The following is a 72089-nucleotide window of genomic DNA, read 5'->3' as shown; positions in this document are numbered from 1 at the left end:
CAGGAAGTGCTTGTCTTTTATGGCAAGGAATTCTTGTCTGATATTGGTGCTGACATTATTGTTGAATTGGGGGTCGTATCAGAGTATGTTGTTCCATTGACTGTCTTTTCTTTTGTTAGTTATGGGTGGTTCATAATGTAGAGTGGACTGGTATCCGCATTTGTCAAGTGCTTTTTGATATGGAGCCGCTCCTCCATATCAAAAAGCACTTGATGAATGCTTTTTGATGTGGAGGGGCGGCTCCATATCAATAAGCACTCGAAGAATGCAGATACTGGTACACTCTACATTACGAACCACCCACAACTAACAACCAATCAAAGTGCTCTGTGAGCAAACTCGTGAATTGACACATGATTTTTGAGATTATGTTTAATGTTATCTGGTTTAGGGAATTTTGTGGTTGATTGTCATCTAGAGTACGAGCAGTAGTTCAGTGTTCGCTAATGTAGCAAAGAAACAAAGTAACGTTGGGACAAGAAGGCATTACAATTGAAATGATCATGCTATTACATTTAACAAGGTGGATGATGTAATGTGTTTTAAACGTCTATCATTTTTGTTTCTGGTTCAAAAGAAAAGGTTGGAAGTAAATGTGGGTGAAAAGTGAAATTTACTGTCTTTCGTTGTAAATATTAGAAAGTCAAGGCAATACTGTCTTAATGAAAACATTAACGATTCCCTCTTTATCAAATGAGACAAACGGGAACGAGTTTTGAGTGATATAACTAAGCCAAGCCTGCCACCGTCATTTTAGGAAAGCACACTCCGACATCCGTCAGAAGGAGGTCGTCTCGGGTAGATTTCCGATTACGAAATCCGAGCTCGCCCGATGTTGTCTTCGTGATGAAGGCCCTACACGTGCTTCGTTTTCGCTCATGACTTCGTATTAGGCGTAAGATAGTGCTTTTTTTTTTGTTGCTTACCTTCATTACAGACTCCACAAAATTTTTGCGATGCCTCCTTTTCACGGATGACCGATTACAACTACAACATAGTAACACCTCCACGAAATCTGTCAAAAGGAGGATTTTAAAACACCGGAAATGGAGAGGAAAGATAAATGATACGGTCGATTGACTCCCAGACAATTGAATGGTCCAAACTAGCAAAGGCGGGAAATTTGTCATCATGCGAGATATCAAAGTATCTGTTTGCTCACTCAATTCGTATTCAGCGTTCGGCCGTATTCCAATCGATAATTTCGCTTTCTGAACAAAATTTCCAATTCTATGATGGCACGTAAATTAACTTGTCAAGAAGTGAGTTCATTGTTTGAGAGAAAGTTGTCTGAAAGGTGAGGTCTCTCCTGAAGTCTACTATGAAAAAGAATTCGCGCAGGATGAAAAAAAAGAAAGTAGACTATAAAAGGCTGCCAGTATCTCAGAAGAAAAATCCTTTCACTGGACGTGTAGGGGAAAGAGGAAACAACATGAAAAGGGGGTATAACGTCAGCTTAAACGATATAGAACGCCAGCCTGCCAAACAGCCGAAACTCGCACACATCAAGAATGCCAACTCAAGCGCTGAGGCTCAAATAAACATAAACCCATAAAAAAATTCAAACGCCAATCAAACTGTAAAGGCAAGCACCCCTTACACACCAAACACGACCACATGCATCACCAACACCGCAAACGCAAACACCATCTCCTCCATTAACACAACCTCGAGCACGACCAGCACTGCAAACACATGCATCATCCTTACAGTAAACGCGACAACGAACACAAACCTGGCCCAGCAAAATAAAAAAGATGGTGAAGTAGAATTTGTAAAGACCTCTCACAGAAGCGCCTCAAAGGCCGGTAAATTCCATCTCTCGGAACAGGACATTAGCACCACTTCAACTGGAGACTGGCTCACCGACCACTCAGTCTGTTCTGAGGGAACAGTTCCCTCACGCAAGAGGATTGGAAAATACAACTATGGGGCCTATTTTTAATTTTTCTGTTCAAAAAGGCCAATTTTCATAAATCCTGAATACTGGCAGCCATCATTGGGTGTTGGTATCTACTGTAGGATGCTACACTCCTTCTGTAGTTTATCTGTACGACAGCCTGTTTTCGGGAAGAATTGCAGCCCTCGTGCAGAAACAGATTGCATCAATTATATACGACGAAGGAACCAGTTTTAAGGTCATTGTACCAAATGTGCAACACCAGAACAATTCCGATGACTGTGGAGTTTATGCTATTGCTTTTCTGGTTTCGCTACTACATGGCCTCAATCCTTCTAATCTGACATTTGACAGGAAGCTGATAAGACAACATCTTTTAAAGAGCCTGGAGAGTGGATCATTCGACCTCTTTCCCCTCTCTAAAGTACCCGAGTGTCGAGACAGGAGGCCACTTTTTGTTCAAGAGGTCTCGGTAATGTGCGAGTGTAGAATGCCGAGGGAAGAGTCAGACTCGAAGTCTCCTTCTCGTTGTGTGAAATTTTGTAGCTGCAAGAAGTTTTTTCACAGGAAATGCATTTCAACAATTATTTTGGAAGATTCAAGTGCAAACTGGCGTTGTCCAAACTGCGAAAGAGCCCTTAAGCAGGAAGAGAAAAATAACCATTAATTTAACATGTAGTATTAAAAACTGATTCTCAGAACTTCCCATTAATTGTTTATTAAGATAATCGTCGAAGTGAAATATATATGTGTAGTAATTTTTTATCTATGTAGAAGTCAGCTAAAAGAATTTTTCAAATGTATTCATGAGAAACTGTTTCTTACAGATCTTTCCCTAAGTACGCTCTTGCGTTTAGAATTAAAAATCCTCATCTAAATATTGTAAAAAATATTATCGTAGAATATTTTCAATGATGATCATGGCACAACGCAGATAGAGAAAATATAATAGGTGAGACAAATCACGGATTATCCTTGTCGACAAAAGTAATATCGCCTGCTTTATTATATTCAAACTTAATCTCCGTCCAATCGAGGTAATGTACAATTTTTTTTATCAATTACCATATTAGAAATAACAATATATCGTAACTGCGTTAAATTTATTTCATCAGAAATCCAGAAAATTTCCGGTGTTTTAAAATCTCCTTTTGACAGATTTCGTGAAGATGTCATTACGTTGTAGTTGTGATCGGCCATCCGTGAAAAGTAGGCGTCAAATGTATTTTGTGGAATCTGTCATATAGGTTAGCAACGGAAAAAAATGCAAATATCTTAACGCTAATACAAAGTCATGAGCGAAAACGAAGTAAGTGTTCCTTTCTACTCTAATTTGCGGCTCTAAAATGCGAAATAGGGCCTTCATGAAAACATCGGGCGAGCTCGGATTTCGTCATAAGATATCTACCCGAGATGACCTCTGGTGTTGTAACATCCTCCTTTTGATAGATTTCGTGGAGGTGTTACTATGTTGTAGTTGTAATCGGCCATCCGTGAAAAGGAGGCATCGCAAAAATTTATTGGTGTCTGTAATATAGGTAAGCAACGGAAAAAAAATGCAAATATCTTAAGGCTAATACGAAGTCATGAGCGAAAACGAAGCACGTGTTCGTTTCTACTCTGTTTTGCGGGTCTAATATGCTAAATAGGGCCTTCATCACGAAGACAACATCGGGCGAGCTCGGATTTCGTAATCGGAAATCTACCCGAGATGACCTCCTTCTGACGGATGTCGGAGTGTGCTTTCCGTCATTTTAGATCTCCGCCTGGGTAGATTTAAGTCACGTGCTAGGCAACGTATAATCAATAACAAGATAGAATTTCATTTCAGGCCTATTTATCAATTTTGTGGTGTGTAATTTTCGCATTTTAGTACGTTGTATATATGTTGAATCTTCAAATTGTCTTGAAACTTACAAGAAATTTGTTCTTTAAAAATTCACTGAAAATCGATAGCTAAAATTGTTTGTCTAAGTGTTATTTGATTTTCGTGTTAACTTGTTATTTAGTCAGTCGCCGGCATCTTTTGTTGCTTCACACAGGAAAAACACATGCGACGAAACGTAATGATCAATTTTGTCCTCAATCTCACGCTATAACAGAAAAAGCTTTTGAACATCTGTAAACTCCGAGCGCTTCGCAGTAAGTGATATTTTCAATGAATCTTCGGATTGTTTTCAAGTTCAAGGATTGTAAATTACAATTTTATGAAAACCGAAGGTTGTTGTTATTTCAGTGTGAATCCTTGAATGCTTGCCAGTCGCTGGCGCCGCTTGTTGAAACTAAAACGAAAAAAAAACTCTTTTAAGATTATCATTGGCTTCTTTTTCACCCCACCACTATTCTTAGCAACAAAGGTCGCCATTTCGTCTGTTTATTGCTCGCCAAAAACTATCAAATGTACTCAAAAGCCTAAAATCTAAAAAAAGTTTACAGGAATCGACCAATCGAGCGAATGCTATTCCCCACATCGTACCTATAACTCGCTCTTGCGCATGCGCGCAATTCACGAGTTAAAAAGCAGACAACGGAACAACATACTCTGGTACAACCCCCCATTCAGCAAAATTGTTAGCACCAATATTGGACACCAATTCTTTGCCCTAGTAGACAAGCATTTCCCGAAAGACCACAAACTCAGAAGAATCTTTATTCGTAACACAATCAAAATCAGTTACAGCTGCACGAATAATACTTAACAGATCATCGACAACCACAACAAATGCGTTGTAAACTCATCCAAACACATCAATGACACCATAGATAACATCAACACAAAAGACAGCAAAACTTGCAGCTGCCGACAGAAGATCACATGTCCACTTAACGGAAACTGCCTCCAGTCATCGCCAATCTACCAAGCCACTGTCGCACGTGAGGACAACACCACCATTGAGACATACATCAGACTTACAGAAAGCGACTTCAAGGCTAGATGCAGAAACCACACTGCATCGTTCTAACACACAAAACACAGAAACTCTACCGCACTCAGCAAAGATATCTGGACCCTTCAAGAAAATAACATTGACCACTTTATTTCATGACGCATCCTTTCATGAAGATCACCCTACAACAGCGCAAGCAAAAGATGCAACCTCTGCTTCAAAGAAATATTACTTATCTTCCACCAACCTCAATTATCATCACTCAAAAAACGTAATGAAGTTGTCTACTGTGTAACAATTGAACAGAGAATTGAAATTTACCATGACGCCTATTTGCAGATTTGAATAATAGGCGTGGATATGCATACTATATATAGATATATATATATACCTTGTGGTTTACTTTGGTATTTATGGGAATAAGAGGAATTCAGGGGATAAAAAAAAAACAAAAAAAAAGAGATTATACACCAACATCTGGGCCTCATAACACATTTTAGAGGTGACATAAATAGTTAGGGCGAAGTATGCCTCCTTAAAGAAAATGTTTGAATTTGTTTATGTTTATTATATGAGGGCTCAAGGCTGTTCATAGCATTGTGCAATTGTGAAGCATTGCATACTAGCAGCTGTTCCTTAAAATAGGAGAAACCTTGTCCCTGCAGGGCTGGGGAGATGCGTTGAACTTCTTAGTGTTTGTCAGCATGAGAGTGGCAAATTTTTGTGCATGGTGCTACTCATGTATGTCATCCATGTACAATTATATCATTACCCATTACAAATAGGAAAGTAAAAAATTAATAAAAGCTAAAATTACGGTAGAAAAAATCAAAATACGTTCTGGAATATCTATACAAAGACAAGTCTAACCCCTTGGTATGACTTTATCTTCATTGCAAACATGTAAATATCAAGATATTAAGACCAATAAAAAGAATTCGTTGGTCGAATGAAAATAGTTCAAAGTATCGATTTAAAATCTATTTACATAGCCCAGACAGTGTTTTTCTCTAGACATAGATGTCTAATTTTCATTAAATTTGTTTATCATTACTTCAACTGTGTCGTTCTACTAAATCTCCAAGGGGCGTATGCATTACTGACAATGTATGGCGCACAGCATCTAGTTCTCTTTGCTCACTTTTACAAAGTTTTTTTCACTTGTTTACTTTGATTTACTGACCTTCATAGATTGCTGTCTAAATTGCATATGAAGCAAATCTTTGTTTCCTTTTTCTGGCTGGTAGTTGTATTTATGGTTTGAAATTATCGGTATCTGTTCCTGGTGACTCAATGACCATTTTTTACGCATAAAATGTAATACTTATACACTGTTGTACATTACAAATTTAAAATACAAAATACTTAGAACAGGAATAGTTCAAATGAAGAGCCAGGAGGGTAAATAGCCGCTAAGTTTGGATTAGGATTTTGTGACTGGGCAATATGTATTGGTCAGCATATGGGGTAAAATGCTCAGAAAAGCAGGCTTTGTTTTTGATTAAAACTTTTCCATTTCTGTATGGGTGGGCGCTGGCACTTCTGGTTTCAGAGTGAGACTTTCAGTAATGACTTCGATGTTCCCTTATCGAGATTCTCTATTGTTTTTTCAAGGTCAGTTTTTATTTTCTTTGCAATTGTTTGTTCTCCAGAGTTATAGCACACTCAAGGTTTCCATAAATTTTTTGGGAGGATATCTGGTGTTGTATCCTTAAATACTGCTGCATATTGAAAATGATTTTGGAGTAGATGCATTTAAGCAGGCGTTTCTGCCATAGATGCAAAAGCTTTAAAGCATTGTGTTGATACAAATTATTTACTGTTAGAATATCTAGAATGTTGAGCAGATGGAGGGTGCTATCTGTTTGTTTGTGCAATGTACCAATAACAGTGTGGCAAAACTTCCTCATGTTTGTTCTAAAGTGATCGATCAATAATTGCCAAGAAGATGCACATGTAAAATGCATCTTCTGCTCTTCTTTGTCAACCAGTGTTTAGTTGGCAGTGTGGCTGTCACTTGGGATTGAGATTGACAGAGTATTCCATGATTAATTACAACTATTCTCTAGAGGGAAATGGTAAGTGAGTTGGCACAACTCTTGCATCTCCAGCGTCTAAAACAATGTAAAATACCATCTTTCTTTTGTTGTATTATGAACCACTAATTACCTGGGGAGTAACTGAGTTGATAAAGGATTATGTTCAGTGGGAAGACAGTACTGAAAGGAAAAAAGGCAATTTGCAAATCCTAAAAGGTTTCTCTCAATAAAGGTCTTTTATAAGCGAATAGTAATTGAAATAAAATATTCTGATGGATGTGGTCTTTTGGCTGGGTTGACTGAATATTTGAGGAAGCTGAATCCGTGATTTACCACATCGGTTTTACATCAGTAGCATTCTTATGAACCTTCGATAAAATTTCCCCTAAAAGAAGCTTGGAAAATTTGACTTCAGATGATTTGAGGTCATTGAAGCTATGTTTCTATGCATCATGACTGCCTAACTGCTGAAAAAATTGCCACTTCCCATGAGGGATTTATTCAGTGCCTAAGAAGCATCCTTTGGCACACGTAAATTTATTGAATTTTGGACCAAAAACCATAATTGCAATTTGAAGTTTTTCCGATTGGAGCTGTTAAAGAAGTACACATTGCTCGCACAAAATGCTTTCAAGTTGGAGTCCAATATTTTATAAATCGTTGCGAATGTAAAAACGATCATAAAATGTCTCTGTTCATTCATTAATCTTCTCTAAGTTTGGACCATGTGACAACCCAAATATTTTATTCACATTATAACATTGTTTATTTGACAAGAGAAAATCAAAGTCAATAAGAAGTTAGCTAGAAAAGTTTTGAAACAAAACAGAGTTTTATTAGATACTATTAGTGCATGCCTGTTCATCCATCAATCTGTTACAGAGAAAACCGTCAATAGCTTTAAAGCAGTCCACAGCAGTTCCTGTTGTGTCAACATCAATGGAAGAATTTGAATATAATCGGTTCGATCTTTTTTATTTAACTGGATCCAAGGTAAGTTTCTTCCCTGCCTTACTTACATTTGGTCCATCTAATTGCTGTGGTAAAAAGAAAAGCCGCACAATATGTATGGCAAAATTCTTATTGAAGTTCGACTTTAACTGCAGTGAGGGAGGGTCTCCTCTCTGAATTCGACGACAACAAATGCCAGTGTGAAGTTTCACAACTGACCCCTTTGAAAGAGAGTTGATCTTTAGAAGTTCCTATATCAAAGAAGCGAATGTTAACAAATTACTTTGATTCAAGCCTTGTGAATGCATATGAGAATGTAATACCTTTCTTTTGCTTCTTGGTGAACAACCGAACAAAGGCCTTGTGTAATCTCTCATACCTGACCTTGTCTTTCACGCACTTCAAAACTGCTAGCAGAGGGGAACTTTCTGGAAGATCAGAGACTGTTGTTTCTGTCTTGAGGTGACTCCAGTTTGTGTACTGCATCACAACAGAGAGTGCAGCTGAAAACCAGTTCTGCCAAGCATTGTTTGTGCTATGTAGAGGCTCCACCTTGAGTAAATTAATATACTTTCGCGCCAGAGGAACAAATTCTTGTCTCAACTCGTTTTGAGCAATAAATTTGTAGTATAGGACTTCTTTGTTTGCCCACGGGATCTTTAAGCCTTTCCTTTGACTTTTCCACTTTCTTTGCAATGACCAGTCTCTCGGTATACTGTCATGGTTACCATGTTGCTTTAGGGCCACCAATAAAACCATGGCTCCCTTGAGTGTTTGATTAACATTGACAAAAGGTGGAAAGTAGGTTGCACAATTGTTTAGTTCTCTTAAGTGGGATGACATCCATTTCATGTCAGATGGTATCAGTTCAAATTTGAACACAACCTGCTCTACTATCTCAGTGGTCAATGTCTTCTCTTCAATCTGTTCCGTTTTTTCCCTCAGGTGATTTGAGTAAGATTTCATGAGTGGATGATCTTCTTGACAGTTGGCACCAAGGAGTAAATTATTATCTTCACAACTTTGTACTCTGTTCAGCAGGTTGAGAAAGCTAACTAAGTATGCATGTATATCATTCTTGCCAAATGGCGCACCATCTGCCTCCACTACCACATACAGTACTCCTCACTCAACCTAACCAAAAGATCACATCCATCAGAATATTTTATTTGAATCACTATCTACTTACAAAAGACTTTTATAAGGAGTTCTGTTAGTTTTTGAGGGAAACTTTTCTGGATTTGCAAAATTGCCATTTGTTTCCTTTAATACCGTCTTCTCACTTAACATAATCCTTTATCAACCCATTAGCTAGCCAAGTACTGAGAGGTTCACAATACAACGAAAGAAAGATGGTATTTTACGTGACTTATCCAGGTGCTGGGGATGCAAGAGTTGTGCCCACTCTGTCAATCTTAATCCTAAGTGACAGCCACATTGCCACCTAAACGGTTGATAAAGAGGAGCAGAAGATGCATTTTACATGTGCATCTTCTTAGCAATTATTGATTGCTCACTTTAGAACAAACGTGAGGGAGTTTTACCTCACTGTTATTGATACATTTCATAACCAAACAGATACGCCCTTCATCTGCTTAACACTCTAGAAATTCGTAAATGTGTATCAACACAATGCTTTAAGGGCTTTTCATCTACAGCACAAAGGCCCGCTTAAGTGGATCCCTTCCAAAACCATTTTCAATATGCATGTTGAATGCAACACCAGATATGCTTCCCAACAAAATTTGTGTTAAAGATTCTCTGAACAACACTCTGAACATTTGCCATATAATATCAGCCTTATCATCATTATCATTATCATGATTACTATTTTCTTTTAGTATAGTTCTTTTCTCCCTCGTTCGTTTGATTCAAGCTACTCTTGGCTCTTCATTTGTACTATTTCTCAGTATTCTAAGCAATTGGTATTTTAATTTGTAATGTATGACAGTGTATTTAGTATTACACATCATGAATAAAAAGATGGTCACTGAGCCATTAGAAACTGAGACCAACAATTTCAAACCATAAATACAACTACCGGTCAAAAAAAGGAAACAAAAATTTTCCTCATACGTAATTTAGGTAGCTATCTACAAAAGTTAGTTAATTAAGAAAATTAAAAAAATTGAAATAATTTAGTGAAAAATAACTTTGCAAAAGTGAACAAAGAGAAGTAGATGTGTGTGCCATACACTGTTAGTCATGTATATGCCCTTTGCAGATTTAGGAAATGGATATAGTTGTACTATTGATAAACAAATTTGATGAAAGGTTTTTGCATCCATGACACAAAGGCCTGCCTAAGTGGATCCCCTCCGAAACCATTTTCAATATGTAAGTAGTATTCACGGATACAACAGATATGCTTCCCAGAAAAATTTATGTGAACCATAAGTGTGCAATATCTCTGGAAAACAAGTAGTTGTCTACATAGGAACTATATCTTTATGACAAAATCCGTCTAAACTCATTATAACTTAAAATCTTCAATTTCTCTGAGCAACACTCTGAACATTTGCCTTAATATCTACCTCATCATTATCATCGTTATCATTATCATGATTACTATTTTCTTTAAGTATAGTTCTTTTCTCCCTCATTTGATAAATTTACGCGACTTAAGTGAAATGGAAGCTGACTTGAAAACTTAGCAGCTAATTAACCTCCTGGCTCTTCATTTTCAGTGTTCTAAGTACTTTAGTATTTTGAATTTGTAATGTATGACAATGTATGAAGTATTACACATCATGAATTTAAAAAACTGGTCACTGAGTTACTAGCAACTGAGACCAACAATTTCAAACCTTGAAAACAACTACCAGGCAGAAAAAGGGAACAAAAATTCGCTACATATGCAATTTAGGCAGCTATCTCGGTTGGTCACGAGTACAGTACTTCACTCTTCACCCAAAGGGTCTGTGATCTCTTCCAAGACGTTTTGTTTCATAACTTCGTAATTCGGGTACCAACTTCCACGATAGTTCAGAATAAATCGACGTACTTTACAACAAGACTTGCCTTGTTTGGTGAGATATCCGTAATTTTTGGCACTGCCCGATACAAACTCAGTTATGTAGTCATCCTCGTTTAATTCATTGGTCATATCACCAAGATAATCGCCTAATGTGATCGTGATTTGGCCGGGTTTACATGGGAAGATGACGGAATCTGTGTCATAGTAGAGGACTTGATCTCGTAAGTGATTGAGATAATGGTATAATTTCAAGCGGGCTTGAGTGGTCATAAAGGCGGCCGCGATGAAAATATTGGTTTACTTACCTTTCAAAGCGTCTTCGTCCACGTAGCTAAAACCCACTTCTAAGACATCTTCAGAAAAAATGCGAATCGCATGAATGACCACCAATGAGTTATTTAAATGTTCAAAAAATTCGTGAGGCGCTGTGATTGACTCCACCACATGTTTATTGAGCCATTCTCCAAATTTACCCCAGAATGAGTTCAACATGAGTTTGGCTAATGAACGTTTGGCTGCATTCTTCACATTTATCCTGGTTCCATTTGGATACCTTCATGTAGTTCATAGTGGTTAATGTAATTCTGCAATTCTTCTAGGGTGCTTACATGAGATGGCCGCCTGCTTGATCCTTGTTTCATTTTCAGCCATGTATCCACATACCCAGTAAACAATTCTTTGACACGCTGGTCTTTGGCAAAATGCCAGATTTCATGAATTTTCACAATTTGGTACCCTTGTTACACGAAACTGATTTCAGGTGTACACGAACTGCGGATGAGGCGTTCTTGATAGGTGTGAGTACAGGTCCATCAGCGGTCGAGCATCGGTTTTGGTTGTTGTTATTCCACAAAGGTACAGAATAACGGAAAAGTAAATTTTCCTCCACTTCGATAGGGTAAGACAGGATTCAACAATTCGTCTGGTGGTACAATATCTACTTTGGCGATGCTATAATAATCTGATAGATCAGTGGTCTGAGGACTTGTTACAATCTGTGGATGTCCCACGAGATAACTTCTGTATTTGTTCACCTACGCATATTCAGAAGTGACATCGGTGTAATGTACTTTTCTCCTTGGGCTTCATTGGTCTTGTGGTACAAACAGGTAGCACCGGTCCTTCCACCGTAAAACGCATCACGCAGATCTAGAGGTTCTACAATTTCCAAGGTGTGAAGAAACTGTATCAATCGTGGGTTGTCTTTGGAGAGGTCAACCCAAAAACATTCCCACATTTTCACCTCCGTAAAGCCCATCGAGTGTAACAAAGTGGTTTTGGCACACGTCACGTCATACACTTCTTCCATGGAATGGTCTAGATGCACTTTAGGAACTAATCTGCAGTTTAGGTGGCAGCAAGGACAATCGTGCATACACAGCCAAGAAGTTCGTACGTGGTCTGGGTCACAGGGATGAAACCATCTACGTAACACACACGCGTGGGTGTCACGATCGTGTGTTGCCCTCGATTCCCTGCATGCGTCACGTGATCTTCCCTTCGGGTGGGTAAACCACTGTCGCATTCTTCTTCTCGAAGTGTGTGTTCCACCGATTTCAACCATTTCAGAGCGTTCGATAATTAATTATTACGAGCACCACGCCATCCACCTGCTAGTTCCACAGCAATACAATCAGCACTTAGATGATGTCTTTGCCAATACAAATTACAGGCACTTGTAATCATGATACATTGTTCCATGGGATCAAATTGCGCCTCTTGAGAAAATTCTTCTGGAAATTTTTGGCAACCCGCTTTCAATGATTTGACATCAGTAATGCAGTACTCTTCATCGCACCTGGTCTTGATACCAACTTAGAAATTCTTGGCGTTTGTCATGATTCATACTGTCAGGATCGTAAGTGTTGCTGGGTGGGATCGGTCTGACATAAGATTGGTTCTTGGGTGTGTTAAACAGATGTGGAAAAAAAATCCTTTTTTGAGGTCTACCAATTCAAAAGCTTTAGGAAATGAAGCTAATGAAAAAGGTAGAAAAGAAATAGGGGCCTTGAAGGTGATAGGGCCAGTCGTGACGGACTTTGATGCCAACACAGACTTGATTTTCCACCAGATGATGTTGATTGTACAGTTCTTGTAGAATAAACATACTGTCATAACCTTGCAGGTTGTGAAACATGACAATGCCAGTTCGTTCGAATTCGTCTTCATTGATAGCCAATTGATCTGGAAATGCTGGGAAGTCTTGAGAACAATGTTCGCCATAAAATACATGTGTATAGTCCTCCTGATCGCTTTCGCAACATACCATAATAGGTCGATGTTCACCATCAGCTGATTGCATCGCTTCGTAATCAGCATAGACAAAGATGGGTGGATCTTTGAAATCTAATTCATCAGGGTCCATCGCTGACATAGGGATGCCTTGACGCTGTAATCGTTTGATGCAAGCATTTCGTTCTTCTTTAGAGTGTCGAGGTCATTCCTCTTCTTTGGCAGGTTGAATGAAACATTTGTGGGTTCTGATATCTACGTCTTCTTGGCATACGGGACATTGAGTGACAACTTATTTGTGTTTTTTTCCTCCTTTGTTTTTCTTCTTCTGGGGTGTTCAATGATTTTGCAGCATTCGGTACATTTGGTGAAAATGTTACATATGGTTTTCTTGTTTTTGTCGGATGACTTTTGTAATGTCAATAACAATCTGTTCCAAAGAAGTCACAATGACATTTATCACAGCTGAGTTCCGGTGATTTGTGGCATGCATAATCAGGACAATCTTTTCGATAACAGGCAGAACATTTTCGGCCTTGACAGGGATGACGTCATGACCAAATCCTTTTTCATAATCAAAACAGAAATAGGATTTGTTTAAAAATCCTCCATACGAAGTACAGCCATCATAATGCTGATCGACTTGAATGAGCAGAATTTTCTTGTCCTTTGTAGGTGTTCGTGTCTGGTTCGTCTACAATTAAGACAACATTCTGGTACTCAGGACTCAAAGCTTTCTGAAACATTTCCAATTCTTTTAATCCACACGGTCCTTTGGGAACACCAGCCAAACGATGGAGTTCTTTGCCTTGAACAGCTTGCACAGGACGCAAATTTTCATACAGGTGTCTTCCATCCAAACTGTCACCTTTATGCAAACGTGCCTTCATTGTGACGATTCGCCTGTATTCTTGACTTGTATGACACTATATTTAGCTTTCAAAAACGCTTCCACATTTCTTCTTCCTACGAATCTTTCTTTTCCTCTTCCACTACCGGAGGGTGGGGTACAGATCAAAGTCAGTTCGGTTTCAAAATTGGTGTTGGTGTTATAGTAGATTGAAATACATGCGTGTAGCCTTCGGCCTGTATGTAAAAATGAAGTGTGTGATGTGGCTGAGTATCTGGTTGGTTTTGGATTTGCTGAATCATCGCACGTTCTAATACATGAGTGATTGAAACGCCAACATTATCATCTGGTGAAGGTGGGCGTTTTTCAGTCAAGCGTGCTGTAAACCGTTGTTTCGCCACCACATTTTTCTTCCAACATTTGCACGGCCCCATGGTCTGAACTTGAATTCAAAGAGTGGTGATTTGATGCGTTTCACAGCCTTCAACAATTCCTCGTCACTCATCTCATCAACCATTTTCAACTCAATGTCTCCTACAACCTTTAATAACTCTTTATCACTCAACTCTTCAACAAATTTTCTTTTTGGTGATGTTCTCTAACGTGTGTTCAAAATAAGTCGTGTGTTTAGAATGTAATGTTCTCTGTGGAGATCAAAGGTGAATACTCAGGGGGAATGGAGGGTTTCTTTTGTATTAGGTGGGCAAGTTTGAGCAAGGTAGGGCATGTCTGGACAGGATTGCGAAAGTGTTTTCACTTGAAAAATGGTTGCGAGGGATTTACATTCTCACGCGCAAATGCACTCACACACTCAGATATTTAATCAACAATCATATTATGCACAACAAAATATTTAGCAAAAAATCCAAACGTGACTGACGCTTTATACAGCTTTCTTTTTCGTTTCTTTATCAAAATAAAACTTACCTTTGAATAGCATGGACCTTTTCTTTAATCGTGTAAAAGAGGTAATATTGTTACCTTTGAATAGCTTGGACCTTTGACTAAGCAAAGAGTCCAAACGTGACCGACGCTTCCTATAGCTTTATCTTTGTTTCTTTATCAAAATAAAACTTACCTTTGAATAGTATGGACCTTTTCCTTAATTGAGTAAAAGAGGCAATATTGTTACCTTTGAATAGCAAGGACTCTTTCTTTATTTGAGTAAAAGAGGCTTTATTGATTAAGCAAAGAGTTGTTCGTTCCTTCCTTTATTACAACTTGTTGCTATGCTGAAGAAAAGAATTGTGAAAATGGATGGTGCCGGTGAATTTTCAGATGGCAAGTAACTTATAGTACGTGTATCATTTTAACGTAAGTAAAAAAGCACCAAAAAACAAGTTTTGTTTTTACAATTTCAAATATTTCTTAGTTTGTATACTGTAATGCGCTGTTCGTTTCTTCATTAACTCACCTTTGAATAGCATGGACTCTTTCTTTAACTAAGCAATCTTTCTTTAATTGAGCGAAAGAGACTGCATCGATTAAGCAGTTGTTCGTTCCTTCATTGTAAAGTGTATTCAAAGAAACTTACCTTTGAATAGCATGGACCTTTTCTTTAATCGAGCAAAAGAGGCTGTATTGATTAAGCAGCGTCGTTCTTTCCTTCATTGTAAAGTGTATTCAAAGAAACTTACCTTTTAACAGCATGGACCTTCGATCAGGCAAAGAGCCCGAATGTGACTGACGCTCAAGCAGAGAAGACCCTTTAGGACCAAACAGACGCTCACACACATACACATTCACCCATCCACACCCAGAGTGATATTCACAAAACGCTCAAGAAAAAGGCCTTTGGGACCTAACAGACGTTTCCATACACACAGTGTAATATTCACAAAAGCTCAAGAAAAAGGCCCTTTGGGACTTTGACTGAAGGTAAAAGAACATTTCGTGGACAAAGGATTCAATCACACTGCGTTGATGTTGCAACGTCCTTCACTGACTTTTTGGAAATACCGATATATATATATATATTTCTTTGCAAAATGATTAGAACGCATGCACCTCACGGTAAGTTCATGTCGCACTCCAATCTTTTTCTGTTTTCATAATTGTCAATTAGTGAAGTAGGGAAAGACCTATGTCTCACTTTATTTTCTTTTAGGAACTGAAGATAGAGCCCGCACTATTTGTGTAATTGCCTGTGAGGAAGAAACGCCCTGCTGCCAGCAGGTGATTCACACCTCCCGTTTGATGGACTGGTACCAGTCGTAGCAGCAAAGGCACCTCAGCCTTCTTGTCCATCTTGCAGAGTAGAACCCCCGATGACGGTCCTGGTAGACTTGGCTAACAGGCCTGAAAGAGTCCCGCCACCAGAAAGGAGGTAGTTCAATTGGATGGCAGCCCATCGCCACAATGCCTATCCCCACTACGCGTGGAATGAAAGAATCCCCGCAGAAAGATACACTTTCTTCCTTCAATTTATTCATGAAAGAATGCCGGAGAACGTTATGTTGGTATAAGCTTATAATAGAATGTATCTGGTCACGAATCATCGGGATGATAACAAACGTGAAGCCATTCAAAGGTTTCGATTTGTCTTAGAAAGTTTACTAGCCATTGCTTAGGTTTTTGTTGTTTTTGTTGCTCGTTGTAAATTTTGCTTCGGGTTTTTCTTTCGCCCGTGCCTTTTTCCTTGCTTTTTGCAGATTTCGCTTAGGTTTTTTTCTTTAGCCCCTTACCTTTTTCCTTGCTGTTTGTAAATTTCGCTTAGGTTTTTTCTTTCGCCCTGGCTTTTTGTAATAAACTTCTTGTTATAATAAACTTCTTTGGCAATAATAAACTTTTTGTAATAAACATGTTGAGAGTTTATTCTTGTGTGAGTTTTTATTGCTCATGAGCTAAAATGGAAAAACTCACATATGGATTAGAACAAATTTTTTTACTGCGCTTTAAGGTTTTTTATTGCGCTTTAAGGTTGCAAAATTCTCTCATGGCTTAAATTTTCCTTCAATTGAAAAACGCGTTTTTTTACGAATAAGATCTTTTAAATCATACTTACATTTTCTGCACATGCCCAATGTCTGAGAGAGACTCCTACATGGATGACAAAATCCCTCTTAGACATACCGCATTTTCTCGGTTATGAGGCACACTCGGTTACAAGACCCACCCTGAATTTTTTAACTCGTTTCATTCAAGTTGTTAAACCGAAAATTTCGCCTAAATACCAGGTTATAAGGCGCAACCTCAACCTTGGGCTTTTTCACTATTTTCACTATGAAAACAATAGCGTTTGCAAAGTTCCTAGAAGATCAATGTTAACATGCAACACGTGCACGTAAAATACCTTGTCCTTTAACAGTGTACTGTTCTATTTTTTGCTGGTCTCTCAGTTAATAGCAGAATTCTCCGGTTAAAGGCGAAGGAACTCAGCTCCAATCCGGAGTTCACGGCATGTTTAGGGTGGTACAATAACTGGAAACGTCACCACACTGTATCTATGAGAGCAAAAACAACTTTGGCGCAGCGTCTACAAGCAGAAATGGAGGAGAAGATCGTCCAATTCCATCGGTTTGTGTTGAGGGGCCCAGAGACGTCATGACTACCAGTTAAGCCACAACTTAGACATGGACGAAACTCCCATGCGATTTGAGCTGCCAGCCACAAGAACCCTCGAATTCACGGGCAACGTAACAGTGCCGGTCTTGTCGTGTGGTGGAGACAAGCAGAGTTTCACAGTTGTCTTAGCAGTTAAAGCCAACACAGAAAAACTACCGCCGAAAGTCATTTTCAAAGGCGTTCCTCAGCATATCTAATCAACCACATAATTGCACATAATTGTCATCTAACAATGATGTCAGACCCTAGGGAATCGAAAACATTATATTTCTTGTTCCATTGCTCTACTTTGTAAATTTGCCGACAACTTGCAACAATTTGAACAATTTCGCTCAAATAATTCAAGTGGTTTAAAAGTCAAACTAATTGCACAGAGTGCATAACATTTGTTAATTGGTTGAAGTAGTTCAAGTGGTCAAACTAACAGATATGGCTCAACCAGATAAAAAGCATAACTATCTTAATCGGTTCAACTGCACAAACTCCACAATCTAGCTTCGATGGCTCAACTCTAAAGTAGCTAAGATGGTAATACAGCTTAGGGTTAGGATTTTATCGGATTAAAAGCATAACCAGCTTAAATAGCTTAAGTGGTGGAATAGTCAAACTAAAAAATTGCAAACGACGGAAACATTCAGACGGCACAAACCTCAGAAAATAGCTGAGATGGTTTAATTGGCTCATATGGATCAAATCCATCAACAACCTAAATTGGGTCAAATGGTTTAAGCAATCGAACAAGCAAAAACAGTGATACGCAAAAAAAAACTGGACAAACTGACTTCTTTGCCACCGAATTACGCTTTTCTTAGCTGTGTCACATCAAAGGAGTTTTTTTGCCTGTTTGCAGCTAATCACGCTGATTTTAGCTGTATCTCACTAAATACAACATTTTGGTGACTTTTGTGGCCAAGTTTTGCTTTTGTCAGCTTTTTGGCACCGAAAACATGTATTTGTTTGTATGTAGCTAATTGAGCTGTTCTGGGCTTGATCTCATGAAAAGCACCGTTTTTCTTTTTTTATTACTAAGCTACGCTGTTTTTAGCTTTATGACACCGAAAATGTGTTTTTGTTTGTTTGTTGCTAAATTAACGCTGTTTACAGTTCGATCCTACTAAAGACTGAGTCTTAAGCTCCCATGCGACTAAATTACGTCTTTTTCACATTTATCTCACCAAAAACATTTTTCCACTTGTTTGCCGCTGAATAATGCGAGATAAAGCTAAAAACTGCTTGATTCAGAGCAAACCAGGGAAAAAATCCTTTTCAGTGCGATAACGCTGACAAAAGCGTAATTTGGCAAGAAACGCGAAAAAGCGTTGTTTTGACTGAGATATAGCGACAATCAGCGTGACTAGCTGCAAACAGGCAGAAAACTTTTTCCTGTGTGATAAAGCTAAAAACCGCTTAATTCAGCGGCAAACAAGTGCAGCAGTGTTTTACGCGCGATAAAGCTTAAAATGGCCTAATTTAGTTGCAAACAAACGAGGACATGTTTCTGGTGCTATAGAGTTGAAAGCAGGGTAATTTAGCGAGAACAAAGTAAAAACGTTTGAGTTTGTGTCGTTTATCGCTTGACGTTAATTTGACCATTTAAAGAACTTCAACCAGTGAAGATAGATTGTACAATTTTTTCTCAGTTGACCTTAGTTCAACTGTTAGACCGTATTTGAGCTAAATTGTTCAAATTGTGCAGTTGAATGTATTAGGCTGGTTAAACACTGTTCAGTTGAAAAAAGTTGAACCGGACAAAGTGCATATCATAGTTACATATTTTTAGTTAAACCATTTAAGCTAGTTTGACTATGTGAACCACTTCCACCAATTAAGATAGGTTTTGCAATTTGTGCAGTTTTGCTCAGGTTTAATTGGTTAAACTAGTTAAGATAATCAAACTAGATGGATTGGTTCATATGATTAAGTAGTGGTACTAGCAAAAACATTTCAACTTCACAAATAGCACAGTGCATCTTTACTGGTTGAAGTAGTTTAAAATGGTCAAACTGTAATCGCTCGATTGACATTTAGCCAGTCAAACCATTAAGGCTACTTATTGGTTTTGTCCAGTTTAATCAAATCACCTAGTTCTGAAATTTCTCTTGCTGACCCGTTTAAGTTAGATGGACCATCAAATTTTTTTAACCAATTAAGATAGATCGTGCAATTTGTTTGACTGCTTTTCCTAGTTTGCCTATTTGATCAGTGAAACCATTTCAGATAGATTGTGCAGTTTGTGCAGTAACGCCGATCTAACTGTCTTCGCCGGTTGGACTATTTACTTGATTTAACTAATAAAGCTACTTTGATCATTTAACTTCTTAAACAAATTTGGCTACATTTTGCCGTTTGTGCACTTCAAGAATTGAAGGTAGTTCGACCATTGCACTACTTCAAGCATTTTGGCTGTCCTCCTTAGTTCTCCTTGACTTTTTAACCAGTTCAATTATTTAGGCCAGTAATGCATTTTGTCCAGTTAAACCATTGAACCTAGTATAGCCATTCGAACAACTTAAAACAATTAAGATAGACTGTGTAATTTGTGCAGTTTAACTTTGACTATTTAACGAGTATATCCAATTAGGCTTGATCGTACAGTTGTTACAGTTGATCCTATCAAGTTAGTTATGCATTTTTTGTGGTTTAACCAATTAACGTACTTTGAGCATTTGAACTACATCGACCATTTGTGTTAGATAGTGTAATTTGTGCACTCTTACTGTTTTCGCTAGTTTAATTATTAAACCACTTTAACTAGTTCAACTAGACTGATACGTTTGTGCAGTTCAACCTATCAAGCCGGTCAGTCATTTTGTCTTCTGCAACAATTGAAGCTAATCTGACCATTTGAACTACTTCAACCAGCTGAGAAAGATAGTGAAATTTATCGACTTTAGCGGTTTTTGATAGTCTTACTAACTAGGAAGATAGTTGAACCTGCAAAGATAGAAAAATACACAAATTCAACAATCTATCTCAGTTGGTTAAAGTACATCAAACGATCAAACTGCCTTAATTGGTTCTACTGAAAAAAATGCATAACTAGCTTAATCCGTTTAACTGCACAATCTGGAGAATCCAGCTAAAATTGTTTAACTTGTTTAACAGCCAAAGGTCAACTGAGAAAAAAATTGCACAATCTTTCTCAACTGCTTGGAGTACTTTAAATTGACATTGAAACTAATTAAGAATGACTACAACAAGATACTTAATAAATAATTCATCGCAAGTAAACTACTTGTACTGTTACTCTAAAACATCAACTATTAAACACATATCTATGATAATACTATCTACAGTTTTCAATTGGTCCAAATAACTCTCGTTATCAAATTACACTCCTCATAAAAAAGACCTTAAATCAGTGAGTGTGTTCATATAGATGGTAAAAGCAAATCGACGTAATTCGATCTTCTTAAAATCTTTAATGTCTCAGTACGTTTTTAATTATGTCAAACCACTGCCAAGTATAATGCCAAGTAGGATGGGACTCGTTGTCACCTTTCCAGCTATAGGACCACTTACTATTAAACAAGACGATGACAAATTGTGTAACAGATTTAGTTTCTTGGACCCCAAGGCTTTTTGTAACAATAGAAGCTGCTTATGATAGTATTTGTATGATGATGTAACTTCATTTATTGCCTTTTTGTCTTGTGAGTTATCTGTATGATTGAGGTTTATAACACGTCTCTTTTTGAAGCTCACATATAATATTTTTATATTAGTCAGATATTTTTTTCCTATCATCAATTGTGCATAAAACTCGGCATCGAGAGTGTCATTATCTACACCGAGTGATATGGAATGACCGGTAAATGTTCCAAATATTCCAAAAAATGTAACATCTATCTATTTATTGTGTGTGTTTTGTGTAAGTACATTGTATCGCTTACTAGTGGATCCAGAAGTATCATATGCTTTGTAGTAGAAATGTGTTGCAGGCCCCTTGCAACTATATCTTTAATGAAATTCATATGTTCCAACCACATCAAACCTTAATTTCTCACTGTATAGTCTTAAATGTAAATTATTGGAAACTGCATATTTTGATCTTGACTATTAGAATTTGGTTTAATTTTTATTATCATGACCCATTTCATAATTAAACAAGTATACAGGTAAGAACCCAAGGTTGCTGCTTGTTTAACACCATCCACATATGATTTATTTGCAGTGTCATTACTATTTGTTGGCGTAACTAAATTGATTTTTTTATTGGACACATTAAAATCAGCCCACATTGGTTTTGTTCAATCAGTTTGCAATAAATTGTTTGCTGGTGTGTCCACATATGATTTATTTAGAGCATCATTGGCATCAATTGGTGTGGCTAAATGGAGTATTTTACTATTAGCCATAATGAGATCAGTAGCCATTGCAGTATTTTCATCAGACCAAATATCTCTTAGGAGTGCCATTAGTTATTTCAAACTTTTTTATCCCACACACTAAGTAGAACATCGTTACGATGTCCTAAGATGCCATAAACTATGACACGAATGACGAAATCCTGTGCATAAGCCCACCTGACTTTTCCTTAAATAGTAAATCCGGATCAATGCTGCCATCTGGGCACGGCACAAGAAATCGAGTATAACGAGGACGTTGAAAAGAACGAGTGCGTTATACACAAGATCGAGTATAACGAGGACGTTAAAAAGAACGTCCTCGTTTATTCGATTTCAACGTGCAGTGAGCTCGATGCCAACGATCTTTCGTAACATCGTGTCCGTTGTCTAACAACATGCTCGATTTCTACTTTTCCAGCATTGTTGATCAGATCGTTTACGATGCGAGCCAAACGTTGACGATGTAAGCGTCGACACCCAAATCGTCGACCGATGATGTCTACGTATCAAAGGAGCACAAGTAGAGAACGTGATTGTACGAAATTTTGGTCAATATTTCACTTGATTTTCTTATCGTAGTATCTTTTGATAACACAAAGAAAAGTAGAAAATAGAGCGTAGAAAACGACGAATGTAGCCAACAGTATTTAATGATGAATGTTCCGAGCGATTACTTGGGAAATAGAGAGAAAAGTACATAGAGTGATTCTTCAAAGACCTTTAGTTTATTAAACGATTCGTTACTACATCATCGCGTTGCTGCTAAATTATCTTCAAAATCAGTCCATGCCGAAAATTAAAAGCGCATGCAGATTGCTACAATATTAAATACCACCCGTGATCTGTGTGTGTTAATTTTAGCTAAGTGTCATCTGCGCATTAGACAAGGAGATTGAAAAATTGTAGTATTACTTTTTGCATAACTTAAGCCAGTTTAAAGCTGTTGTTTTTCTTTAAAAAATAGTTCATAATAGTTAAAAATCCAGTGCAAAAGTAAACTTAACGATGTATATCCTCCTTAAACTGGGTTGTTCGTAAAATGTCGCGTAAGAACTTCAATAATATTATTAAAAACGTCAGCCTCCCCTATCCAGTCTCGCCACATATGCTCGTTGAGGAAAGATTGCAAATTATAGTTCTTGACACCTTTCCTCATTTTAACCTTGTACTTCAACCTTGACCAAGCCGATTCCTCCTTTTACGTATGCACACCAGTAACGGGGTCAACAAAATTAGCGGCATGTACTACAACTCCGTGAGTTTGGACAGTTGCTGCATGGGCTGTTATGTTGAAATGAGCCCCCCAGTCATCACTGTGGACTTCTGTACCGGGAAGCAAAACCCTCTGCAGGATGGGTATCAAACTAGCTCTATCTCTACGCTCCAAAACCTCGAAATACCCTCGCGCTGGAGAATAGCGTGTTGGTACCACTCCAAACACCCAGTTGTCTGTTCTTGCTCTTCGTCCTCGGTTTCCCTGTATATTGATAAAACCATTGATAATTTCTATTTCATTGAGACGTTTTTACATATCGTTATCACCTTTGCTTTGTGGTTGAATTTACTTTCGTCCACTTTTGCCACGAAAGGAGCTCCGAATGGAGTGATAGGACGCTGCTGAAGGTCCAGGTAACCACGTCTCTCAGCAATTGAGACATTTTCGATAATTCACTGGGATTGATCTCCAGCATGCGTGCTGCTGTGGCTTGGGTCTCGTCATTTGACTACAGGTACAGAAAGACTAAGATTTTTCCTATTGGTAACCTTGGAATAACTCCTTAAGCTTCTCTTCTTTTTGCATCCTCTACAGCGCCTAGAACGATAATAAGTATCAGAAAATTGCATATTAGTAAGAAAGTATCTGGCAATCTGGTTAATATTTACTGTATACAACAGGGCTTATATATAAACATCTTTTTCTGCTATCATCATCACCGTAACCATTATTATTAATATTATTATTATTATTATCATTGTTATTATTAATATTTTTGTTTAGAAGATGTTGTTCAGTGAGTATGCTGAATTCTTTAGTGGCATTTTCGATGCCTGGTGTTCCGGCATTAGGTCCGCCAGCATGCCGCTGAAGTTTACATAATTCATCGAATTTGTCATCCGCGGGAACATTATCCCAAGAATAAAGTAACGTTTCGATCGCTGAGCGCCGAAAAGTGAGGAGATGTGACAACCAAAGCTGGAAACAAGTCTAAGCTCGCAGTTCACGATCGCTGCATTACCACCTCGGAATGTAGACCTGAAAATAAAACATCTTAACCCGTGTTGCCTTTCGCGTTCCTAACCGCTGAGTTGGTATCTTTCGGTTGAGGTCTGTTTTCGGTTTTATTAATATTTTAATTGACAACTGATAATTTTCTATATCATTTCAACTGTAACACTTACCACTGATATCCGTCGACGTGATCTACGTTTTGGGCAGAAATAACCTTATCCAGGTTGCAATTTCCACAACGAAGCAGATTTGGCAGCAATCCATGCCCTTGCAACTAAGTTATCAACTGTCTTACGTCGCCGTCTGCCAGTGCTGAGATTTGCAGTAAATTCATAGTTTCCGATTGTGCTCACAATATTACCGTGTAGAATGAAATTTTTGCGGGACTTTTTAAGGGAGTGGCGTCTTCCTGAGGTTTGTGGGAACAAATTTTTGCGGTTTTCGTAACAGTCAACCTGGAAGACCTCAGAAACATTTTGTCCTGAAACGGCTCCCTTCTTCGAAATGTTAGCTGTCACATAAATGATGTCATCAAGAAACATAAAAACGCGTCAAAACGAGTCAACTATAGTTTTCATCATTATTCATATTATTATTTATGAGAGAAACGTTTCAAGGATGGTACGCTGGCAAGACAAGAAGATAAATGCAATGAAATACGCAGTGACATTGCAGCTGACACGGGCATTCTGCACTGGCTGGTCGATTTTTATCAGCACATGCAGAAAAACGTTTTGATAATGGAAAAATGTGGCATCGTAGGGGCTTTGAAATATGGTGTCCCCTTGGGTTGATGCGTTCTTGTGCCTCAGAGACCGAAAAATTATTTTGTTAGCTCAAATTAAAACATTCTTTTTACTTCGATGTATGATATATATGAACACGAGTGGATTAAAAGCCCTTTATTAATCACGCAGTGATGAATTTTTATTATTCTTTTCCAGACCGACATTTTCTAGTTAAATATGGCATCTGTTTTCACCGTGCAATTTCACCCGGAATTTGAGCCGCTAAATTAAGTTGTATATTTACCAAAGTGCGCGACTTTAGAAAAAAATGGCAGCGGATGAAGTTCTTTTAATGACTTCTTTCATGTTGATTCTCGCTATATTTCTGCGTAGAAGACCGAGTTTCTTTCAGAGGATGCAGTCGATGTTTTTACAGTTGAGAAGGACGCGATGAAATGTTGTAATCAGGTTGATTATAAAGAGGTGTCTCTCCCCAGTCTGTGTTCGGTTTTTTTCTCCTCGCTGTTGGTGGCTTGCGTCGCAAAGGGACATCGTTAGCTGAGCCCATTAATTTTTGCATTTGCATGAGTGAGGTGCCTATGGCCAGGTAACACCTGTCTTCCAAGCTCACGAACACCTAGATAAAAGAAATTATCGACCCATTTTGGTGTTACCCATCTTTGACGCAGTTTTTGGTAATTGTCTCTACCACAAGTTATGCAAATAGTTTGAGGGAGACTGCTTGTAAGCCATCAAATTGCCTTAAATAAGCGTCATGGAAGTGATACAGCTCTGATCGGCAATTTGAAACATTGAAAATAAAATCTCGATGGGAAGGGTTTAGTAGTATTTGCAAGATAAGGACCTTTCTAGATGGATACAGACAGCATGGTAATATTCATGATAGTTTTTCTGTGTTTGGTTTCTAGAAGAGATCCGCCTAGGTCTTTTTTAGGTCCTTCCCTTCTCAAATGCATCATACATTAAAGGCCCCGCCAGATCCTTATATTTGGACCGTTTTCGGTGGACTTTAATGATGTTTCTGTCTGATGGTTTTGCCACGTCAATGAATTCACAAGTCCTCGTGTTGTGGTATGTAAACACTACCATATGTGGTCATTCGTTGGGTGTTCTTTGTGTATTTGATAATTGCTACATCTGCTAGTTTGCCCAGGATTGATATTATTATCATTATTATTACTTTTGTTATTATTATTTGTGCCCTTTCTTCTAAGGTTTTTCACTCGAAAGTGCCGAGACGTTTCCAGTTTCCTTAAAAACGTTGGGGGAGGGTGTGGTAGAAGGGGCTTCTTCTACTACTCCTCAACGCTTTTGTATCTGGCCAGGTTTTTATTTTTATAAAGCGCAATACATTTTTTATACCAAAAGCTAAACCTGCCATAATCCGTGAGCCATTGGAGTTGATATGTATATACATATCATGTTATATATACATGTATGTACATATATATACATGTATGTACATATATATATATATATATATATATATATATATATGTGGAGAGAGACGGAGAGAGATAGAGAGAGAGAGAGGGAGAGAGAGGGAGAGAGAAGGAGAGAGAAGGAGAGAGAGTAAAAAAAATGCAAGGATGGACAACCTCTGACGTAAAAAAGATAGAAAATTTAATAAAAACGTTTCGTTCAAAGACCTTCTTCAGTTATTAGTAACTGGAGGAGGTCTCTGACCGAAACATTCTCATTAAATTTTCTATCTTTTTTACGTCAGAAGTTGTCCATCCTCGCATATTTTTTAACTCTCGACGTTCGTTTTTGCTGTGAGGTTTGGACTGCAAATCTTTATTGATCCTCCTGGCGCAGTGCACCTTTGAATAAAACATTGTAGTGACAGTCCTTGCCAAACTAGTCCCGTTGTTTTTTCAAAAGTGTACTTGCGCTTTTTTTTTTCATACGCGCTCTCTAACTGACAGGTCTCAGATTGTAACAGATACCTGTAAAAATTATGTTCCAAATTTTATTGGAAGCCTTTTAAATCATCTTTATCATTACGCAAATGAAAATGTTTCGGTGAAGCATCTCTCTTTAATTTGAATTCCCTTCATTTTAACTACCATTATTCGCCCAAAACTGTTTAGGTTATGGAGGGTCTTGCCTTAATTACAGCCGTAAGTCATTGGGTTCTTTTGGAAATAATTTCGTTAAGTTTATTGAAAAAAAATGAAAATGTTATTCACCAGCCTTGGTCGGTCCGTATTGGAAAAAACTGTGCCCTCTGTCTTGAGTGCGGTACTCAAGACCTCGGGCAGAGTTTTTCCAACACGGACCTTCCGGCTGGCGAACACATACATATATAAATATATATATTGTTCCTTACTCGGAACTGGTTAGATCAAATGACCACCACAAACCGTATAATATTAAGCCAAGCTTTAATAATTATTCGATCTAAAAGAAATACATTTATAATTCGCAATTAGAACAAACGCAAATCAAGTCGTTATCTTGTAACTAAATTAAAAAACTTCAATATAAACTTACTTCTGTGGCGGGTCGTTACAACAGTCTCACCTTATGGGTTAGGAGATTCTCCAGGTAAGCGGATTTAGAGACAGAAAAACGATAACAAAATTACTTCTTTCTCACTTCGATTCTGCTGAAAAACTGACTTAAAACATAATAATCTAACGTTTTTAAATCAATCTATTGAATTAATGTCAATCACGATTCTTGTCATCGAATAAATCTGTCAACACGAGGCAACGCCTATTTATTAAACGAAACATATATAATAATAAGTAGGAAACAAAGAAACAATAAAAACAGCGAACATGAAAATATCTATGTAATAATTATGTGTGTATCTAGATAAATTTTAAGAGCTACATTGTGCTTGCAGTCCTGTCTCTAGTTATTTATCCTTCAGGTTGCAACTTTGAAAGTCCGAGTAATGGGTGTTTCCAAGAAAACTGCCTTCTGCATCTTTCGCAGTACTTCTGTGCCCTTGTTCCATACAATATTACGCATCGCGACGTCTAATTTCCGCGACCCGGCCCCCGCGGACAAATCTTATGGCTGTTACATCTCGTAGCCTGGAAGCTGTTGTTTCAATATTTGATAGCCTTCTATTTATCTCTCTTCTCTCAGCTGTTGATCCTCGGGCAGCTCATCTCAAGTATGTAGATTTATTTGCTTTTGTGGTTGACGATGAGAGCATCCACTCAATTGGATCTTACCTCTTGATGTTATGCATAAACGCACCCATTCCGACATGCTTAAATGCCACCCGACTACTTCAAGGGTTCATCATCATCATCATCATCATCATCATCATTATCTTCATCGTCTTCATCTCTATACGCACCACTTTTTATTGGTTTGCTTGTGTGCTCCTCTGACATTGATATTGAGCGACCCTTGGTCGCAACTTACTAATACTGTGGGAACGAATCTGATTTTTTCACGTCAGATGTCCCCCAACCCGTAATACTAGTATTTTCCTTCGTTTTTCTTCTTGCGTTGCCATGCTGATACCCCTGCCTTCTGCTGAGTTATCCCAGAACTGTCTATGAGGGAGAAATATCGCACAATTTCTCCATCCAAGTTCATAGTGTTAAATGAGTACCGCCAGTTGAGGCAGTCAGCAAACGAGAGGTTTCTACCATTTGAAAATAAGCATCCACCGAAAAACACGCATTCGTAAATATAGCAAATGGTTTGTCCAAAAGAAAGAAGTTCATCTTTCATTGATTGGATCAATTTTTTCTGAATTGCTGATTTGGTCCAGAAAAAAAATACAACTAATGAATTTACTTAACTAACAATAAACGATTACGTAACGCGACGCCGAGAAAAAAAAACTACGAATAATTTAAACAGCAAACTAAACATGATGAAATAACCAGAATTTAGGAAAAATATCCGGAAAAATTTACTTCTTGTGGCTACACAGAGTTGAAAAAACAGAAGTTCTTTGGATACGCTAATTAAAGAGATCAAACCAAATTTTTTGCCCCATAAAATTTTTACTAAGGCACATGATAAAGTTAAGGCTTTGGTCGCATCTCAAATGGTTTACGTTAAAAAAAAATTGAAAGTATCAAGGGTGAACAAATTCAATGAACTGAAACGATAACGGATTACCAAGACTTTCGGTAATCCAAGAAAGCTTTGAAAATTACATGGATACTTAAACATATTTCTGATTGTAAATCTAAATGGAAATCCTTCTGCACTTCCCACCTACCTAAGGTCAGAGGAATACTAGTTTTTACTTGTTACTCAGCAAAAAAACATAAATCGCGACTCCTTTTCTTTACTGTCAAATATGGCCGTTTCTAAATTTTGTCCAACTCATTCCTTTTGTGAATATGACAGTGTGACATCGGCTATTAAATGGGCCGTAAAGGCCCCAAAAATCGAGATAGTGCTACCAGAGCTAAATTCAACCAACAAACCGAGCCAACAAGATATTTATTGGTAAGAGATGTACCATTTCTGAGAAAAACCAAGAAAAATGGATTATTGACTGTGTCTGAAGATTTCGGGAGCACTGATTGGAGGTCGATTTATTTTAGTACCCAAGAAAGCATAAAAGTCGGGTTCTTTTATTTTAAGTTCTTTCACAAAAGAGTTGCTTCAAACTCCTTTCTGTTTAAAATTCATGTTTAGGACAGAGATCTCTGTTGCTTTTGTAAAAACTCCTAGGAAACGCTTATCCACCAGTTTTGGGGTTGGCCGGTAACAAATAATTTTAGGAATAGCGTGCATAACTTCTTAATTTAGGTTAATCTGATACAAGCCTTCATGTTAAAAAAAACTAACGGTACCGCAAACCGTGTATGTAATGTATCGTTTTTTGTTTTGTTTTTTTCTATGTGTGTCTTGTGCTTTCTAGTGTCATTGATATTTAAAAAATCGTACTAGTTTATCCCATTTATTGTTAGCTGTTCTGTAACCTTTCTTGTTGAGCTGCAAGATGCTGTGTTAAAGTAAGAGCCTTTGACATGTTTCACAGCAACCACAGCAATCCCGCTACATCGTGCACATTTCAAGTCGAACTCTCAATCTTTATTTCTTTTTTTTGCGAATGCGACGTGAATTTCGAGAAACCTTGAAAAGATGAAGTTGATTCGCTTAAAGTTAAGAAACGAACTGAATGTCAAAGTAGTACGTTCAGTCAATCAGTAGCGGGTGTTTTAGCGATCATCCAATCGGGAGCGAGTAATTTTGACCTCTCCAGATGCAACATTAAGAAAAAAAGACCCGGCTCTTTATCGACCAGTCAGCATACAGTGGCTTTGCCCTCTTTTTCAGGTATAACCTAGGCTTCGTTTAAATGATCGGCCCAACGAGGCTGACAACGATTGAGTAAGTATACATTTTAAGACGTTTTCCATAGATCTTTAACACCCATAAGTGCGCCAAAATAAAATTTTTTGTGATGAGGGTTGAAATTCCTTCCCTCAGATCTGGGTGGAGCAACATGGGTGACTATGATAATGAATAGGAGGAGCGGGTATCCCTTGCTTTATTAATCGGCTTAAATATCTCAGATAATCTTAATCAGAAAAGTTTCCTTACTAGCTGAAAATGTCTCCTCCATCGTGGCCTTTTCGTCATATTGAAATTTAGCATAAAAATGAAGTTTACTGGCCAAACACAACAGAAATAATGGAAAAATATCGTAAACTTTAACACATCGAAAGAATTCAATAAAACAGCACATAATAACATGACACAAACTTTTAATATACCTTGAAGAAACTTAAAAAGACATAAAAAGTGAGTGATGGCGTGATAATAAAATTGATCAAGCAAGCGATTCAACAGTTAGTTAGGACTTGTTTTTCAGGATAGTGGCTAATTCAACTACGCGGCAATTCACTCGAAATTCTGTTCCCTTCGCAAATTCTGAGGGTAATGCAAAGCCATGGCCTCTTTGCTCCTTCAACTTTATGTGGCCCCGACTGATGATAACTTTCTTACCATCGTCGCCTTTCTTTTCAATGAAAAACCTTGAAGAGATAAAAGATAAGTTTAGGCTGTTGTGAGTGATTCAAATATTTGACTTGCAAATGAAACTACAGTTTACAGAAACCAGAGTGGAATCGGATGTTATTGAATGGCCTTGAACTATACTCACGCTATATAGCCAAAGAAATAATTCTTAAAATTTAAAACCAAACAATAGAATTGCAATTGCTTGGGGATTTGCGTACGTCTGAACACTATTTAGGGAGCTGGCAAAGGGATATATTTCACTGTTTTAAAGTGCGCCAATTAGCTGCCAGAGAATATTCGTAGCTTGCACTAAACATCGGAACTTTTTCCTAGCAAATTCGTTAACCATATTGTGTTACACTAACGACAATAGAAGTTTTTATTCCTATTTTTGACTCCACAAAATTGTTAAGCTTTGGAAAAGTAACCATGCAAAAAAAAAATTATTTTCGTTCTAGAACGTTCGTAGCAATGAATCCGTCCTATACACTGTATGATATGTAAATTAGTTTACTATCGTTGGAAGCAATATTCTTACTTCCTTTAGAGACCATGCCCTTGCCTGCTCGTCAATGGCATAAGTCCAAGTGTTTTCTTGCGTTGTCTCTGTTATGTACCACCATTTCCGATAGTCGGATCACATCAAGGCAACCAGGAACACCACACTGGATAATACACTTTGGACAAGTAACCATATGAAATGGAATATCTTTTCTGTCAAAAAACAATGGGAGAATTATTTCTTCAGTTTGCCATGCTTCGGTTAGATCATATATTGAAAGTAATAACACATGGCATTGTGGTAAAACTGCATAATACTCCGTCTATTTAACTGCGTTTTCGTGAATCCTGGCACGAAATACGCATTAATAATTCAAATGCTTAAAAGGTGTCTCAGTAGCTTTCCAAGAAGTGAAGCTGTGGCGTGCGTTTCTCAGATCGAATTTTAAAAATGGACTTTTTTTGGTTCGAAATGTTAACAGGGCTTACAATAGACGAGAAACGAGTATTTTACAATTTTGAAATGACGTAGTATACTATCCACTGTCATCTGACACTCGCCAACGCCTTTTTAAAACTATAATAAGATGACGTACGAAATATTTTTAAACAACAAGGAAATCAAATGCCACCGATCGAGGAGTTACATGAAAATGCTGTAAAGAGACAGGAACAATTAACCTGAAAGGCTTTCCCTATAATGCTTTTTAATCATCCAATGAGAGCGGCTACCATGTAGCCGCTACTTTTCAACGCTGAACGTATATCAAACTTATTAACCGAGGTAGAGGTCTCTTAATGCCTTACATCGGCCTAAGTGTAAAATACCGAAAAAAAAAAAAGAACATGCAAAGTACCTCCCAAGTTCTAATCCACATGTTAAGGGACAAGAAGCGGGAAGGCAAGGACAGAGCTGTGTTCGGTGGCGATGCATTTCCACCCTCCTTACTCTTGCTCCACACGTGCAATTAGACGTTTCGTTTGGACAGAGGAGTAAGCTTAGTTGATTCCTCGCAATCTTTTCAGGGCATGTATTGCACTGCAGAGGAATTTCGCCATACCCCTTCTGGTGGGTTAAGATATCCTATGCTATCAGCGAACTTTTGCAATATTTACAAGTGCAATTTGAAGCTCTTGCTGCATTTCTGAGAGCGATGTTCGGAATGTAACATAACAGAGTAGTATTGCACACCGGACATTTTGTCGCAACTTGTTCCCCTTGTCTGCTATGGCACGAACTGCAAATTAAATGGCCACACTTTGACACCAAGTAGCAAGTTATCATCAGCTCGTAACTAAAACAGTTTTTAAAACACCAGTGCATTAGGCTAATGGATAGTGGACATGTACACTCAACTATATCCAAACTTCATTTTGTCGCAGAGCTGAATAACCTTACCTCAAACAGAAAATTTTAGAGATGGTTTTCAATACGTCATTTAAAAAGTGTGTATGGCATATTGCCAATAATAAACACAACTCACGAGAAATATTTTGAACGTAGTGGAGAAATGCCCGGAAGCTGGGAAGGATGTAATAGAGACTAATTGCCGGGCGGTTAGAAATTTCAATAAAATATCTACGAATTGGTTGAAAGCATTAAAATCTAATTGGTTGAAAGCATTGTAACTTCGTTTAAAATTGTCAAGTGATTTATAAAAGGAAGAGGACTTTGCAGCTGACTATTTTGCGAGCTTGAACATAACATGAAATCACCATGTGCTCGTCACTTACAAAAATGTTTTGGCTCCGCTCACGGGTACAGTTTTAACAAGACTATAACAGTGTCACTGCCGAGAATGTCCTTGTGAGTCAAATCATCGCTTGTTGGAGCTCAACAATTCATTAAACTTTTTGAAATCGCTCAACAATTCTAAAACAGCATAATATGTACAGAGGTCAACACGATACTTCCCGTTCAACTTTGATAAAAATTTGAGACTGCAAGGCACTTATGTTTCTTAAACCCGAGCACGTGAATTGACACCGCAAGATTTCACTTAAGTGTTGAGAATGATGGCGATTTCATTCTATACTAACTGGACTCGCGAATATGGTCAGCCACGAAGTAAATCGCTTGACAATTCTAAACGATTGACACAATACTCGCAAGCGATTGCAACTAAGCATTTAGTACGAATTTTATAGACATTTCCGACCACAAACGATACATTAGGTCATATTAACCACCGCGAAATTTCAAATTAGAACAATAAAATTTAACACAACGTTAAAAAAAAACATGAAACGCTATCTATCCAAGTAATCAATACACTTTTGGTGCTCCACTTAATGTAAATTTCAATCGTGAGGTCAACTGATCAGGAATCGGGTTATTGAAATTGACAATTTTGTCCATTAAAAATTTTCCGCAGGCGGTCTAGAAGCCCAAGTAGCGTAATTTTTTTTTTGTAGAACAGCTGACGCGTGTTCACGGTTTCCGTGAAAAAGCACCGCACATTCAATTTGACAGTATTTGACGAGTGAACTTTGCCCATTGTTTTAATTAAGATCACAAGAACCGACCAGATCACACTTCAGAGTGAGATGAAATGTAGCATAGTATAATAGCTGTACCCCATTGTAACAATCGATCTTTCACCGTTTGCTTTCGGTCGAACACAATAATAATTGTCTGTGCGATAGCGCAATTTCTCTGATTTCGGTTGGATAACACCGGAAGTACGACAGCTAGTTCTGTGGTTAGCGAGTCAAAAATGCCAACTGTTTTGACGACAAAAAATGGAGTTTCTCGTCTTCGTGGCAGGAAATTCACTTAAAGTTTTCACTGAGTCCTTGATAGTAGCATGCAACACTTCTTTCGCACAACAGGATGAAACATTGCATTAAAAATGGATAAACAAAACGGAACAACGCTAATTAAAATAAGACGAACCGAACTACTTTCAACGTCTAAAATGGTGCCGTTCATATAACCTTTCGGATAGATGAGAGTTCTAACACCAAAAAACCCTTGCTCTGCAGGCTATCATCTCAGCATACTCCCTCGTTCAAGTGTCACCTTTGATCTATGAAAAAAGCCTGCCTTCTCTTCCAATCGACTGCGTGATTTCCAATTACTCTATTCCCTGGCCACACTTAACAAAAAACGCCGTCAAGGTAATCAAAGTACACGCCCAAATTTAGGAGCCAGTTGACATTAAATCAAACGTCCCCCGTCTCCTCATCTAACCAGTGTAAAAAGTCAGAAAAGCCGAGATTTGCTCAAAAGGAAATCGAGCGTGTTTGAAGACCACCTTTCTGCTCCACTCAATCAATCTGAAGTAGACACACAGGCCTCAGCCATGCTACAAAAGTGGCAAGATAATGTAGACAGAAACACATCTGTCACAAGAACGTTTGTTCACTTGCGGCAAGAAGCCGCAAGAAGCAGGAAAGGAGAGTAAGGAACATTCAATTCTCTACCAAACACACCTCTGGTCAAATTGCAAATCTACTGGCGACGAATATTCCAACTCTGGCGGGAGTAAACCCCACAAGGTATTTTCTTTAAGAGCGTTTTCAATGTTCACGCTTCATATACAGTAACATTTTGATCAATACATTGAAATTGTTACAAGGTTTGTCTTGTCATATTCTGTCTCTGGATATGACAAGTTTGCAAAATTTCCAGGTATCTTTCAAAGGAGCTAGATAAAGGCAGGCATATTGGGTGAATTTAATTACTCACTATGAACGTGCCGTGCTACACAGCAGCAGCACGACTTGGTTTCAAACGAAGGGAAACGAAACGTGATTCCTCAGAAAAAAAAGTTATCGAACAATTTTTTTTTTTAGCTTTCTTTAAATGTTCGCTACCAATGTCTGCCTCGAAAAATATAATGATAGGAAAGATAGGTAAGAGATGGGGCAAATCTTACCCCACTTATGCACTGGCACTAGTCCACTAGTCACTGGCACTAGCACTAGTCCATCGGTTCACGGTACAAAAAGAGTTTTTATAGTAACATTTGAGAACAAAAAACTTGATAGGTATAGGAGGTCTCGAGAGTATGGACCCCATCTCAGAAACAGTTCAGACATGTTCTGTTCACGTGCAGTGTATCTGATTTTTAAATCTTAAGTTATGTTTAAAACGAAAAATTATCTTCTGAGACCATTCTGATGTCAGATTGGAAGAGCCTCTCATTCATAATATTTCCTCCTTCAAGTAACAAGTAACCTAAGTTGTTCATTGTGGGCCAAACTTTTCAAACTTCCTCTTTCGATCCAGGAAAGACAAGGAGATAAGACATCGATAATAAAACACGAGCAGAAAACAATCTTTTTTGTAGTCTTTTCCAAACCCTCCCATTCCCTTCACTTATATATGGGTATTTTGTAAAAAAAAACTGTAAAGACTGATCTAACAGACTTGCAACTGGATGTACAGTACGTACAAAATGTGGTACAAATTAGATTATGTTAACAAATGCATGCAGCTACTTCAGCTATTACATTTAGGTGCTAAACTATTTTATGATAGGTTAAGACGAAAAAAGTAGGTTTTCAATTTTACCAAGTCTTTCGTATTGTATTTTATTTTTATTATTTGACGTTACTCTATTTCATTTTTACGGCCCCCTGTTCAAAACCATTTTGTCAAATGGGCCATCTGTTTAAAGAATTATAAAATTTGTATTTTTATCATTATTAGTATTATGATTATTAAATGCATTATGCTGTTGTCTATATTGATGTCTACAGGACAGGGTGTGGGTCTCAGTCATGAAAGCAATTCCTAAGATCTGCAAATAGTGTCTGTTAGATCTCATAACCAACTGCCTGGTGTGAAAAGTGGGCAAATATCCTTTTTTTTTTACACTGTGCATCGTGTATAGCATTTATTTAGAAATACATAGGTGCTTACATGAAAGGTACAGCTTTACGCTTGCACTCTAGGCATTTCTGTTATGATTGATTGCTTCGCAATCATATTACCAGTCAGACTTGTGCATTACTTTAATCGTTTTGTCCTTGCGTGAATAGGTACAGGAATACTTACAAGTGTACCTTGTCTTCTGTTTCCTTACAAGTAATAAATTTCCTCAAAAGGTATACATTTCTTGCAGTTAGTTAGAGATTCAATACCGCAAATAATTGATTTGTATTGTGGGGTGTCCCTGCTGATTCCAAACAGTACTGAATAATTTGCATGAGATCTATGTCTCTAGTAACTGAGCAATTGACAATTGACAGTTTTCTTGTTCTATTTGTGAAAACAGGTTTTGCCTTCACAAATAAACGGATGGACGGGGACAACTCTTAAAAACTCCTTCTGGGTAAAGGCTTTCCTTGGGGGCACTCGCTGGCTGCAGGAAGGACCGGAATCTATTACGGCTGCTGACTATCCTTGAGACAATGACTAACAACAACGGGGTTGGCTCCAACGTAGATTTATTCCGCAGGCTCTACTACAATTTTGACCAGAACGGACCTGGCCAGGGCTGGTTCGACCCCCCTCTTCTTTTCTTCTCTTTTTTTTCGTCTTTTTTTCTCTCGTTAAGCTTTACAAAACAATCCTATTTAAGCCTAACGTACATGGATAACGTAATGCCATGAATAATCTAAAGAATCATGTAATCTACTACACTATTGGCTAAGCAGGAATTTCGCCTTTTACAACATTAATTACTTTCAAAGAGTTCCGGTGGATAACAATTACACAAAAGGACATGACAGGTGGCTGTTACAGTTTAACACTAATAACAGCTGTTTATGGGTGAATGAAGGAGAACTGGTGGCGTTTACACTTTGCTGAACTAAGCTTTCAACGTTGAATTTTATATATTTTAAGTGCTAGCATGAAAGAACTCGATAACTAAAAATCCTATCGTTACATATTGCAGCCCAGACATTTATCATAGGTGTATTGAAAGGAAACTATGGCATGAACAAATGTATTGGCAAAACAGAAAAGTCTTACCATAAGCCCAAAATTGTGAAAGTGTCACTTAAAGCAGCATTCAAAGTAGTTGAATTTTATTTTTTTTGACCATTTCACTTGAAATAACGATAAACTTTGTTGAAGAGTTAATTGCTTTTTTGCAAGAACCTGATTTTTTTAAAAATGTACATCCTTGAGTTGAACTGAAAAATTGTTCCCTGCTTTTTAGGGGGGCAGGTGTATGCTTCATTGTTCAGCTTAGAGTTCTTTATTTTATATTGCTTTTGTCTTAGTTGTAAAGGCTTTTGTTGCTTCAGCACACCTGAATCTTCTGACAATGAATGCTGTTTTTCTTCTTTAACTTGTTCTACCAGGGCTGTGGGTTTAGAAGGTTTGAATTTACTAAGAATCAATTATGCATCTGAAGTTAGAAATCTGTTTACTTATAATTATACCTTTACAGATATAATATCAACCAAAGGCACAACCCTGGAAATAAGTGAGAACATCTAGTCTGGTATGGATACAAATTCACCTGATGGAAAATATTTCCCTCTATTGACAAAATATACAGTACTTTCCCTTATTTAAGTCGCTTTAAGTTTTGAAACTTGCAATAACAACATTGAAGGGTCTGTTTGGCAGGGTAGAATCTGAGCAACTTCCTATTTTAATTGGTCTCTCCCAGAAAATCTGTATTCAGACCAATCAGCAAAGATTTATCGCTAAATTTTAAAAGTTGTATTCAGAAAGCGAGAAAGACTACAAGCTGCAAATGCATGAAATCCCACAAAATAATAGCAAATACACATTAATACTGTTCACTTGTTATACATTCCTATATGGCCATTTCAATTATTTTTTTTTGGCAATGTTTTTGCAACTTACATGATTTGATCCTAGATTATAACAAGATGTAGGTGATTATAATTATTGCCTTGGTTGATATCTGTTTTTCAATCTTGATAGGAGGAGAAGCGAGTTGCCAAAAAGCCATAGAGGGTGCTGAAGTCTCTGGTGAGGAAATTTTAAATTTTTTTTTAGTATTATAAGCTTTCTTAAAACAAATGTCACAGGTGTAATTTGATCTCTTATTCAGCATTTTTTGGCATTCTATGAAACGTAGAAGCTAATTTATACAAAAGTTGTCCTGCTAGCAACAATTAAATGAAACACTAGAATGGGTGTTCAGTCTGGATTTCATACACTTGTTTACACCTCTATGAAATGGTTAGGCAATGGAGACAACCAAGGAAGTTATCTCTATAATAGTACTAACTCTGTTAATAGTAATAATTGAATGTCACGATAGACGATGATCGGAGGTTGTTCTCATTTGTAAAGGTCCCTGACTGACAGGTTGAAAAATTGTTTTCAGATATTGAAGGACCCTTACAGCAGGTCCAACTGTTATACCTCCTCCTTGAGAGAAGATTAATGTGGACCCCATGTCCATTTACATTTGACCAGGTAAGTTGAAAGGCAGCGTTTAAATTTCATCAGAAATTTATGAAAGTGTTGATCTGTGCATGGTTGTATTTATCTTGCAGCATTCCTTTCAACCACCTTTCTTTGATTTGTTTAGGCTGTTGTACAGAGCCGCCAAGACCTGACACCAATCGTGGTGGTCTTGTTTGATGAGAGTGATGAGAGTGTCAATGTCATTAGGTGGGCTAAAAAATATCAAACAAAGTAAAAAATTGTTATTAAAAGTGCCCTAAACAGAACATGCCAGAAGTACAGAAGTAAACGTAGTTATTTTTAGCTTAAATTATCAGAAAAATACTCCACCTCTTGTTAAAATTTCTATTCACAGATAAATGATGTAGATGTTTCTTTTTTTTCCTGCTTAAAACACAAATTTTTATTATATTAATATATTAAAATATTAATGTGTACATCTCTAGTCTCGTATTGTCTCTTAGTATGGATTGAAGGATATTCCTTTTATTCCAAAGGGCACTTAACGAGGATACACAACTAACAAATATGTTAGACAGCTGTTTGGTCTTTGTGGTACATAACAGATCATCTTGTGTGTCACATATGCTCGAACGTGTCGGTGAAGATCCACGTCCCCTGAGTGGTGCCCATGTCATAATTCTGCAACAAGTTGGTGTTACAAAACGCCAAGTCATTGCTGCGTGGTTGTCAGGTATATGATCAATAGTCTAATTTTCTTATCACTAGGTGATAAATTGAAAGCAGAGGAGGTAATCAGACACACCACAGTGAGCCTCCACCATGTAAAGGCCATCTCTCTACAAAGGTATACCTACAGTAAACTTCATATATCCTATACTTTCTTCTATGTAATTTGTTAACAAAGTAAAGCAAGAGGTCAAGCCTTTTCTATGCAGTAAAGTAAATGGAAGTTGTTTCTTACATAATCCTAAATATGCAGGATGTTCTCTCATTATGGTATTTGACAGTTACAGCATTGGGTTACTTGTAAAAATCTGATGCTCACTGAACAATACTTTCTTTCAGAGACGATAACACCATATCTCCGTGAAGTTGGTCAAACCCTCCGGAAAAATCATTGTTTTGATGGTAGACAATTCAAGATGCGTTGGGGTGAGCCAACTAACAGTAATAATCTCTACCACCTTCTACTTAGTAATTTGGTACAGCCCTGCATCTTGCAGAAGTTGTGACGAAGATTTGTTGTTAGCTCGAATCTGTAATTTTCGTTGATCCTACTCTGATGCCTACTGATTGCTTTATTACATGAATTTCTTCCCCTGATATGTTGACGCTACTCGCCTGTTCAGTTCTTAAACTTACACGTTTTATCCGCTTAAACCTTAAGCTAGGAATCCGTGAGTCTATTGCGATCGTAATGATTGCCGAGACTTACTGGAGCTTTTAACCGTGACAAGTTGCGGTTATGCCTTATTATGATTGCTGCATATTGTTTTCAATAAAACGCACTGACCTTGCAATGTCTCGTTAGTTTTTGGCCGTATCCAATCCTGGGATTTTATAATGTTTTGTCTCAATTTTTCAACCAGAGTATACTCACTACCCAAGAAAGAGACGGTGGTGTTGTGGTCCGGATGTTTATGTTTAGCGGAGAGAATGTTTAAATTTTAGTCCCTTCAAGCACAATATTTAGAGAAATTGCAGGACAGAACAAACAAGTTCTCCTGAGGCTGGAAAACAAATAAAACCACTTTTGAAGTATCATGTGTTAATGTTTTTATATCGCAACGAGAAACATAAAGGAGGGAATAAAATATACTGATTTTGTTGATAGTTAAGTTGATGCAATAATTCTTTCCTCGGTAAAATCAAGCATGTTATTTTTTGGAAAAGTGCAACTTCTTTAATCATTTTATTTTTCTGTATATATGTTAAAAATGTGGAAAAACCTGTGATGGAAAATCTTATCAAGGAAACGTGCTAATGTGAATTTACCTAAGGAAGCACCTATGAATGTTTAATAAACTGCAGGTCTTTGAAGAATCATTCTTTGTGCCTCTCTTTTATTTCCCAAATAATCGCTCGGAACACCCATCATCAAATACTGTTGGCTGCATTCTTCCTTTCCCACGCTTTATTTGCCCTATTTTCTACTTTTTTCTTTGTTATCAAAAGATATTACGATAAGAAAATCAAGTGAAATGTTGACTGAAATTTCGTAGAACCACGTTCTGTACTTTTGCTCCTTTGATACGATTCAATGTAGACATCGTAGGTCCACGATTTGGGTGTCGACGATTACATTGCACGTTGAAATCGAATAAACGAGGACGTCCTTTTAACGTCCTCGTTATACTCGATCTTGTGTATAACGAGCACGTTGTTTTTAATGCCCTCGGTATACTCGATCTCGTGAATAACGCGCTCGTTCTTTTCAACGTCCCTGTTGTACTCGATTTCGTGTGCCGTGACCAGATGGCAGCATTGATCCCTAAATCCATCATCATGTAACAGAGTGTTACCTTATGGTACTTCTGTATATGAACCAATGATCTGGTATGATCTGCAGATTTATTAGGGGTGATTAGCTGAAAACAGGCAGGAAACATCCTTTGGCTGTGATAAAGCTAAAAGAAGCTATAACCAACGTGATTAGCTAGTAAGATGCAAAAACTTCTTTTCCGTGCATTTAAGTTTAAAAAGGCGTAACTGAAGAGCAAACAAGCCAAAACACACGTTTCGGTTCTCTAAAGGTAAAGACAGCTTGATTTAGCTGAAAAGGAAAAAAACCGTTGTTTGGTTAACATCAGAGTGATTAGCTGAAAACAGGCAGGAAACGTCTTTTGGCTGTGATAAAACTAAAAGCTGCCCAATTCAGCGGCAAACGAGCGGGAAAACGTTTCCGGTGAGATAAGTCTAAGAGACGTAATTTGGCTGTATTTGGTTGCATAGAAGTTTAGAAGTTTAAAACTTAGTCTTCAGTGAGATAAAACTGAAACAGTGTAAATTTAGCGACAAACAAAAAGAAACATCTTTCTTGGTGTCATATAGCTAAAAACAGCGTAGTTTAAGGACAAAAAAATGGGAAAACGTTGCTTTTCGTGAGATCAAGCCCAGAACAGCCCAATTTAGCTGCAAACAAACCGACATGTTTTAAGTGCGAAAAGCTGAGAAAAGCGTAATTTGGCCCAAAAAAATCACTTAAATGTTGTATCAAGTGAGATAAAAGGAAAATCAGCGTGACTAGCTGCAAACAAGCAAAAACACCTCTTTAATGCGACGCAACTAAGGAGAGCGTAATTAAGCTGGTTATCCTTTTCGTCCGATCAGACCCCAACCCTAAGCTAAGTTTGACCACCTTAGGTACTTTTCAGTTGAACCATTGAAGCTAGATTGTGCTGTTTGTGCATTTGAGCCGATTCAGATGGGTATGCTTTTTGTTGAGTTGAGCCATATCAGGTAGTTTGACCATTTGGACTATTTCAACCAATTAACATTTTTAAGATTTTAGTGCAGTTTAATTGTCTTGGCTGGTTTGACTATTTAACCAGTCGAATCAAATAAAAAAGTTTGGCCATTTTAACTACTTCAGGCAATTCAGCTAGATTCTGCAGTTTGTGCCTCTTATTCCTTGAAGTTAATTTGACCATTTAAAGTACTTCAACCAGTTGAGATAGATTGTACAATTTTTCTCAGTTGACCATAGTTTGACTGTTAAACCAGTTGAATTATTTGAGCTAAATTGTTCAAATTGTGCAGTTAAATGGATTACACTAGTTATGCACTTTGTTTTGGTTGAAGTATTAAAGCTGGTTTAACCATGTGAACTACTTCGATCAGCTGAGCCAGAACGTGCAGTTTGTGCAGTTTTTACAGTTGTACCTATCAAGCTACTTATGCATTTTCTCCAGTTATAACATTTAAAATTGTTTGACCATGTGAACATTTCAATTTGAACATGCAATTTGTGTAGTTTAACTGTTATCACTTGATTAATATATAGACGGTTGAGCCATTTAAGCTACTTATGCATTTTGTTGAGTTTAACCATTCAACTAGTTTTTAATTTTGTCCATTCAAACTATTTTGCCGTTTGAACTATCTAACCTAGTTGTGCATTTTGTCCAGTTGACCCTTTTAAGCGTAGTTTGATCATTTTAACTACTGCAACCAACGGAGATAGAATTGTTAAGTTTGTGTCAAACTATCTTATGTTGTTCAACGGGAAAAATGCATAACTAGCTTCATAAATTCATCTGCACAAAATGGTCGATGTAGTTCAAATGGTCAAACTAGGTAAACTGGCTCAACAGGAAACAATGCCACCTACAGCACCAACTGCACAATCAAGCTTAATTGGTTAACCACGCTTAATAGTCAAAGTAGCTGAGACATTTAAACTGCACGAATTTCACAATCTACCGTAATTGATAAAGTTGTTTAAATGGCCATACTAGCTTACATGGTTCAACTGGTTAAACAGTCAAACTAGGGAAGAAAGTTGGATTCTAGGAAAGGTTAGGTATTCTATGAATAAACCAGTGCAAAATTACCGCGCAATAATTGAAACACAAGATCACTGATATCTGGTAAATGTGCCTTAAATGCCCCTAGTAATATACTCCTATTTTAATAGTTAAACCACCTAAGCTAGATTATGCAGTTTGTGTAATGGAACCATTTAAGCGAGTAATGCATTTTGCGCAATTGAACCATTTAACCACTTCAACAAATTAATAAAGATTTTGCAATATCTGTAGATTAACTGTCTTCCCTTGTTTAATCATTTTACTAGTCTAATCAATTAAAATAGTTGTCCATTTTAAATACTTTAAGACATTTAGCTAGATTGCTGTTTATCATTGTAGTTAATTTGACCATTTAGAGTACTCCAACAAGCTCAGATAGACTGTGCAATTTTTCTCAGTTGAACTTTGACTGTAAAACCACTTGAACCATTTCAGATGGATGGTCCAGATTGTGCAGTTGAACTAATTAAGCTAGTTATCCATTTTATTTCAGTTCAACCATTTAAGCTAGTTTGACTAACTAAGATAGATTGTGCAATTCGTGCAGCTTAACTTTTATCGCTCGATTGACATTTAGCCAGTTGACCCATTTAAGCTACTGCACAAACTGCACCATCAAGTTTAATTGGTTTAGCTAGTTAAGATAATCAAACTAGATTAATTAGTTCATATGATTAAGTAGTCAAAGTCACCTCACAAATTCTATGACGTTTCTTAATTGATCGAGGTAGTTTAAAACAGTCAAACCATCTCATATGACAAAATGATGGTAGCTGAAGCGGTTGAACTGGACAAAGTGCATATCATACTTATGCATTTTGTTAAGTTGAATTATTTATGCTAATTTAACTATGTAAACTACTTCGACCAACTAACATAGATTGTGCAGTTTGTACTGTTTAACTGTAATCACTCAATTAACATTAAGCCGGTTGAACCATTTAAGATACTAATTGGTTTTTTCCACTTTAACCATATCAGCTAATTCTGAGTTTTGTCTTCTTGACCCCTTTAAGCTAGGTCGACCATTTAACCTTTTTAACCAATTAAGATATATAGTGCAATTTGTGTTGTTTATTTGCTTTTGCTAGTTTGCCTATCTAACCAGTTAGACCATTTCAGCTAGATTGTGCAGTTTGTGTAGTTACGCCAATCAAGCTAATTATGTATTTTGAACTATTTAGGCTACTTTGACCATGTGAACTACTTCGACCAATTAAAGTAACTTTTGCAATGTGTGCAATTTATTTGTGTCCGCTTGTTTGACTAATTAAGCAGTTGAAGCATTTGAGCCAGCTTGTGAAGTTTGTGCAGTTGAACTGATTAAGTTATTCACGCATTTCCTAATGTTGAACCATTTCAGAAAGCTACGCATTTTGTCATTTAAGCTAGTTTGACCATTTTAACAGTTCGAACCAATCCAGTTAGATTGTAGAGTTTGTGCAGTTGAATTTATTAGCGTAATTGTACATTTTGTCCAGTTGAACAATTTTAGCTAGTTCAACCGAGTGTTGAACGACTGCAACGAATTAAGATTGGAGAAATTGTGCATATAATTGTCTTCGCTGGTTTCACTATTTAACCGGTAGAGCTAATTTAGCTACTTGGATCATTTTGACTTCTTAAACAAATTGGGCTACATTTTGCCGTTTTTAAACTTTAACTATTGAAGGTAGTTTGACCATTGCACTATTTCAAGCAGTTTAGCTCTCTTCCTTAGTTTCGCTATTTAAGCAATTCAACCATTTAAGCCAGTTATCCAATTTTCTTTAGGCTAATTATTGAACCTAGTATGGCAGTTCGAACAACTTTAACCAATTAAGAAAGACTGTGCAATTTGTACAGTTGTTCAGCTGTCTTGGTTACCCTGACTATTTAAAGAGATTAGCCAATTAAGCTTCAATGTGAAATTGGTGAAGTTGATTCTATCTTTGTCGGGTTGAACCAATTAAACTAGGCTGATAGACAGTGCAATTTGTGTACTCTTACTTTTTTCGCTAGTTTGATTATTTAACCATTAAAACCAATTAAACTAGATAGAGAGGTTTGTGCAGTTGAACTTATTAAGCTAAATAGGCATTTTGTCCGCTTCAACAATTGAAGCTAATTTGAACATTTGAGCTAGTTAAACCAGTTAAGATAGATTGTGCAATTTGTGCAGTTGTTATTTTGGATAGTCTTACTAACTAGTAAAATAGTGAAACCACCAAAGATTGCTGAATACAAACTTAAATAATCTGTCCCCATTGCTTGCAGTAGTTGAGATGATCGAACTGGCTTCAGTGGTTTAACTAAAAAAGCATAACCATCTTAATCACTTCGACTGCACAAACTAAACAATCTAGCTGAAATGCTTTATCTGGTTAACCAGTCAAAGGTCATATGAACAAATTGCACAATCTTTCTCAACCAGGTGGATTACTTTATATGATCATTTAAAACAGTCAAACTATTTTAATTGATTCGACCTGTTAAATAGTCAAACCATGACAGACAGTTAAACTGCACAGATTGCAAAATCTTCCTTGATTGGTTGAAGTAGTTGAAATAGTTCAACTGCACAAATGCTTCAGCCGCACAAAATGCTTAAAACGCTTAAATGGTTCCATTGCATGAACTACACAATCTAGTGGTTAAAATACTTAATATAGTAGTATAGTACTGGGGCCTTTTTACGCATATTCAACGGACATCAGTGATTTTGTGTTCTTATTATTGCGCGGTAATTTTGCGCTGCTTTTTTCATACAATACTTTTTATTTCGTGGAATCCATATGTTATTCTAAATCTTGGAAATTCTATGATTTTTATCTAAAGTGTTAGTATACATGGAATCTCAGAATATATATTTAGATGATAGTAGTTATCATAGTGGTCAAGATAGTGATTATGTATATGATAGTCAAGACCATTATTCGGATACTGGTGATAGTTATGGTAGTAGCTTGATGATAGTGCACTAAGTGACATGCTGATTACTTTTATAAGCAGGAGAAAATATAAACAAATCATTTATACATACTATCTATACAAAATTTATGAGATATTTTAATGATGGCAATACATTAGAAGCAGAAGTGGAATTACCTGATATGAGATATAATGTGAGGAAACCAATGATAACCCCTATCACTATTTAAAAATATAATATCTATGTAATATCATCAGATAATGTAACATAATAAAATAATTAAAGATAAGCAAATAAAGGAACCATCAGTCATAGTAAAAAATGTTGGGAGAAACAGTGCTTGGAGAATACAGACTATGTGATTGTGTGCACCAATTGTGGGCAAGTAAATGGCTATAACCAATCTAAGAGCTTTGTAGCTTCCATAATGACAAATGTAAAATAATAGATCGGGCAATACATCTCAGGAAATACTATCTTAATAAGGTGATATTTAATATGACCAAAACATAAGACAGCAATAACTACAAAGATCATAGCAGACTTTGAAAAGAGAAACAATGTATTACCGCAGATCAATGATAATAGAGAGTGAATGATTAATATCAATTTTATCATGATAGTAAATGATATGCAAAGATTTGGTTTCTTGAACCAAACCTAATTGGGATAGTTGTACAGTACTAGGGGCTCTTAATGCATACTCACCAGATATCAGTGATTTTGTGCTGTTGTTATTGCGCAGTAAGTTTGCGCTGCCTTCTTCGTATAATACTTATTATTTCCTGGAATCCATATGCTATCCTAACTTTGGATATTCCATGATTTTTATGTGATGTATTGGTATACATGGAATCTCGATAAATACAGTCAGATAATAGTAGTAATCATAGAAGTCAAGATGGCGATTGTGTGTATGATGGTCAAGACGATTATTCAGACAGTTGTGATAATAGCTTTATATATGATAGTGAACTGGACGATGATGCTAATTACTTTAATGACCAAGAAAATATTTACATAAAATATTTATACAAAGTATACAAGATATGTTAATGATGGCAATATATTAGAAGCAGAAGAGGAATTACATGATATGAATATAATTTAAGGAAACAAAGAATAACCCCAATACATTCAATATCTATGTAATATAAGCATATTATGTATTGCAATAAAATAATTGAAGATGAATTAGATGAAGTAATGTTTCCCTTCTGTTATAGGTAAATAAAGGAACGATCAGTCGTAGTAGAAAAATGTTGGGAAAAGCTCTCTTTGGAATGTAAAGACTATGCGATTGTGTGCACCAATTGTGGGCAAGTAGATGGCTATGAACCAATGAAAGAGTCTCGTAGCTTCCATAATAACAATTGTAAAATTATAGCTCGGTCAATATATCTCAGGAAATGCTATCTTATAGTAACCACTAGCCAAAGTAAGATCATAGCAATCTTTTAAAAGATAAACAATGTATTACCACCGATCGATGGTCATAGATGGCGGATGATTAATATCAGTTTTATCATGATATTGAATGACATGCAAATCAATATAGATTGCATAAAAATAACCAGATCAAAGAAGAACCTTTAATATTATCACAACTACTGGAACAATATATTGAGACTAATTATTAATGTCAACAGCATAATACTTAATAAATGATTCATCACAAGTAAACTACCTCTCTTACTGTTGCTCAAAAGCATCAACCAGTGAACACCTGTCTATGACAATGTTATCTATAGCTTTCAATTAGTCCAAATAACTCTGTTTATCAAATGACACTCCTCTCAAAAAGGACCTTAAGTCAATGAGTATCGTTACATAGGTAGTAAAGGCAAGTCGACACAAATCGATCTTCTTTTTAAAGTCTTTCATTTCTCAATATGTTTTTAATATCAAACCACTACCAGGTAAAACGCCAAGTACGAAGGGATTCTTTGATACCCTTCCAGCCATAGTACCAAGTACTATTAAAAGGACGATGACAATTGCATGACAGATTTCGGTTTTTGAACCTCGTGTGGGCTTTTTTTTACCAACCGAAGCTTTTTAGTAGAGTATTCGTATAATAATGTAGTTTTTTTTAGTTATTTATCTATATGATTGAAGTTTATAACACTCCTCTTTTTGAAGCTCATATGTAATATGTTTATATCAGTCAGATGTTTTTTCATCATTAATTGAGCATAAAGCCCACCATCGTGAGTGCCATTATCGAGACCGAGTGATATGAAATGACCAGTAAATGTTCCAAATATTCCAAAAAATGCAACATCTATCCTTTTATCGTTTGTGTTTGTGAATCCTGTGTAGCGCCTACTAATGCATCTGGAAGAATCATATGCTTTATAGTAGAAATGTGTTGCAAGCCCGACTCTTAATGAAATTCATATGTTCCATCCACATCAAACCTTAATTTGTCACTATACACTGTGGAATGTAAATCATAGGAAACCGCATATTTTGATCTTGACCTTAAGAATTTGGTTTCCTTTTTATTATCATGATCCATTACGTAATTAAAACAGTATACAGGTACAAATACCGATGTTGCCGCTTGTTTAACACCATCCACATATGATTTATTTGCAGCACCATTGCCATTTGTAAATGTAGCTAAATTAATGTTTTATTTAATTGGACGTATTACAATCGGTGGATATCGCTGTTTTCAAATCAGTTTTCAATAAATTATTTGTCTGTGCGTCAAGATATAATTTATTTGAGCATCGCCCAGGTAAAAATATAAGGTGGGATCCCGCCAATCCCACCTGGGATCCCATGTGTGTCCCAGGTGGGATCCTGGGTGGGATTATGGAACATCCCGCATGGGATCCCACCTGGGATTATGGAACATCCCGCATGGGATCCCGGGTGGGATTATGGAACATCCCGGGTGGGATTATGGAACATCCCGGGTGGGATTATGGAACATCCCGCATGGGATCCCACCTGGGATTATGGAACATCCCACATGGGATCCCACCTGGGATTATGGAACATCCCGCATGGGACCCCACATGGGATCCTGCCAATTGAAGTTGGGATCCCGCCTTAAATTCCTAATAGCATCCCACCTGGGAAAGCACATCCTGGGCAGGATTAAACCTAGAATCCCACCAATCCGTCTTAGGATCCTGCCTCAAATTTCAGATAGTTTCCCACCTGAGAAATCATATCCCAGGTGGGATTGCATCTGGGATCCTACCAATCCCAGTTTAGACCCTGCATAAAATTACAGATGGCTTCCCACTTTCAGAAAAATCCTTTGAGGGATCCTGTTTATCACTGGAGACCACAGATTTATGAAATGTACTAGATAGGATATCTTAAAATTAAGAGGATAAAATTTTCTAGGTGAGCTATAGACCCCATCAATCCACTGAGGGTCCAAAACTTTCCAACTAGCTATAGAACATACTGACACCTCCAATGGGATCCCATTGTCTTACCAAGCTATTGATCATAAATGATTCAAACAGTACATGAATACACAGACTATATGTGATAAAGATCTCATAATTTATTTGCAATGAACCAGCATGTGTTTGACTTGTTTCATTAACAAATTTCTTAACCGAACATTCTTAAAGAATAACAGCAAAACTCAGCATATTACTTTTTCTTCATCATTTAAGCAGACCATCTACAGTGTAATAAGGCTCAACGTTTAAAAAAATTGGCTGTTGTGTATCAAAGAATAAAAGAAAGACAAAACCTCAATAATTCATGTTATCAAAATTTTGACAAAGGTACTGATTGAAAGTCTGCTCTCTCTTCAGTCGAATTTTTCAAAGCAAAGCAAGGTCAGAATGTTCCCAAATGTGACTAAAGTAATCTTGAAACCTTACTCATAGATTTATTTCATTGTAAAGTGTAAGCTTAGGAAACTGCAGTATGCAAGCGACCAATTCGAATCTCAGAATTATTTGAGTTTCAGTTGCGCTGAGTGTTAGGTAAGATTAATTCAAGCCGTTATTTCTATTCTTTGATAAGATTTTGATCACGTAACGAATATGGCAATTTGTACTCACCACAAACTTCTAAAAATCCTAGCTTTAAATGGCCACTCGATCGTTGTTTGAACCAGTCGATATGTCAACTGTTAATTGTCCCTTCTTTTAAGTTCACGGCGCCAACGACTTTCTTTTCATTTAAAATACTCACGCTGTTCTCGTTTTCCCATTAAACCACAATAAAACCAATGTTTAGAAGTGTTATATTAGGCAAAACAGTTGGGAAAAGAAACAACTTGAAGCAAGAGCGGTTAACCGATGAAAAGTACATTCAAAGATGAGCGCCAAATGGAGTTTTCTTTGTTTCCGATTACGGGCATGATCACGTGGACCTTTTAGCAAAGAGAATCTGCTGGCTTGACCCATTGCAGTCTCAAGAGAAGCGCGCAACATTATTCTGTCTCTTCTGACCGGTTCTCCTCTCTTAGATGGTGGATACCTTGGATTCATGTTTTGATGATGACATAAATAATGATGTGAATTCACTCTATGTAGAAATAATCGACAAGAATCGAACAAGAATGCACGATTTGTGGCCGAAAGTTTTCGAGGAAAGAAAGACTCGAAACCCACTTGAGTTATGTTCACGGCGAAGGTGAGAAACAACACAAGCCAATAACATTAGGAAGTATAAGAGATACCTAGATGATCACAGTGTACCAGTACCCAAATCAACAAGGCTTGACCACAACAAGCGTTAAGCAACACGTTTCAACACAGTTAGCCATCTCGATTCCTCAGTCGGTCTTTCCAGTGAACTAGCAGTGGTGCCAACAGAGTCAAGTGCGTCTCATAACGGAGAAAACATTTGCACGAGAGACAGAAGCAACTACATGCGATTACAGAGGTGCATTGGAATTCTCGTCTGCAAATGGTTATGCACAGTCCGAAGCGTTACCGAGCTTGGAAAGGGGTGGAGAGAACGAAGATACAAGGTTGTCATTTTATACTACAAGTACAATTTTATACCAGACCTACAAGGTATAGAAAAAATTTGTTGATCTCTGACACAGAGAAGAACAACAAGTAAACTTTAGAGCTGTTATTATTGAACTGTGACTTGTACTTTTAACATTTGTATGTAAAGAAGGAATTGTATTTTGCACCAAAAATATAAAGAAGTAATATTTTTTAGGAGGTCCAGTGATTGGGACATTTAAGAAATTAAGTTATGAAAAGAAACTCGGTTTGTACTTCTCACTACTAACAAGTCTTGTTTTAAAAATATTTTCAGATCAGAGTTTCAAATAAAGCAAATTGAAGAAGTCATTTAAAAGGTGTATTTTCTCAAAGGGAACAGTGACCACCTCTGTCTTGTCTGCATGCCAAATATTTGCGGAGTGTGTGGATGATCCATAAGTATTGGAACTCTCACAAAAACGTTTTGTAAGAATAAAAACAGCAAAACAGTATTTTCGTAGCTGGGATAAAGAATCCCAGGTGGGATATGTAAATCCCGACCAGGATCCCGGGTAGAATGCATAAGTCCCACCTAGGATCCCGGGTGGGATGCAGGAATCCCGCATTAAATGCGGGATCCCAGGTGGGATCAAATTTTCATCCCAGGTGGGAAAGGTGGGATCCCACCACCTAAGGCGGGATCCCGCCATTCCCACCTGGGATCCTGAGTGGGATTGCCGGGATCCCGCCTATATCCCGCCTGACATTTTACCTGGGCGTTAGCATAAATTGGTTGGCTAGATAGATTATTTAATCATCAGCTATATTGAAATCAGTAGCCTTGTAGTCTTTCCATTAGACCCAAAATCTCGTTTGTCACCTTTTAAACCCTGTAAATGATCAAACTAGCGAAAACAGTAAAGTGCACAAACTGTACTATCTCAAATGGTCGATGTAGTTCAGATACTTAAAGTAGGTTAATTGGTTCAACCGGAAAACATGCATAACTAGCTTAGCATCAACTGCACCAACTGCACAATCAAGCTTAATTAGTTAAACTCGTTAAATAGTCAGAGAAGCTAATATGGGTCAGTTGGTTAAAGAGTCAAACTAAGAAAGGCACTTGGATTTCAGGAAATAATATATGAAAAAGCCAAAATTACCGCACAAAAATAACTACAAAGTCACTGATATCTGGTGAAAATGCCATAAAAGCCCTAAGCACTATGTTACTATCTTAAATAGTTAAACCACTTAAGCTAGATTGTGCAGTTTGTGCAATGGAACCATTTAATCAAGTTATACATTTTGTGCAGTTAATCCATTTGTGGAGTTTAGCTATTTCAATTACCTCAACCAAATAAGAAAGATTTTCCAATCTGTGCAGTTCAATTGTTTTTCCTGGTTTGAGTATTTTACAAGTCGAATCACTTAAATTAGTATAACTATTTTAAATACTTCAAGAAACTTAACTACATTGTGCAATTTGTGTCGTTTATTCATTGAAGTTAATTTGACCAATTAAAGTACCCTAACCAGGTCAGATAGATTGTGCAATTTTTCCCAGTTGACCTTTGACTGTTAAACTAGTTGAATCATTTCACCTTGATTGTCAAAATTGTGCAGTTGAACTGATTAAGCTAGTTATGCATTCTAATCAGTTCAACCATTTAAGATAGTTTGACAATGTGAACTACTTCGACCAATTAAGATAGATAGTGCAATTTGTGCGGTTTTGCTCAGGTTTAGTAAGTTTAACTAGTTAGGATAATCAAACTAGATTAATTGGTTCATATGATTAAGTAGTCGAACTAGTCTAGCTTCACAAATAGCACAAGGTATCTTTATGGGTTGAAGTAGTTTAAAATAGTCGAACCACCCTATATGACAAAATGATGCTAGCTTAAATGGTCGAACCAGACAAAGTGCACATCATACTTTTGCGTTTTGTTTAGTTGAACCATTGAAGCTAGTTTGACTATGTGAACTACTTCCACCAACTAAAATAGATTGTGCAGTTTGTGTACTTTAACTGTTATTGCTTGATTGACATTTAGCCGGTTGAACCATCTGGGCTACCTATTGGTCTTATCGACCCATATAAGCTGGATCGACCACTAAACTTTTTTAAGGAATAAAGATATATTGGGCAATTTTTGTATTTTAACTGCCTTTGCTAGTTTGCCTATCTAACCAGTTGAACCATTTCAGATAGCTTGTGTAGTTCGTGCAGTTACGCCAATAAACCTAGTTATGGCTTTTGTCCAGTTGAACCAATTAAGATATATAGTGCAATTTGTGTTGTTTATCTGCTTTTGCTAGTTTGCCTATCTAACCAGTTAGACCATTTCAGCTAGATTATGCAGTTTGTGTAGTTACGCCAATTAAGCTAATTATGCATTTTGTTCAGTTGAACTACTTAGGCTACTTTGACTGTGTGAACCACTTCGATCAGTAAAAGCAACTTTTGCAATTTGTGCAGTTTATTTGTGTCCGCTTGTTTGACTATTTAAGCAGTTGACGCATTTAAGTCAGCTTGTGAAGACTAAGTTTTAAGCTTTTATGCAGCTTAATTAAGCCCCTGCCAGATTTATCTGACCGAAAACGATTTTTTGCTTGTTGCCACTAAAATGAGCTGTTTTTAGCTTTATCACCACACCCAAAAAAAGGTCCTCTGCCTGTTTTCAGCTACTCACCTGATGTTAGCCAAACCACGGGTTTTCCTTTCTCGTTGCTAAATCAAACTGTTTTTAGCCTTATTGAACCGGAAATGTTTTTCTTTTGCTTGTTTGCTTTTGAGCTACGCTATTTTTAGCTTAAGTGCACTGAAAAAAATGTATTTGCACCTTGGTAGCTAATCACGCTGGGTTTTGCCTTATCTCGCTCAGAACAACGTTTTTGCTTTTTTGCTACTAAACTACGCTGTTTTCAGCTAGTTTTACGCTAGTTTGACTAACTAGGATAGATTGTGCAATTTGTGCAGCTTAACTTTATCGCTCGAACGCACGCTTCAAATAAATTATTTTTGCACTTGGTGCGCTGGGCTTTGCTTATGCATAATTATAATAAGCCATCTCGTATGTTTTCCATGTATATTATTAACACGTAATCACATGACTTTTTTTCGTGCAATTTGAAATAAACAGGCACTTGATAAGTTTTTCAAAGACCACAAAAAAAATTACTCGTACTTGTTTGTTCCAAATTGCACTCGAAATCATGTGCTTACCCATACTAAATTACGCAGATTTTGCACTGGATAAAGGTTTTCGCCTGTTCTAAGCTAATCACGTTGATTGTATCTACATTACACTCGAAAGAAGGTTTCTGCTGTTTGTTGCCAAATTACGCTGTTCTCAGTTTTTTTGCGCTGGAAAAAATTTTTGCCTGTTTACAGCTAATCACGTTGATTGTAGCTTTATCTCAGTCACAACAACATTTTTGTATTTTTGCTGCTAAACTACGCTCGTTTCAGCTTTCCCGTACCAAAAACTGTTTTTGTACTTGTTTGCTGTTGTTACGCTGTTTTCAGCTTTTTTGAACTAAAACTGGTGTTTTGGCCTCTCTAGGACTAATTGAGTGATTTGAGCTTTATCTCGCGCAAAAGAACTTTTTTTCTGCTTTGTTGCTAAATTACACTGATTGTTCTACTGTATAAGGGTTTTCTCCTGTCCTCAGCTAATCACGTTGATTGTACCTACATCTCACTCAAAATAACGTTTTTGCTGTTTTGTTGCTAAATTACGCTGTTTTCAGCTTTTTTGCACTGGAAAAAGGTTTTCGCCTGTTCGCAGGTAATCACGTTGATTCTAGCTATATATCACACACAACAACATTTTTGTATTTTTTCTGCTCAACTACGTTAGGTGCTAATTAGGTTTTCCCTTGTTTGCAGCTAATCGCACTGATTCTAGCTATATCTCACTGAAAAGAATGTTTGTCGGATCGATATTTGTTTCTGGGCAACCGAGCTCGACATAAGTGACTCGCTCTCGAAAGCCTACCCGAGCTCGAAACACAACTCTTGTAATCGAGCTCGAATCAAATGGAGCTCGATTTGGTAATCGCACTCGAATCAAATCGAGCTCGAATCAAATCGAGCTCGAATCAAATCGAGCTCGAATCAAATCGAGCTCGAATCAAATCCCAGCTGAATAATATTTGTTCCCGGGCAACCGAGCTCAATATAGATTTTTCTGGCAGGGGGAGGGGGAGGGGGAAGTGCAGATCATGCTCGATATAGGACTATTAAGGGGAAGAAATAATATTAAAAACTATGGTGAAGAGAAAAATTCAAAAAATATTTGGTTTTTCCTGTCCAATCTGAGCTCTACAAGAAAAGGTTAACTTACAAGTAGTCAACAGAGCTACAAAATACAATACCATTTCTAAAATTTACCATTAAGGTATTTATTGTACTTTATATATGTAAAAGGACTTATGACAAATTCATTAGCTCTTCTTCACGTCGAAGTCAATTTATGCAGATTAGAGGGAGCTGTAAACCTAAACCTTGGAATTCAAATTATGTCGACTCTTATATTTTTATTTTTCGTCTTCGTGAAATGAGCCTCAATGCTATTTGTTGCTTGCTCTACTAAACTAAGTAAAAATAAGCAAACAAACAACAAAGCAAAGAAAAATGAAGAAATTGAACACGACGAAATACCGTACCATTTAAAAACTGAGACTTTGGTTGGTTGATGCAAAAACCTGAATATTAAAACAAGTCAATCACGGAGAAACATTTCTTTGTAATCTAAAACGTCTAAATTTTCTACAATACAGGATTGTTAACAATATATTGCCCAGCTAAAACTGCAAAAAAGTTATCCATGGCATTCTGAGGGTTCTCTGCTCTCCACTGACGCCACATCCTCTCGTCCAGGTAGGAGTGCATGTCCTCCCTCCCAATTCCTCTGCCTATTTTTGGCCTAATTTCAAATTGTTCCGGCAGGACTCTACTTATTCCAGTGACCGGATCCACGAGATGTAGCCGGTGAACAACAGCATGGTGGTGGCTTACGGAATGGATATGGTGATCCATATGCTGATGCGCAGCCCATTCAACAGAGTGCACCTCTGTTCCTTTCCAAACACATCTCGCGATAATGAGGTGGAGAGTAGCCACGTCCTTTCTTTCCACCACCTCGAAATAGCCTCTTGCCGGAGAATACTCTGGTGTTTCGATTCCGAAAACCCACGTGTCTCTAGCCGCACGTCTGCCTCTGTTGTACTGGAATTATTCACTAAATCGGAATTATTTAAAGTGGCTTATTCCTACGCTTCATAAATGACCGTCATAAATTCTAACCCTTCTATCTTACAAGCTATTTTATGAAGTAGTTTCGATATTCTATAAATCTAACCTTTATTAACTGTTGCATTTACATCACTATCATACTAGTTGTACGAGGGATACAACGCATTGTTGATACAATAGGATCGTGAATTACAAACAATTTAGACTTATGGTTGAATTTACTTTCGTCACACGTCTCGAGCAGGCATCCTGTAGCCGCCTCCAAATCCTGCTCACTAAGTTTGGATTTAAGCTCAGGTGCCTTGAAATTTGTCGCTAAGAGTCCTCAGTGGGAAAAAAGTAAATCGTGAGCAGTAATTTGCCAAGAGGCACCCAAGGAAGAAGCTGTTAGACCGCGGTCTTCTTTTCTTTCTACATCCATTGCAGCGCCTGTGCAATGTAGAAAAGAAAGAGTTTTTTGTCCATTTTGGCTTTTGCTTTTGTTTGCCTTTGTTTATAAACCCAATTATCACATGTAAGAACTTTATTTTTGAGTCCATTGTGTCATAAGGTATCTTTTCTTTGTAGTAAGATAGTCTCAAAAATTTTGCGCATATCCAAAAAAAAAAAAAAAAAATCAAGAAGATGCTTTTCGAAGGAGTTGTGAACATGTTTTTGTTCCATTGTTTCGGCTATAGAAACCAAGGGCCATGGTTAGTTTTATTTAACCACATCGAAATTATTACTTGCTCCAACTTTGAGTCGACAGAAAAATAAAATTTGACAATAGTTTTTGCAAAGAAAGACAGAAAGAAAGAAACGTTCTTTTAGAAATGCGGGCTCACCGAAGTAACATTGCTAGTGTGGTATTCATCAGAATTTGATTTGTTTGAAATGAGCCATACTTACCAGGAGGACCCATTTAGGTTTTGGATTAATAAAATTGCACTTTCTCTTTGGTGTGTCGCGTGCTTAACGAAAACCGGAAAAAGGAGAACGTCCGCTCTGAAAAAGTTTAGCAGACACAGGCACGAAAAATGAGTTTGTTCTTTTTAGCCAATTGTAAGAGCGTGATCTCTCATCTCTCCCTCCCCGTGGCTTTTTGTATGAAAATGCCAGTAAATTTATTTCAATCCCGCGTGCTATAAACTCAATAACTAGATCAGTGGAAAAAATGTGCAGTTTCTAGGAGTGGCTGCAAATGAAAGAATCGAAACACTCTTCCACGTGCACGATAAGAAAGTTATCACCAGTAAGCGTTAACATGTATTACTGAATCCGCGATTTTTTACTTGTTTCAAGGTGTTTGCTCATTGTTTGCCCATACTGGTGCCGCAATATGTTACCCTGAAACGACCGCCTATTCCGATGTCACTTCAGCTAATAAAGTTACTTCTTCAATCCGTTCTGTTCTAAATAATTTATTTAAAGTGAAGTCTTGTTGGCTCGCCGGTGAAAACCTTCCACATGGCCATCGTTTCTTTCTTTTACATCCATTGCGTTATTACACTGTGCGCAGCGAAGTGGATTGGCGAGAAGATTCCTGTTCTGTCAATTTCTCTTCGAGCCTCGTCTCCATGCTGAGCGCCATGTCATGGTATAAAGCCCCATCTATCTCGTCAGCAGTACCACAATCCGGTACTACATAGTTTCTTATCTTAAAGAGCAGGTATTGGTCTACCAGAATCAGTTGTCAAACCTTTTCTGTCGGATAGTTTGAACCAACTCCTTAAATAAGGCTTTTTCAGAAAATAGCTCCTTGACTATGTAGCTAATGGATAACATTCAATACAGGACCTTGCTCTAAGGCCGTATACTGACGTAAAGCCATGTTATATTCGTGTTGAAAGAATTCTGATAAAACACTACTACCAATAGAAACAGCTCCAGCCTTGTTCTGGTTTGGTGAAACATATTTCGCATTAATACGTATTAACGCCCTTGCACACCTCGGGAGTCATCGCTGTGACGTGGCTAGCGTTCACTTGGAGGGGTGGTGGAGTTTGTTTTCGTGCGCGAAGTGCGATCGTTTGGGAATTAACGACTGCTAGGACGCTTAATTTCTTTTCTAATTTAATTTCATTTATGCCTTTCTCCCCTCCCCAGGCTTGGGGCTTATAAGTTAATTAGCGGGCTGCATACCCAAGCTCGTTTACTGGGCGCTAGAATAAAGACTGACAATCAAGGATGGAGTAAAATGGCTAAGTGCAAAGGCCCAAAGCCGATTTAATCATTAAAACTTCCTTGAATTATTTACAAAAACAATTGGCTCTAAAAATTGTGTTGAGCCCAGTAAAGGTGAGGGCATAAAAACGCCAAATAAATTTAACTAAAACAACATAAGGAACTATGCGGAGAGGACAAGGGGAGGAGAAGGGACGTTGAAACGAACGTGTCATCTGGCGAAACAAGAATGAATGAATGCACGACAGCTTTGTTGCCAGGCTACGACACCACATTACAAGCGGGGGGCTCAATACATTGAGACAACAATACCCCTTGTCCAGGCCCCCGCACGTGCCATATGTTATTACATAACAAGAACTGTTACATAACAAGTCCATGCACGTGTCTCCAATAAGACACTACTGACATTCACAAAACCCCGGGAAGAAAGACATAAAATTCCTATTCGCATAGCAAATAATCTCTTTCTTTTTTAAATCTACCAAGATGGACTTAAAATACAGATTGGTCAGTATTTATTGTCTGTATGTTATCAATTATTTTTGAGTTGTCGAATATACGTGTGATCGCGCGTCGTCTCAACCTACATATTAGTAACAGATTTACACTGGATTTCGTTCCCCATTTGCGCCATTTCCCCATTTAAGCGAGTGTTTCTGTTTTAGGAGTGTCCTCTATCCGCCTTTTCTATGATTGAAATCCGCCGCATCAAGATTTGATTTATTTCACAGTTTCGTTGTCGATTCGTGTAAACTTGAAGGTGAGAAAATTGTTGATGAATGGTTAGTTATTGATCAACCTATCGATAAAGGGCTTCAGTTTTCTTGTTCGGTGGGGTTCTTTTAACGATTCAGTAGGCGCGTGAAGCTGCAGTCCTTACATTGTGTTTTCGTGCTTTGGTAACATTCACTGTAAAGCTACATTATGAGCTACAGCAAACGTGCTTTTCAGAGGACCGTGGTGTTATTGGAAAAGAAGAGGACTGCTGTTCCTGTGAACGCAGAAATGAGTCGGCTTATAAATGCCAGGCGGGAGATGGAAATTATTATTATTTTTAATTTATTTAAATTTTTTTTGCACAAGATCATCATTATAACAACACTACATACTGCAACGCAATTAATATATTCCTGAGCGGGAAGTCTCAGAAGCCTTTTAAGGCTTATCTAGGAGACCCCTTTACTACCTGAAATTCCCCTGAGAGAATTATAATGTGTCTCACAAATTCAATTTTGCCCCCAAAAAACAAAACTGTTGTTTACAGTAAAATAAAGCTAAAAACAGTTTGATTAGCTAGCGAGATGCAAAAGCCTCTTTTCAGTGCACATAAACTTAAGACAGTGTAACAAGAGTAAACTAGCAAAAAAACACGTTTGCGGTCTAGAAAGCTAAAACAGCTGGACTTAGCAGTGAAAAAGGAAAACCGTGGTTGGGCTGAATATTGGGGTGATTGGCTGAAAACAGGCTTTATCGCAACTTTTTTTGGCTCTGATTAAGCTAAAAACAGCTCAATTCAGCGGCAAACAAGCGGAAAAACGTTTTCGGTGAGATAAATCAAAAATAGCCGTAATTTAGCTGCACAGAAGCTTCAAACTTAGTCCTCAAAGAGATAAAACTGAAAACAGCGTCAATTTAGCTACAAACAAACGGAAACATCTTTTTGGTGTCATAAACAATGGTGATAGGACCAAGTGGAATCCAATTCGGTCTCTAATCATACGAGTGATTAACAAAATTGGACTATTTGTTTATCACAAGTATGATAACAGACAGAACTGGACAACAAGAAATCCTATTACCAATTAATCATAATCAATTCAATTACCGAAAAAAACAAATAGACCCAAAACAAATATCTTCACTGGAGACAATGTCTTTAGTTAAAAATTTTTCGTTTCACCGTTTTCACCTGTTTGATCACTTAGGCCATTTGAACCAGTTTAGCTTCTTGGTGAATTTTGTACATGTGAGCCGATTGAACTAACTCAGCTACTTTCTGCATTTTTTGTCGTTTGACAATTTCAGTTTAACTGTCTCCTTGCTAGATTGACTATTCAGCCACTTAAGGTATTTAAGCTGGTTATGCTTTTTGTCCAATAAAACCCTAACTCTAAGCTAAGTTTGACCAGCTTGGCTGCTTGACAGTTGAACCATTGAAGATAGATTGTGCAGTTTGTGCAGTCTGTGCAGTTGATGCTATCGAGCTAGTTATGCATTTTCTCCAGCTAAAGCATTGAAGATAGTTTGACCATATGAACTACTTCCACCAACAATATAGATTGTGTAATTTGTACAGTTCTATTGAAATTTAGCCGGTTGAATCATTTAAACTACTTATGCGTTTTGTCTAGTTTAACCATTTCAGCTAGTTCTGAATTTAGTCTAGTCGAATAGTTTCAGCTTGATTGACTATTTGAACTAGTGTAACTTGTTGACATAGATTCGGTAGACTGCGCAGTTATACTGTTTGCGATAGTTTGACTATTTTACCGTTTGAACTTTTTAACTTTGTTATGTGTTTTGTCCGGTTGAACCTTTTACGCTAGTCTGATCATTTGAACTACTGCAACCAACGGAGATAGAATTGTTAAGTATGACTTAGTTATCTTTGCTGTTTTGACCATTTCATCAGATAGTAAAACACTATTAAAAAGAGCTAACCTGCACAAATTGCACAATCTATCTTAAATGGTTGAACTAGTTCAAATACTCAAACTAGCTTATATTGTTCAAGGGGACAAAATGCATAACTATGCACTTTGTCTACTTGAACAGTTTGCATTGTTCAGCTGTACTGTTTTTGATAGTTTGACTATTTCACCGTTTGAACTATTTAACCAAGTTATGCATTTTGTCCAGTTGAGCTTTTTAAACTGGTTTGACGATTTAAACTACTTGTGTATTTAACTATCTTCGCTGGTTTTGCTTTTTAAGGAATTAGTCAACCTATCCAAAACGGTAAACTTGCAGAATTGCAAAATCTCTTTCCACTGCTTAAAATTGTTCAAATGGCTAAACAACCTAAAATTGTTCAAAAGGACAAAATGCGTAGGCAACTTAATAGGTTCAACTGGACAAACTTTTCAATCAAGCTTAGTTGGGTTACCTGATTAAATAATCAAACTGGCGAAAACAGTGAAACTGTAGAAATTACACAAATCTATATTGAATAGTTTACGTCGTTAATATGGTCAAACTAACTGAAAAGATTTAACTGGACAAAATGCGCACCTAGCTTAATTGGTTTAACTGCACAACTTACCTTAGTTCAGCTAGTGAAAATTGTCTAAGAGGTTTACTGGGTTATAGAGCTTAATTAGTTTAATTGGTTTTAATAGTCAAACTACTTTGAGTATTTTAACTCCTTCAAGCAATTCAGCTAGATTCTGCACTTTGTGCCGTTTATTCCTTGAAGTTAGTTTGACCATTTAAAGAACTTCAACCAGTTTAGATAGATTGTAGAATTTCTCTCAGTTGACCTTAGCTCGACTGTTAGACCGTATTTGAGCTAAATTGTTCAAATTGTGCAGTTGAATGGATTACGCTGGTTATTCGCTTTGTTCAGTTGAAGACAGTTGAACCGGACAAAATACATATCATTCTCAAATATTTTTAATTCAACCATTTAAGCTAGTTTGACCGTGTGGACCACTTTCATCAACTAAGTTAGATTTTGCAATTTGTGCAGTTTGCTCGGGTTTAATTGGTTTAACTACTCAAGATAATCAAACTAGATGGATTGGTTCATATGATCAAGTAGTTGTACTGGCGAAAGCATTTCAACTTCACAAATAGCACAATGCATCTATATTGGTTGAAGTAGTTTAAAATGGTTAAACTGTAATCGCTTGATTGACATTTAGCCAGTAAAACCATGTAGGCTACTTATTGGTTTTGTTCGGTTTTATCAAATCAGCTAGTTCTGAAATTTGTCTTGTTGACCCATTTAAGCTAGATGGACCATTGAATTGTTTTAATCAATTAAGATAGATTGTGCAATTTGTTCAGTTTGACTGCTTTTCCTAGTTTGCCTATTTAACCACTAAAACCATTTCAGCTAGATTGTACAGTTTGTGCAGTAACGCCGATATCTGCATTGGTTTAACTAATTAAGCCACTTTGATCATTTTAACTTTTTAAACAAATTTGGCTATATTTTGCCGTTTATGTACTTCACGAATTGAAGGTAGTTCGACCATTGCACTACTTCAAGCAGTTTAGCTGTCATCCCTAGTTTGACTTTTTAACCAGTTCAACTATTTCAGCCAGTAATGCATTTTTCCCAGTTGAACCATTGAACCTAGTATAGCCATTCGAACAGCTTTAACCAATTAAGAGACTATACAATTTCTGCAGTTTAACTGTCTCAGCTACTTTGACTATTTAACCAGTATAACCAACTAGGCTTGATTGTGCAGTTGGCACAGTTGTTCATACCAAGTTAGTTATACACTTTTTGTGGTTGAACCAATTAACCTACTTTGAGCATTTGAACTACATCGACCATTTGAGTTAAATAGTGCAATTTGTGCACTCTTACTGTTTTCGTTAGTTTAATTATTTAACCACTTTAATCTGTTAAGCGAGATTGAGAACCAAGTCGTTCTCTATGTCGGCTCCAATAACCTTAAATATAAAAAGTGTTGCAAGATGCTGAATCGAGCATAGACAAATCGAAAATTCATCCGACGCCACCTCCGCTATATCGAGGCTTACTTCCACAAGGGATGAATTCAATAGAGCAGTGAAAGATGCGAATAAACCTCTAAAGAGCTACTGCCGTCAAAATGGATGGAAACTTATCCAGCATCTAAAGATCACAGAGAATGGCCTAATAAAGGGAGGACTGCATCTTAGTTATAAAGGTAATCAAAACATTTTTAACAACTCCCCAGATTTCCTGCGTGCTCAGTGTATTAAATCCAACTGTGAATCCCGTATACTGAATGAAAGCGGTAGAGAGGGTCCAACATAGGTTTGGCAGGATGCAGGATGCAGGATGAGGCTTAAAATCGAGGCGGGATGTGGAATACGAAATACTTTAAAGGCGAGATGTGGGATGAAGATAGGAAGTCGAGACCGGGACATACTCTGATTCGAATGCGGGATAGGGGTTGGGACAGGTATAGGCGAGCTCCTAAAAAGTGTTTCTTTGCTTTAGAAACGGGCTTAATTAATGCTCCCGTGTAAATTGAGGCCGACATGCTTAGATGATTCAGTAGTACGTCCAGTTTTCTTTGTATTAGCTACAAATGTATACACGAAACACCATGGTATATTCAGTTTTCTCGCCCTCGCAATTTTCTCTCACGAGTATGTCTGAGTGATCATTTGTTTTTAATTTGTACGATATTATCGGTTTTTTTGAGGATTTATCTTAGCAATGGTTGCTGCTGTACTAAATGCTACTTGCTCATAGGGATTTTTTGTAAGGTTTGGAGATTTGGAACTGTTAGATAGTATTGTCGGTCAACGCAGGAAAGGGCTTGAACTTTATTACAAATGATATATTTCTATTATCAAAATACGATGCAACTACAATTGATAGGATTTTCCTACGACAAGAAAAGTGCAAATGTAGTCATGTGGAAAGACAAGGAGTATGAGTACATCTCAAGCGCGTGAAATAAACAACAATAAGGAGCTCACTATTCTTCGTTTACGAAATGTCAGCCGAAAGGAATGTTGAACAATCGTGTACGGTGTGGGAAGAAGCCCTCTATCAGCATTATTTATAAATGAATTCATAATGATAATAATATTAATAACAACAACAAAATTTATTTGGCGCCATTTCCATGTAGCCTAATGGCGCTTTACAATCAAAAAAGAAATAGAAAAGTAAATCTAACCTGCTTATGATGAACAAATATGTAAATACATGGTATCCAGACGTTTCGTACCCAGACGATTCGTACCCAGGCTTAGACGTTTCGTACTTGCTTTCGATTAGTTCGTGCCCACCTCTCTGGTCGATTCGTACCCAACAAATTATGACACAAAATGTTTAAAACAAACACAGAAATTTATTTCATTTATCCTAGTAATCGCTAAAAAGCTAATTTCTAATCACAAAAAACATTGAAAAGTTATCTTTTATTTAATACTCCTGAAAAATCGTGAACTAGTCGACCCATCCAAATATATTGCCAACTACCACGCAGCAGCGCTTACGACTAAGCGTACTTATTCTACATAGGAAGTAGAACGTGTGGAACAGGCCCTCTAACCAGCATTATTTATAACTGAAATGATAATAATAATACTAATAATGATAATAATGACAATAATAATTTAGCCCAATGGCGCTTTACATAAGTAAAGAAATAGAAAACTAAATCTAACCTGCTTATGATGAACAAATATGTGAATACATGATTTAAGAATATCTCATGAATTAAAAACATTTGAACCTCTTGCGAAGGCCATATCTATTGCTCAGAAAAATAAAATAACATAAAATAATGCACAAAAAATGGTCTATTCAGGAAAACTCGCTACGCACTGAGGTGGATGATTTCTAATTTTAAATACATCTATTACCTATACCTTTTAACAAGTAAAAAGTTGGGGCACATAAATCTCTAACGAAACAGAGTTACGCTTAGTCTTTCTAGTCCCAATGAAGCCCAAAATCCTTGAAATTACAAGGTTTCAATGATGCGAGAGGTCTGAGAACTAATTTTACTTACTGGCTTGGCATCTTGATCGAAATTTACATTAAGGTGCCGGGTTAAATAACTGTTTTGTGGTAATGAGGTTAGCATCATAGCAATCGTAATGTAGACAGAATCTTTTTGTTAAGTCTCTTGGTATTTTTACAAAAGAAAAGTTGAAGCTCCAAACTCGGAGAATGGGCTATTTTTGGTGGAAATCTGATCTTGGAAATCTTGTACTGCGCCGGTTGACTCTTCACTTGGGAAGAATTTTCAAGTAAAGATTTCATGCCGTTAGGGTTTTAGCTGGTGATGGGAAGGGTCGTAATGAAGCGGGGACGGCCTCACGGGGATGAAAACCTCGGAGAAAAAAGAATATCGAGTGAGTTCCATCCAGTTTACAGTGTTTGTGGCCGAAGGCGAAGTCTGGGGAATATGCGGACACTTGGTGAGCCAAACTAGGCGAGTCATCTAATATTTGATAGATCTTATATTTATTCGTAGAAACATTCTAATTCTTATGATAAAGCACAGGAGCTTATATGTTGTTTCAACTTGCCCCCTTCCTGCCTGGTGCGACTCATGTGCATTTGACTGTCGTCTGTGCCAAGGGAGTAATGAATTAAAAAATCTTACCTTCCCAGGGTGGTTAATTTAAAGCGGAGGTATCATATGTTTCTATAGGGAACACAAGTGTCTTATTTTTAAGGTCAAGGGGTTGAAAGGTATTGAGTTCGCTCTTGTGAAAGAATAAAACATTCTGAAAGATGGGAAAGGAACATGTTGCCATGATCTTAATAGTTATCACTGGCTTTACAGAAGTTTAAAGACGACATTTGATAGCGGTGATACAAGTAGATTTGCCCTCACACTTCGGTGATGCACTCTGTTTGAGAGTCATCTGCATTGCGACGAAAGGTGACCATTTTGATGTAAGGCCATACACTGTACTTTCTTTTTTCGGCACCAATTAAACAAGTTTTAAAGTTTTTTTTTAAAATAGTCAGATCAATTGCTTCTTAATGAGTAGAAAGTCATGTTCCCTGATCTTGCCTTCTACAAAACAAATAGGTCCACATTGCTTTCGAGTGTCTTAGACAACAATAATAATAATGATAATTAATATTTCTAGAGCACCAAAATTATAAAAATATTCTAAGGCACCCAAAGAACAGGCAAAGGTGCAATCACCAAAGGTCTTGAAATTAGTTTTTGGGATCTTAAGAAGGCCAGGCCAGGAATGTTAGTGATGACCAGAAATGGAGCGTGGCTGCAGATATTCTTCTCAGTAAAGATGCGATAAGGCGGATGAAATGTGATCAAACCTTGGAATCCTAAATATTAATTGAGCAGCATCGTTAACCACCTTCTGGATACGATCTGTCTGGTACTTGGGATGCAAAGAGAAGAGAGTCACAGTAGTCCAAATGTGACGTCACAAATGCACGAATGAGAGTCTTCCTGGACTCAGGACAAAGGAATTTTCTAATTTGGCAAATTCGATGAAATTGTGACAAGATGAAACCGCATGATTACAGTTATTCTGCGCCATAGGTCTGCTTTTAAGGTATGCTGAATGGATGTCGATGGTTGCATCAGTGTGCTAAAGTTGACTGGTTTTCAAAGAAGTTGTTTGATAGCCTGTTTAACAATTAGACATTGCATTCTGAGTTTTCTAAGTAATTAAACCTTTTTAGCCATGTGGTCACATGAATTGAAATGGGTAAACAAGAATAATAAATGACTGCTCAACTGCCTCTTCTATTGCTGAAACTTTCATTGTCACGGGTAAATCAGTGCTTTAAAGACTGTGGTATAAGAAATCGGCAACAAAGGAAATATAGTTTGTAATTAAGCTTACAAACACCTCAAGCTGGAAAGACAAACTTTTGAGTGAATGATCTTTCAAGGTCACATCATGCAATATTCCAAAGACAACAAATGCTCTGCAAACAAAGAGTCATAGTATCTCTGGATAGCCTACCTCAAATTTTACTTGAATTCATGTCTGGAATTTTTATCTTCAAGATAAATTTATGGCATTTTTCCTCTCTTTCTTCGCCCTTTTAGAAGAGTTAAACAAGCTTTTTTGCCCAACCTTTCAGCATTTTCTGTTGTGGCCAGAACCACAGCTACTTAATACCACCTTGAATTTGGCACTTTGATCTTGAAAATTCCGGTGGACTTATTCAATTATTAATTTCAAGGCTGAGGCATGTGTGTTGCTGATGGCGTTTCTCTGATTGGTTAAGGTATAAAAGTACTTCCAGTCTGAGGGGGGTAAAAGTGTGGAATTATCTTTGTTGTTGGATTAACTCTGGCAGAATTCTTAGCTGGATAAATATTTGATAAATTTAGTGGATTTATCAGGCAAAAAATATGCACAAAATATCACATTACAGCTAGTAAGCTGAATTGCAGAAAATTTAAAGTAATTTTGGAAAAAATTTAACATTATGCATGGTCCTTAAAAACTACTATACATGGTGAAATTTGCATTATAAAATATATGTTTATTGATATCAAATTTACTTATTAAGACTTTATTTATGTAAAACTGATATTTAGTTATTGAAAATCGTTTATGACTAGTTAAAACTAGGAATTGTCTTTTCCATACACAGATTGTATTAACGAACATTAATTTTGTATCTGTCAATTCTTGTGAGCAGTCTTTGGAAGGTTTGAGTTTTCCATGTTCTGTACTTTGGTTGGGGCTTGAGTGGTAGCTTTAACCTTGGCATTTAAAGCAGAAGCATGAAGGCTCTCCCAAAGGTGAATGTAAAGAATAAAAAGGATCACAAGGCAAAGATATGTATGGACTTGTTAGTATGGCAGAAGGGATTACCACTTTCAAATGAGGTTATGGTATTAACTAAATGTCTTCATGATCTACCATTTTCTCCTTAATAGCCTCAAGTTTCCAAGTGAGGAGACTGGGTGGGTGCATTAATTTCTCGTCTGCATTTTTGGCCCGAATTAGAATTGCTTTGCTTGTTGGTTAACTTGAACCTTCTTTGCCTTTGTGTCTTTCCAGTCTCCCAGAGTAACCATGCAGTAGTTAATTTCCTCTCCTTGAAGTCTATTCTGAGTAAACTTGCAATTAATGATTATAAAAGCTAATTATAATGGTTATTAGGAAAGTACAGACTAAATTACGGGTAAAATTATTTAGAATTACAACATGCTTTAAATTTTACAAGTGTACCAACTAGTTAAAATTGAAATGTTTGAGTAAAAATATGGTGGTCTCTGATGATATCTTTGGCAGCTAACAGTTCCATGATAAAATTGTAACACTGCAGAAACCACAGCACAGGGAATCACTTTCACATCAGGACACTTATACTTTGGGCACTGAACCCAAACCAGAGAATTGATGCATTCATTTCAGTTCTGTGTAACTTAACATTACGAGGTGGGGTGCAACAATTCCACAAAAACCTGGGGCAAGCAGTTATTCCTTTATCGGTCAACGTTCTTGTTGCCAGTCAAACCAGGAAATCTTGTCAAGGGGAAAAAATCTGTGTTTCTTTGCTGAATCTCCAGCTTGGATAGAGTGGTGTAAGATGGCTACCAAGTTCTTTTTCATGGTGTAAACAGCTACATTTATCTTACTATCAGATGGATTTGAGGTTGACAGAACGTTATGTGTAATGGTTAGACCATGGTATCTTTGAATCTTCTTTACTTGTTTGTGTGAGATGGCCACGCCCTCCAACTGGCTTTTTCGTGTGAAAAACACTTGCCTCAAGGAAATTGTAGGGCATTAAATATACAGAACAAGCGGAAAGCAAAAATTATTGATTGAATTACTAAAGTAATTTATAGCAGGGCAAACATTACCGAACAATAAATCAACAGCTATGTACCTACTGTCTCATACACATAGTCAAACAGCAACTGTTCAACAACAAAATTGAAACATTTTTCAGAGAACTGTTCAGAACAATTGAAGTTGACCACATGTTAAATAATAGAGATAGTTGAGGAAAACGGGCTGAGATATACTAGCTTATATCCTTTTCTTTTAAAAATCCCTTTCTTCATCTGAGCTTTATCATCAATAGTCTGATAGAGCCAGATTAAATCTAGACTCACCGATTGGTCGATCAATGTCAGATTCAAACACAATTGACCTTGTTGATGTATCAGGTGTTGTATAATCATAGTAATAATGATAATAATAGTAATGATAATTGTTATTTGTAATGATTGACCAAAAGCACCTATCAAAGTTGCTAATACATATGTATATTACATTTTAAGTTTAATATTTGTTAATTCAGGAACAAATTTGAGGTGTTTGAAAGCTAAAAGGAATGACTAAATGAAAATGTCTTGACTTTACTCTTAAGGAAACGTAAGCATGCTACAGTTCTTATTTGGTCTGGTAAATTGTTCCAGAGTGAGGAAGCAACGACTGAAAAAGTGTAATATTTGTTAATTCAGGAACAAATTTGAGGTGTTTGAAAGCTAAAAGGAATGACTAAATGAAAATGTCTTGACTTTACTCTTAAGGAAACGTAAGCATGCTACAGTTCTTATTTGGTCTGGTAAATTGTTCCAGAGTGAGGAAGCAACGACTGAAAAAGTGTAATTTTCATAGGAGTCAAGATTATCCTCAGAGACCTAACAATTCCTTGTTGGTAGGGTGGAGTGGAGTGTCCAAGGCATTAATTAAGGAGTCTGCATCAACAACGTTATTCACAGGGGGTGTTTCTCTAGCTTGCCTTTCTTTTCTTTCTATAATGGTTTCGGACTTTTTACTGGTCATCTTAGAGGACAATCACTACCTCAAGAGAAAAGTCTCGGTAAGTTAGTTGTCAGGTTGATTGTAGCTTGCTAGAAATCTATCTCATGAGCTCCCTTTCAAGACATGTGCCTCACGTAAAACTATACATAGATATACATATAGGAAGTCTGTGATCTGATTTCTCTGTTGTACAGTGCTTGATACGTAGAAGTAGAGCGCAATATGTATGAGATAGGCGAAAAAACAGAGGCTATACTTTCATCCCTACAAGCCTGTTTCGTAATTACTCACTCATCAGGGGATTTTAATGTGAAGAATATTCATAACCATCATTTATATAATTTAAAAATTTGCATAGAGGCATGGCGGGAAATTTCAATGCTTTTTTCAATTATTACACTGTAACTGGTTGTTTCTGTGGTGGCATGAGGACACGTTCATTACGTTTATTGAGTGATGATAATTCAGGTTGGTGGATGATAAGTAATTTTTCTTTGAGGCAGAGGTTACATCTTTTGCTTGCATTGTTGTAGGATGATCTTGATGAAAGGATGTGCCATAAAATAAAGTGGTCAATATTATTTTCTTTAAGGGTCCAGGTATGTTTGCTGAGTTCGGTAGAGTTTCAGTGTTTTGTGTGTTGGAATGATGTATTGTGGTTTCTGTATCTAGTCTTGAAGTCGTTTTCTGTAAGTCCGATGTGCGTTTCAGTGGTGCTGTTGTCCTTACGTGTGACGGTAGCTCGGAAGATTAGTGATGACTGAAGGCAGTTTCCGTTAAGTGGGCATGTGTTCTTCTGTGGGCAGCTGCAAGTTTTATTGTCTTTTGTGTTGGTGTTATTTCTGGTGTCATTGAAAGGTTTGGATGAGTTTAAAATGCGTTTGTTGTTGTTGTCGATGGTCTGCTCATTGTTATTCATGCAGCTGTAGTAGGTTTTGATTGTGTTACGATTAAAGATTCTTTTAAGTTTGTGGTCTTTCAGGAAGTGCTTGTCTTCTATGGCAAGGTGCTGACCTTTTTTGCTGAATTGGGGGTTGTACCAGAGTATGTTGTTCGGTTGACTGTCTTTTCGTTTGTTAGTTATGGGTGGTTCATAATGTAGAGTGGACTGGTATCCGCATTTGTTGAGTACTTTTTGATATGGAGCCGCTCCTCCGTATCAAAAAGCACTTGATGAATGCTTTTTGATATGGAGGGGCGGCTCCATATCAAAAAGCACTCGAAGAATGCAGATACTGGTACACTCTACACTACGAACCACCCACAACTAACAACCAAAAAGCAGACAACGGAACAACATACTATGGTACAACCCCCCATTAAGTAAAATTGTCAGCACCAAGATTGGACACCAATTCTTTGCCCTAGTAGACAAGTATTTCCCGAAAGACCACAAACTCAGAAGAATCTTTAATCGTAACACAATCAAAATCAGTCACAGCTGCATGAATAACACGTAACAGATCATCGACAACCACAACAAATGCATTGAAAATTCATCCAAACACATCAATGACACCATAGATAACACCAACACAAAAGACAGCAAAACTTGCAACTGCCGGCAGAAGATCACATGTCCACTTAACGGAAACTATCTCTAGTCATCACCAATCTACCAAGCCACTGTCGCATGTGAGGACAACACCACCACTGAGACATACTTCAGACTTACAGAAAATGACTTCAAGAGTAGATACAGAAACCACACCACATTATTGTAACACACAAAACACAGAAACTCTACTGAACTCAGCAAACATATCTGGACCCTTAATTGGACTTTACATAAGTTTGCTCTTGGCTTTGTAATTGACAGGAGAATCTTGATTAAAGTAATTATATATACAGGTCATCACAATGCTTGTGTGATCAGACTGTTGTTAGGATACTATGATATTTGCACAATAACCAACAACCAATATCTCAAGTGTCTGTGTGTGCATGGAAAAACATTTTCTGCTCTCCCCAAAGTTTATTAACATAGTGAGAAACTTAAAAGTTTTACCTTTGCTTTTGCTTATTCAGTTTGCACAAGTGTTTCACCTGAGGAGATCTGTGGACTCTATACCCTTGCGAAATGGCTTTTGGAATTCCTAGGAATTTATTCTAGGAATTATCCTATTATATAATTATAGAAATTATCCTAGGAATTCCTAGGAATTCCTAGGAATTTATTCTAGGAATTATCCTATTATATAATTATAGAAATTATCCTAGGAATTCCTAGGAATTCCTAGGAATAAAGGTGTGAATTTTCACGGTAAATTCGGACTGGGAATTCCTAGGAATTCCTAGGAATTCCGAACCATAACAACTCTGGTTCTAAAAACCTAGAAATTCCTAGAAATTCCCAGAAATTCCCAGAAATTCCGAGTTTATA

At 37.2% G+C, this 72089-nt stretch overlaps 1 non-coding gene and 3 pseudogenes across 1 annotated transcript; 1 reads left to right on the top strand and 3 right to left on the bottom strand.

Annotated features, from left to right (window-relative positions):
• Window positions 1-22768: 22768 nt before the first annotated feature.
• LOC113664660 (uncharacterized) lies at window positions 22769-27957 on the bottom strand. The gene is made up of 4 exons (XR_016181837.1): window positions 27921-27957; window positions 24151-24328; window positions 23293-23563; window positions 22769-23227 (listed from the first exon to the last, which is right to left on the bottom strand). It is a non-coding gene; the product is annotated as an uncharacterized LOC113664660 (transcript).
• Window positions 27958-30520: 2563 nt separating this feature from the next.
• Window positions 30521-32512, bottom strand: LOC149036412 (TNF receptor-associated factor 3-like; annotated as a pseudogene).
• Window positions 32513-35689: 3177 nt separating this feature from the next.
• On the top strand, window positions 35690-40245 carry LOC149036411 (uncharacterized; annotated as a pseudogene).
• Window positions 40246-55642: 15397 nt separating this feature from the next.
• Window positions 55643-56667, bottom strand: LOC149036410 (uncharacterized; annotated as a pseudogene).
• Window positions 56668-72089: the final 15422 nt, after the last annotated feature.

Source organism: Pocillopora damicornis, chromosome 12 (genome assembly GCF_964200805.1).
Source record: "Pocillopora damicornis chromosome 12, jaPocDami1.2, whole genome shotgun sequence".
In the NCBI taxonomy this organism is placed as follows: domain Eukaryota; kingdom Metazoa; phylum Cnidaria; class Anthozoa; order Scleractinia; family Pocilloporidae; genus Pocillopora; species Pocillopora damicornis.
This window is presented reverse-complemented; position numbering and strand designations above follow the sequence as displayed.